The sequence below is a fragment of the Pinus tabuliformis genome, chromosome 4_1 (genome assembly GCF_031772625.1).
Source record: "Pinus tabuliformis cultivar Carrire ecotype Pingquan chromosome 4_1, CPIR1, whole genome shotgun sequence".
NCBI lineage: Eukaryota > Viridiplantae > Streptophyta > Pinopsida > Pinales > Pinaceae > Pinus > Pinus tabuliformis.
Window position 1 is genome coordinate 499,083,034 of NC_142303.1, and position 72,089 is coordinate 499,155,122.

Sequence of the window (72,089 nt, forward strand, 5' to 3'; positions counted from 1 at the left end):
CATGGAAACAACAAAGGATCAAAGGCATATGTAGCATAAATCATTCAATAATTCAAATTAGTGATCAAGGGGACTTGTAACAAACATCATTCTAATGGAAATATATAAATAAAATCATTCCAATGGACAAATATTAATAACATAAAACATCCATGGAGTTGATCAATTAATCCATTAAACAATGAAGTGAGAAGAAATGCTTGTTTGTATTAATTTCAGAAACATAAAGGACCTACAAAACTTGTACCTTGATGTTGTGAAACTCCTCCCATTGATCTCAATCCTCTCCAAGGATGATAAGCTCTCCAACCATGTTACTCCAACATAATCTTACTCTCAGTAGCCTCCCTCAATTCCCCGACCTATGCCTTGATTAATATGCCAAAAGTAAGTAGTATGAGATCCTTAGTTCAAGGATGAGATCTGTTAGCCTCCTGCTGCAGCAGGTATTCATCTTTCATGATTGACATTTTTACATGCCAAATATGTCATACTTTGCAAGCTACAGTGTTCCATATTTCCAGAAGAGACCAAAGAACAAGCCATGAAGTGTGCTAGTCTAAAGGCCACTGCTGTATTCCATTTTTGATGAGTTCTTTTTTAAAGGGAAGGCCAAATAGTTTAATCTAGGCCTCCCTAGATTTCAATTTCCTGTTTTAGAATATAGAGAATGTATCTGTCCAAACAGTTTAATCTTGGCAGATTTTGTAGATAGGTAGAGAATCAGAGGGACCCACTTGTTTAATATGGGCCCTGGCAGAAATAAGTGCAGATTTAGATAGGAAAAATTCAAAGGAAAATTGTAAATCAGGGTCTACAAGTCTAAGTGCACCCACCCAAAAAAGAAGAAAAAATGTTAGAAAAGTAGGCTGGGTAGGTAGCTATGTGGTTGCAGAATGATAATTTGTGATCAATTTTGTGTTACAAAGTGCTTTATCTTTACAGATCACAGTGCAGGCATTTTTCATGCAAAAAAGATCAAAGGTGGACATCACTAACTCCCCATTCTTCTAATTCCCCAAGTCACTTATTAACTTCCCAAAGAGGTCAAGATCTGCTTGATTCCTCTTAGTTTCATCATCATCCATAACAGTTGCCTTGGTGAAGATCTGATTCACTCAAGGACTCCATTTCTGTACAAGTCCTTTTTCCCAAATTTAGCCTAAGGTCCCCGACCTTAGCGCTTGCTGATCACCTTCATATTAACTACTAACAGTATTATATAACTCCCTATCAGTTTCCCCCTTCCCCTACTAAAACTTTGAATATAAAATTCCCCTATGTGAATATTTCCTCCCTGGCAATATAGCCATATTTTTATGAGTCCGGGAAAAAACAGTCCATCCGGGGCTGTTTTTAGCCCATTCGAGTCATCACAGGGGTTAGATGACACCTGGTCATGCTAACAGCCTCTTCCCTAGCCCTAAAACCCTCAAAACCCTCTCTTCCGTCCCTAACCCAAAGTTTGTGCATAAAATATTAACCGCGCGCTGTTTATAACCCATAAACCCCCATTTCCTAAGTCTAAACCCCACCGCCGCGCGTTATTAAATCGAGATATTCTTTGAATATTCCCTGCCCGTATACCCCCGCCGACTCACCATCGCCGCCAGCTGTTTGATCATCCGCCCTGCAGATCTACAGCTGGCGGGCCATCCCATCTCCGAACCGCCCGAAGGTTAGCGTCTAGGAGATGGGCGGCATTCTCGCCGTACGTCCCGCCACACGTCACCTCCTGGGCTGTGGCGGAGGCCCCCTTGACAAAACCGCTCGTGCCCAAAGGCGGTGCGCCCAGAAACCGCTTACCGCCCGCTCCGCTGTGACGTAAGCCCCACGTCATCCGCCGCGTCACCCCCCTTGCCCCGCCATTGTACCACAGAGTCATCTACCACGTGTCCTGCCACTTTGTCCCTGCCACCGTACATTCCATGTCACTGTCCATACAGGATGACGTCATCCCGCTATGTCATCATGCTGACGTCATCATCAGTTTTCTGGCGCAGAGGTGAAAATCGCACTTCGAGGCCCTGGAATCAGTTTCTGAGGCAGTTTTTGATGAGAGATTTGCGCCAAATCGCTCATCGCTAGATTTTTTGGGCCAGAATGGGGAATCTTCAGCGAATATTTTCATTATCTAGCCCCTAGGAAGCTCGAAAGGCGCTGAAAGAGCCATTTTTCTTTGTGAGGCACTCAAGAAAGAGCAGAAAGCAGTTTTGAAGGAAACAAAGAGCCGAAAAACGGCCATTAATTTGTAATTAGACACACAGAACGTCAGAGTAGCATCCTGATTTATTGTCAAAGAGTATCAGAGGAAAAAGAAGAGCCAAAGAGTATCAGAAAAGATTTTTTAGGGGCTCGAAGCACCTGTACAATTAATGAGTCCCTCAGAAAGGTCAAGTCGGGAGGCGTAAGCCCATCAGAGCTCTCAACTCACAGTCAAAAGCATGCAATACCGCTGAATAGCAAGGGTGCACAGACCAATGCACAGTTATGACAGATGAACAGCACAGAGCCACCAGGACAGACATTAACTCATTTTGATACAGCTGCCCCCAGCATAGCTCAAAGATATTTTCTTGCATTTATTTCTGGATAAGATTAGGTTAAAATATACAGTTTTCTATCAGACCCGTTAGGTCATCTGTAATAGATAATTTTGGATAACTCTTCCCTATATATACCACCCTCTGTATTGTTTAAAGGGTCGGTTAGTTGATAGTCTTCAGTTGAGACTCGCACTGTATACCTTATATGTTTTCTGTAATCAAAGACTGTTGAAAGGCTTGGAGGAAAGACTGTCTGCTCTGTGTCTAATGGTTTGAAGAAGTGAATTTGGAATTCTTGTGCTGCAACATGACTCAATAAGTTTTCCTAACTCAGTTTTTTCCATTGATATACCATCTAAAATAGCAGAAAGAAAGAATAGTCTAGAATTGGTTTAACTGCCCTCTATGCTCATTTTCTGTTGTTTCTTTATGTTTTCCTCTAGATCAGTCATAAATATGAATTCCCTCTAGCTCATATTTCCCCTGATCCATTCATCTTTGACAGTTGTCTAGGAATTCTTAATTGCTCCTAGATAGAGCTCATTCACCTTCCCCCTTTTAAGCTGAGTGAGTGATTCTTTGTTGCCTCTCATTCCTTATCCCTCATTCCATCCTTTTAAGATCAAGTGTTGTTTCATGAGCAGCTACCTTGCTCCTTATTTCTCTTGTGACCAAGAAAACGCATCAGCAGTCCGACTCCGTGACTCCACGCCCAATGGTTTGAAACTTACCAGACTATGTTTTGCCTCTCTACCTGAAAACATCATCCTTCCCACCAAAAACAAAACAAAAACCCCTGAACTCAATAACTAGCCTAAAATCAGTTTAAACAAAGCTAAATCTGAAAGAGAAAGCCCTCTCTGATTGCAGGTGGGCTAGAACCTGCAGTCCAAAGTTGGTTTGTGGTTACCTCGGCCGTATCCTTTCTGGAGCTTAAGGACAACCTGAGTGATAACAAGATCCACTAAAAGAGGGATGAGGGCTCCATGAAGAATGGGAATTAGTTCCATTAAAAATGATGTTAGGCTCAAATAAACATGATTTCGAGTCTCTATTAGGAATAATTTTCCCAACAATGCTTCTAGATCTCACTTTTTATTTTTACTTTTTATTGATTTACCTGCGTAGTTTTTGTTTAGAAACAGAGCGTAGATCTGTGCATATTACCTTTATTAATAGTGCACATGCGCACTATACTATACTTTCTAGCTGCATATACTCTGAGAATTTTTGGAAAAAATAGCTTTTCCTCTCATTAAATCTTGAATTTTTTGTTTTTAAGCTTTCATTACATTTGTCTATGACTCCAGTGAGTCTCTGTGTGTTTGATCGAGTGTTGTGAAGGCATTTTCTTGAGATTTGTCTATTTTCAAGGATTGAAAAGTAGGATTTCTCATGAATTTGTGTTTTGATGAGATATGATTCTTGTGTTGCATTTAAAACATGAGTCATTTTTATTCCAGTATTGAATTTTAATGAGAATCACACTGTAAGCATTGATTTCATAACATTCATTCAAGAAATTTCATTTTAAAGATTTCATTGGGTGTTTTGAATTTTTATTCCTTTGGTCATTGCTCAAAGATTTGTCTCAGTTTCTTAACAAATTTGGTATGCTTTTCTTTCATTTTTGAAAAGACATTTGTCTCTGAGTGTTAATTGCCTTTGAGTGTTATTATTTTTTATCTTTGGAATTTTCACCTGATTTCCTTTACTTACACTCGATTGGTTCTTTAATTGTATTGGTGAAGGGAAATAGTCTTGTTGTTCTTTTGCTGCTTTGGAATCATCTTGTGTTTGTTTTGAATAATTATATTGCATATATTACATTTGCATAGTGTTCACGGAAATTGTGCATATATTACATTTGCATAGTTTTTAGGAAAATTGTGCATATATTACATTGTGTGTTTTGCAACTTAGAACTTTGAATTGCATTGAAAAATTAGAAGTGGTACATGATGGAGTTGATATTTTAAAGAAGAACCTCTTTACTTACTCTAGCTAGTATTCATCAAGATGAAAAGATTAAAAATTTCATATTTGATGCATTAGAGTTTTGAGTCAAGTCATAATACCATCAATTCCACGTCCATTTACCCTTTGAGTAAATAAGAGCTTAATAACACAACATTAATAAATTTCATCTAGAATTTTTATTATTTTTAGGGCTCTTTCCACCTATAGTAGATTAGGTTGTAGGGATTTGGAATATGAAAGGAAGTAAACTTTCCAAAGCTACAGACAAACAATAGAATCTTGAGTTAGGGAAAGAAATCCAATTATTTCATTTTTTCTCTAGGAAGCTCTTCTTGTACATGAGTTAAGCACGAGATCATGTTGAATCTGGTGAAGTGGTTGTACCCACTTCATCAGCCTAGATATAGTTATTTTCACATATTAAAGCTATGCTGAAAGGTACTTGGGGTCACTTGAAAGTAAAGCTCCAATTGACCATGGTGAGGATCCCTAAAGGGCATTAAGCTTGTTACTCTTCCTTTCTGTGTATGTCTGATCTACGACTGTCCCCCTAGGTGAAATTGTTGTAATTAGTAAAATTAGTGACTATAATCCTAGGGCTCTACCTAACGTGATGGCAGAGGGAAGGTCTTGCTATACCTGGAACAGACATTGACTAGACTCACTTGGAATTTTTGGAGGGTGATCTTTGCTCGAGATGGTTTATAGCAAAGTTACTTTCACCACATTGTTTCATTAAGTAGGTTGTCAGGGTAGCTGGTTCCAAACACTAATATCTATAAAAAAAACTTCACTATGATATTTGCAACGTTGGATTTCGTCGCCAACTAGTAAATATTGATCTCTGTGAAAGGTGAGTTTGTATGGTTTGAATCCCTAGATTTTTAGCGTGTGTTACTTTGTTTGTTTTTAATTTTTACAAGACCTTAGGTGTGGATTATGAATATTATTTAATTTTAATAATAAAAACTTATTTTTATTGAATCTAATGGCTACCCATACAGAAGTTACAAACCAAGGAAACCCCATTCATGAGAACCCTAGTCCTTTTCCTAATCTTGGAAATATTTTTCCTCCTTATATGGCTACATTGTCACTTACGAGATTCACGATATATTTACTTGTATAGATGTTCTCAACTTATTTAATTGTAAATACTCCAATGGTACCATCTCAACCGAGTTCACCATCTCAACATCACCAACCTATTGTTGACCCTTTACCCTCTTCCTCCAAAATTTCCTCCTCCCTTTCTTCTTCTTCTGTTGGTAAAAGCCCTGATATTAGTAACCAGGTGACCAAGAAGAAGAAGAAAGGGAATAAGAACAAGAAGAAGAAGCAATATAAGAAAGAAGTCCCAACCAACCATAGTTGTAAGTATTGATAATGCTAAGGGAACTTCTACAATGCATCGTAACCCGAAATACCCTTGCAAGCTTTGTAAGGGATCAATTGTCTTGGTATTACTAAGGTTTTGGAAGTATGGCCAAATAATTCTCATCAACTTACTGTTGATCCATCAACAAATAATTCTTATATTCCGGGGAAAAAAATTAAAGTTAGGTTTCCTTGTAGGTTATGCAAAGGGACTCATCATAGTCACATTTTCCCTCACATGGATGAAGCCTTTGAATTGTTGGAAAAACTTAATATTTCACAACAACAATTTCCAACTAATTACCTGAACTTTATCCCCATCTACCGTCAATTTATGAAGTGATTGATCTAAATCCAAGTACAATCAATCCCACTCTTCCATTGGAAGGTGAAACATGCATCACTCAGGTTGTTGGAATATTTTTTGATCAAGTGGTCGCATCGATTCCATCATTGGTTAATCCCACTCTCCTTTTAGAGAGTGAATTTCATACTAATCATGTTCTTCAGGTTATCCTAGATTCTTCTACACATGGGAACATTTTTTTTGTTGCTTTTGAACCCCATCCAACTAACGAGGCTATTTATTTTGATTGGAGTAGATTGAAAGAACCTCGTCTTCCATATACCACCCCTTCCCAAATCATTGTGAAGGCTTATGGTAAGAATGTGCATTGCACCAATGTGGATGAAGGTGCTTATATTAGCATTTTATCCTTAGATGCTTGGCAAGTTTTGGGCTCCCCTCATCTTGTTCCTTTTACAAAGAATCTGTTAGATTTTAACATAACAGTTAGTGAACCTTTAGGGATCCTTCCAAAGTTACCTATTACTCTGGAAGCTAAAATTGTTTGTATTAATATTATGGTAGTAAAAGGACCCTTAGATTTCAATTTTTGCTTTGCGCAAGACTATGTTTATACCATGAAAGTTGTCGTATCAACACTGTTTCACATGATGTGCTTACCTCACAACGGGAACATTGTGATGGTTGATCAGCTTTCATACGTTGATATTGCCTTGACTACCAGTCATACAACACCCTTTAGTGTTCCTTATATGGAAGTGGTACTTACCATGCCATGGGTTAATTATGTGGAAACCTATCCCATGTCTCCAGTTACTGATGCAAGTGAGCCTCTCACTGTCTGCTTAACTTCTTTTGACTCAGATCTGGTAGCTGCCATGGTCAAAACATGAATGAGAGAATTTGAATACGATTTTCTTATCCCTATTGGTCCCCTTGACATGTGCTACTTCCAAAGGACTATTCTTCCATCTGATGAATACATTTTGGAAGCCATGACAAAGGGGTCTCCCTTGGCATGTGTTTCTTCCATTTAGAAGTCATGAACAAGTTACATGAGGATAGTTATTTTACTGTGTCAACCTCATTAAAAATGGAACAACTCTTTATGAGTATGGTTCTTTTACTATGTAAACCTCGTTAAAAAATGAAATAGGTCTCATGAGGATAGTTCTTTTCCTATGTCTACCTTGTTAAAAAATGAAATAGATTCCATGAGGATAGCTCTTTCACTATGTCACCTCATTAAAAAATGAAAAAAGGTTTCATGAGGATAGTTCTTTTACTGTTTCAAGCTCGTTAAAAAATGAAACAAATCCTCCCCTATTATCATTGAGTCTTCACCTAGATCTCATAAATGTTAAAGTCGAGTCTTCCTAATCTCGTAAACAAGCCTTCATTTCATCCTCCTATTAGTAACTTGTAGTCTACTTAGGTGAATGAAATGAAGTTTGGGGAGGATTTTCCCTTGCAGTCATTATGCTGGGGACATGAAAACTTATCTCAAGCACAGCTTTGTCTGTTTCAAGCTTGTGTAAAAATAAAACAACCCTCAAGCACAATTTTCTCTGTTTCAACCATGTGTAAAAATGAAACCACCCTCAAGCACAACTTTTCTTTTGTTTCAAGTTTGTGTAAAAATGAAACATATCTTGAGTCCATTTCGGTTATTATTTTCAAAACTAGTTAAATTCATAAAAGTCTCGAGCTTAATTTGCTATCTTTTCATGCTCGTAAAACACACATGAAAATGATGAGTTCTTTTTGTTTTTTCCTCCTCGTTAATTAAATTGAAAGTTGGTAAGATGAGTATATTTTTATTACTTTTTTCAAACTTGTCAAAACTTATGAAAAAGTGAAAGCACAAAGTCCTATTTTAAGCCCTTTTCAGAAAATTAAAACATGAAAAGATATTCAAGCACTTGATTGTTCAAACTTGTAAAAGTAAATGCACAATTGTCCACTTAGTATAGGTTTACCCCTTTTATAGACTGAACTGTATTATTTATGAAAAAGGTATACATCGATCGAACATGGTCAAGAGAGTTGTCTCGTATTATTTTATCTTTTTTTCTAACCTCAGGGACTAAAACTTACGAAAAGGAACCTGATGGACTCTACTTATGTTTTTCTTCTGACTCTCTAAAATTGAAAAATGTCGAGCTTTACTTCCACTGGGCTCGTTAAAATTTCACAGTAAAAGAACTGAATGAGTTTCCATTTTGTGTCTTCTTCAAACTCTTTAAAATAAAATGACATCAAGTTACTCCTTTACTAGACTCATAAAGACCGCACCATTGCTTCTTAGGGTTCGTTAAAAATACTAGGATGGACTCATCGAAGAATGAGCTTACATGACAAGCATATGTTATCCTCCTCAAGGTTGTAAAAAATAAAGAGGTACTTGGCAGTAATGGTGTGTGGAAATTGAGAATAAAACTTCGTTTCTTGTATTTTAGGAATTATGTCACTCTTGAACATGAAACTTCGTCACATTCATGTTCGGGTTCGGGAAATCCATCTGTCTCACAGTTAATCGAACCTTATTGAAAGTATTCATTTGGTTTTGGGTATTATCGTTGAGTCAAATGTTTCCAAGTCATTTTTTGTGTCGCGAATATCTTCAAGAGAAGTCTAAACCTCAGTTAAAAATACCTTGCAATTTGTAGCCTTCAATCGCATCGTCCATCCTTGAGTCAGTCCTTGCAAACTGTTTTTCAAAACCTGACACTATGTTTCGTGTCGTAGGCTTCCTATGGCAAGTCACTTCCCATCGACTTTAGATCATTATCTAGGAAGTTGATCTAGAATCCTTCAATACCTTGAGACCTGCATGACTTAATGACAGGTTTCTCCCCTTCAATGACAGGTTCTCATCATCGTCCTTCGATCAACCGATTCTATGAGTGTTTGAGTTCAAATAACTTATTCGCACTTCATAGATTGTACTAGGAGTACCTTGAGAGCCATTGTCATTATTGGTGGTTTCTCTCGAACTTGTTAACAATTTACATTATGGATTGGTAATCAACTGGCTTCTGCCATGTTCGACTTCAAGACATTTACTCACCTGATTAAATTTGTAGTATGGATTGAGAGATGGAGGTCAAGACCCTGGATCTAGTTTCATCCATATAGGTTGCAAGGAGTTTTGTATTCATGATTATACAAAGAGTTTTATGTTTGATGGTTGCATCCATCCTATATCTACATTGACATTATGTATTTCCACACTGTGCTTTAAGACATTTATGTTATGAGTATGGGAATGCCTACCTAAGTGATGATTATTATATTGCATTGTAATCCTTGATTAACTGTTGCAGGTTTCCAACCATGATCTTTGATCCAATCCTTGATATGATAAAGTATTTCAGTCCTCAAAATTTTCTGAATTTTCACTTTAGGGGGGAATCTGTTACACATTATTTTCTCGCATTAGGAAACTGATCATCAAAATTGGATCTCTTGCCATCCATCCAAGTGTCATGAAGCACTCCCTTGTAGGTCAACAACTTATATACCTTGAATAAAGTGGAATTTCCTGATCTCTTTGTACAAAATTCTGCTTTTGAGCATATGCATAGTTTTTATGAAGAAAAACTTCACATGTGCGGTTTCTTCCACGAAAAGTATCCAAACAAATCACAAAATCTGAAATATCATTAACTTGTTAAGACTCAGATAAATCTAACAAAATAGGTTCGATAACAAAAAACAAGGAGATGGAAGAGAACAAGTCATTCCCAGTATGGTCATCAATTTGATAGGCAGATAAATTCCTCTTGCTAACAAGAGAAATTTCCCTAGATTCTAAAAGGAAACTAGAAACAAACAAACAATCAAGCTAATTCCTTCACTGAATCTATCTTTCCTTCAATCATAAGCTAAAAAGGTGATCAATGGAAATTCATACCTTATTACGAATTGCTTGATGAAGATCCCTCTTTGTGTTTCAGTGCAACTTCTCCATGCTTGAATCTAGACCTGCACACATGGAAACAATAAAGGATCAAAGTCATATGAAACATAAATTATTCAATAATTCAAATTGGTGATCAAGGAGATTAGTAACAAACATCATTCTAATAAAAAAAATATAAATAACATCATTCCAATGGAGATCGATCAATTAATCCATTAAACAATGAAGTGAGAAGAAATTCTTGTTTGTATTAATTTCATAAACATAAAGGATCTATAAAACATGTGCCTTGATGTTGTGAAACTCCTCCCATTGATCTCCCTCCCCAAGAATGATAAGCTCTCCAACCTGATTACTCCAACATAAACTTACTCTCAACAGCCTCCCTAAATTCACCCACCTATGGTTTGATTAATAGGCCAAAAAGAAGTAGTTTGAGATCCTTAGTCCAAGGACGAGATCCACTAAAAGAGGGATGAGGGCTCTTGAATAATGGTAATTAGTTCCATAAAAAATGAGGTTAGGCTTGAATAAACATGAGTTTGAGGCTTTCTGTTGGGAATGATTCGCCCAACAAGGCTTATAAATCTCACTTTTTGTTTTTACTTTTTATTGATTTACCTGCACATTTTTTTTTAGAAACACAGTGCAGATCTATAGTTTACAGTGGAAGAAATTGCACATGTGCAGTTTTTGTTCAGAAAAACTGCGGAAATGCTCAAAAGAAGGGTTTTTTACCAAGAGATCCAAAAATTCCACTTTATTTAAGGTATATAAGTTTTTGACTTGCAAGGGAGTGATTCATGACACTTGGATGGATGACGAGAGATCCAATTCTGATGATCGGTTTCCTAATGTGACAAAATGATGTGTAACAAAGTGGTGGGGGCAAAACTCTAGTGGCAATGATTTCAAGGTGGTACTGATCTCTGGATGGTCATCTAGGGCCGGAAATATAACATGACTTAAACTACAAAGGAAATACTGAGAATGCAGGGAAATCCAAGAGGATCATCAATTTGGAACTTAGCTTCTGAGAATAAAGAGTTAATTCACAACCATACGTTTTGGGAAATCAAATATGGGAGGAGAGCTCTATTCTGTCCATATCCGTGGCAACAATGGGAAAAATTCTCGAGTTACCAGGATTTGGCAGAGATCTTCATTTTCACTAATAGTCCCTAAAACTTGACAATTAATTAGTTTTGGGACCCAACCCCCAAGAACCAATGGAGAGAGTGGAAAACGAAACAAGACTGGCACAACCCTCGTAACTCAAACCAATGGGATGCGTTTGATTCTAAGTTGCGCACTAGAATAATTTCATTATTAGAAGTACATAACATTCTCAGGTGGGGCTATAAAACTAAAGGTATGTTCACCATAAAAGAATCTTACCAATTGGCAGTATAGGAACATCTAGATCAGAACATTCCACTCTAGAGGAAAGTATGAACGAGACAATTTTGGACGAAACTAATGTATTTCCTATGGCTAGTGTGTAGTGGTAGGTTCTCACCTGGAACCAGTTACAGAAGAGAGGAATCCATGGGCCATATTTTTACAATATTTATGCCACTCAGATTGAAACCATAGAGCATCTCCTAAATCTATGCCCCTTTATAGCCCAGCTCTGGATAGATATTCTTTTTAGTCATCTAGACTGGGATAATACTAGTATGTGATCCACCATTGGAGTTGGAGGAAATGAACCTTGTCTAGTCCAGTGGTAAATCAAGTATGTTTTCTATCTCTCAGCTTTCTTTTATGGGCAGCATGGAAGGAAAGGAACATAAGTATTTTCAAGGACTAGAAATTGTCACACTTGGAAATTTGGAAAGGAATACTCCAAAATGTAAGAGAATCTATACTTCTAGAGAAATGGAATTTTGATGATTGGAAGGTCAACCCCCAGGAAGAACAAATACTATCTACTGTACACTTATCCCCACAAATTCTTAGACCCTCATCTTGGAAATTAAAGTTGCCTCCCATTGAATCTCCTTCTTGCTTCTCCTTCCCCCATTAGGATTTTCACAAGCTAAACTTTGATGGCGCATCCAAAGGTAACCTTGGGGATGTGGCCTTTGGAGGGGTCATCAGGGGTTCGCAGGGTTAGGTTGTCCAAATATATGCTCCAGATTGTGGCATTGGAAGTAACAATGAAGTTGAATTCAATGCTATTAAACGTGGCTTGATAATAGCCAAAAGGGAAGGGCTAAGAAAAATGGTGGTGGAAGGTGACTTTTGTGGTCATTGATAGTATTAAGAATCTTAACCAAGGGTCTCAGTGGGAAAACATTAGTAAAAGCTAGAGGACTTCTCACTCGATCTAGGATATTGGTGAACTCATTCAAGATTTCGAATATATCATCCCCTCGCATGTTCACTGCAATGACAACAAAGTTTCAAGTTTCTTAGCAAACTAGGGTTGTCTTCACCCGAGAGTGAAAATAGATAAGCCTTGGATAAGGGAGATTGGGGAAGCAAGAATGAACCAATTAACTCTTATTCTAAACGAAGAATTGACGCATAATCAGAACAACCGATTAGAGTGTGAGACAGCTGGAGGCCCACTTGGCCTTGATTGACATGACAGAGCTTTTATTGTTTTGGGACGGTGGGTGGTATCCCCCACACCTCACACACATATTCACTGTGATAATATGTAGCATCATGGATCTTGGGAGATCCATGACATGAAAGTTATTAATCCTTGGCACCTACAGGTAGTGGGAGTGAAGATGGAGTTAACACCATATATCTGGCGTATAAACTCACATCCTTAGCTTCTCAAGGAGCCTAAGTTTGTTGGTTATAGGTTCGTGATGCCGAGAATGCAAGAGAAATGCCTATATGATTCCTGTCTCTACTCAAGGATGGTAGAGTCCAGTATGTTATAATGCTATCTTTGTATCCTAGGTGGGAGGTGGGTACTCAGGATAAACTTCGTGCCCAAAGGGGAAAGGAAACATTGGTTAAATTAACAGTTCCTGTGACTGAAAATATAGACCTTCTAAATTCTGTAATGTCAATTTCTATATTTTTTTGCAATATTGTTTCTCGCATGGGCATGTTTACTGGTTTCTAGCTTTTTCTCATGATGTTTTCACTGCATGTTGATAATTGGGTTTCTTGATTTAGGGCTGAATTATCGGGGCAAGCCCTATGGAGAGCAAACTTTTTGGAACATTATCAGGGCCAAGTCTAGGGACGCAGGGCTTATGGGGTATGGAGGACATCGTTTCTATTCTGGTGATACCTTCCACCTCCGAAGGGTTATTAATTATATATGTTTGTTGGATCGGGTGGAGGAATTTTGAAGGGACGCGGTGTTGGTCGACATTGCATTTGTTTCTCTGGCCATTCATTAAGTTAATTCTTGTTTTTTAGGTGATTCTCTATACAAATTATATTCCATGTTTACTTCTAGGTTCTATACAGTGCGTTGGGTGATGAGCGCGGGAAAGTGGGAGAAGGGTGAAGAAAGGGGGTCCGACCTTGGTAGATATGGTGAAGTGTTAGCCTCATGGTGGAGCCTCGGGTCAAGGTAGAAGAGGCAAAAGACACCACAAAGAAAAAGGAAAATATGTAGATTCATATTTCCATCAAACTAAGTGGCAGAGGACCGCGCAACAAAGGAATGAGCGGTGGGAGACTACACGATACGGAACAACGTAGAGGGGAACTACACGGTAGGGGACTACGTGGCAAGGGAATGAGTGATAAATGGTGAAAAAATCATATTCTAAGAATCTTCAGTCCATAGTCAAGGCTTACTATGAAGGGAACCAGATGCAGGTGAAATAATTTATTGGGAACTGGGACGCAGAGTTGAACTCACAAGCTGAGCTTAAACCACCAGTTGCAGACTAGGGGGAACTAATCATGGACCCTAGGTGCATGCGCAACCATCTCACCCTATTCAGATAGTCCATTCATCTTTACTGGGTAAAGAAGTGCATAGTGGCCAAAGAAATGGTTGCGACCATGAACACGCTAGCGCACAATGAGGTCGATCCGAGTCTACAAGACATTCAAAATGAGCTCTTGCTTATCCAACATCAGTTACAGAATCAGAACGCCCATCTGGATGCATTGAGCGTAATATCCCTTGTCTTCCGCAATCTAAATTGCCAAGATCAAGTGCTAAAGATCTTGCTCCAGTGGAATCGTCGGAGGATTAATGAGTCGAATCTATGATTGTTAATTTTGGCTCATTATTTCTTGTTTATTTCAGGTAGTATCTATGTTTTCAATTAGATGTTTATTAGTTGGTTCCATACTATTAGCCTTATAAGGGTTGGCTAAAAACACTAAACTATTTATGTTTTGGATGGCTTATAATGCGATTTAGTGACCAACATAGCTGGTTTTCCACAAGGCGGGTTGAGACCACCGAACGACCCATATATTTATAACCTGCATGTTTATAGATTAATGAATGAAAGGTACTGCTAAGATTACAAAAAGAAAGCTACGATGATAAGTTATATGTGGTGGTTGTTTATTAATTCTCATGGTTAGTCTTATGATACATGTTGTGATTATTAATCTAGTTTAAAGTTTAGAAATTCAACAAATAAAATGATACATAATGACTATTTATATACATTAAAAGGAAAAACGAAAACCTGATTTAATGGATTACAGTGGGTCCCACCTATAGGGTCTAGCTTAAAATAAATATTTTGAACAACCTTTAGAAGTTTCTCCTCTTGTTATCTAATCATGCTTGATTAGAAATCTAATTAATTCAATCTTTAAACTTAAAGGAAAACTACCAAAACTTCTTGGAGCCTTCTTAAAAAGAGTAAAAATATATGAAGGAAAAAAAGAGAGAAATGTTGAGGAAGAGATATGCCATAACTTTTTGGTTGCTATCATTCCACTAATATTTACAAGTTTCTTACAAAATTTTAGGGTAATCCTGATGGTGACAACAACTTTATATCACTAAGGGGCATCAAACTAGATGACTCCACTAAAATTATTGAAAATCATTCAAGTATCTTATGCCTTTTTTATTATTTTTATTGTTTTTTGAAAGTTAGGCTAATAAATTTAGGGGCCAACATCTTGTTTTCATGAAGGATTTCATTTTTTTGTCATTCTTGTTTCTTCCTCGTATTATTGTATATGATAGCTTTACATTGTAGTAGTCCATGATTGGGCTTGTCAAGAGTCTTTGCAAGGGCTTTCCTTTTAGGATTTTGGTTGTACTCTGTCTTGTTTAACAAAAAATTGCCTTTGATTCATCAAACACTTGTTCATATATCTCTCTACATCTTACATGTATCTTATTTGTCAACAATTTATTTATTTGTTTTAAGAAATTTATGCTTTGTGAGATACAAGGCATCTGCCTTAATCTTGATTAGCTCGTTTCATTCGTTTAATTTTCCATTTTAATTTTTCTCTTTACTTGTGGAAATTTATTTATTTTTGCGATAAGTTTTGTACTTAATGTATATACAACCATTTTGCTTGTCATTTAAAATGTTGTTATGTTTTTCATACTTAAAAAATCAAAAAATTCATAAAACACATAAAATAACCCAATAGTATAATGACATTCTAGGAGTTGATTGGTTAAGATTTGTTAATCTAATAATAACATCAATAGTTTGGAAGACATCAAATGATTTAGTGAAGCCAGAGTTTCATTCTAGAGAGGATGGATGAGAAGTTGACTAACATTGAACACCATTTTAAATGTGGACTTGTTTCTCATGATCCTACATGTTCTAGTGCTAGAGATCTAGCTCTAGTGACATCATCCAACACTTGAGATTGAATGTTGACTTTTAATTTTGGGTATTAGAATATTGATATAGATACTCTAGCTCTAATTAAATTTTTGAAACTTCATGAGTGGAAAAACTACTGTATTAGTAGGTGGTCAACAACATATGTTTTGCACTTAGCAGATTAAGACCACAACGACTCTCTCTCTCTATGTTTGATATTTAAAGTAATACAAATGAACTTACTCAAAAAATGGCATACTCTAACTTATAGATGAAATAGACTTTTTCATTTTTGAATACATAAATAGATGAGCACCATGAAAAAACCCTAAGAGAATCAAATTCTACTTAAATTTAACTTTTTAAAAATCTCTATCAACTTTTTATAAAATTAATTAAAAAAATGTGGTGAAAAATACCATTTATTTATAAATTAAAATAAACGAATATATATATATATATATACCAATTTTGCTTCTTTTTGTTTAGTATTAATACAACTTCATTTAAAAGAGGCCACAAATTTCCCTAAACCACAGATTTGGAATCCATTTTTTTTTAATTAGAAAATTAAAGTATTTTCCGCCAAATTTTATCATAATCTTATAAATATTTTTATTATTTTCTAAACTAATTATAAACTTGATTGATCCTAATAAACTTATCTCTACGCATATTCATGTACGTTCAACCTTTTTTCATACTAAATCCGCGCCCCATTGAAATGTGTCACAGGAAAACAAATCATAAATAAAAATTCATAAATGTGTAATTATACTTTATAAATAAAAATTCAAAATGTTTACAAAGTCAGCGCCTTTATTTTGTTGACAAATCCGTACGGTTTCGATTGGTAGACCCTGATAAACGATATAAAAACCGGCGACAGAGCACGGAAACGGGGTTCATGAAAAATGACACCCCGAAGCCACCCGCCGTTGACAATTTGTTGTATTGGAAGAGTAGAATCCGGATTTGTATACCCTGATAACCTACGGGAATGGAGTTTATGGAAAATCCGGACCAAGGTATATATTAAAAAAACTCAAAATTATTTAGAAAGGTTTTAATCAATTAAAAGTATTTTATTTAAAATAGGTTGAAAATATTTTATTTATGGATTATATTTTGCAATAGAGAAATTGATATTAAAATAAATAAATTAATATAAATATTCAAATCATTTATTTAAATTTCTTAATGAACTATTTAAAAGAATAGAAAATAAATAAATTAATATAAATATTTAAATTATTTATTTAAATTTCTTAATTTTATATATATATATATATATATATATATATCCTTTTATATTCAAAATTTTGTACAAAATATTTCTTTTGCAAATTTTATTATTTTATCTTCCCAAAATTACTATAAAATTATATTACTTTATTTGGACACTCAGATATTTTATTTATATTTGAGAATGAATCTGAGATATTTTTACCACATTTCTTTTATACTAGGTTGTAATATCAACATTGAACCAAGATACCACACTGCTAGTGGGATTAGTGTGAGATTATTTATGACATTAAAAACTATGTATACTATACCTAGAAGAGATTATCTATTTGATAAAATGGCAATGGTTTTCCTTAAAATAGATCTGGTAACTACATATGACCAGTTAAGAATTAAGGAAGGCAACATGGCAAAGACCACCTTTATAACTTGCTTCATGAATTATGAATTTGTTGTTGTGTGGTTTGGTTTGACCAATGCACCAAATATGTTCATAAGCCTCATGAATGGCCTGTTCCAGAAGCTTTTGGACCACTTTGTCCAAGTATTTTTGGATGATATTCTTATGTATTCCAAGAATGAAAAGCATCATGAAGAGCACTTAAGGGTTGTGCTACCCCACTACCCTCTTCTTGGGGCCATATTCCTTCATTATCCTAGGTCTTTATTTCTTCACTATCTCCTCTACTCCTGATGATGCAGTAGCATCGTGCTTCACAAAATCACTATATATATTTGTATGTTTTTAATTTATTTGTATATTTTTTTTAAATTGAATGAAAATATGTGTGTGAGGTTTTTAATTGTAAATATTCTCAATTATGAGAGAATATGAGTGATGATAAACTTGTAAAGATCTCATAGAGATCTTAGGGATTAGTGGATCCTAGAATAGAGGATTAGTTGAGTTAAAAGTGGAATTATAGGACTTTTAGGATATGATTGAGTAGATTGTGGGATTTGGACTAGAAATGGTTGCAGAATTCTTTTGTATATATTTGTAAGCATTAAAGGCAGTAGAAGGGGTGTGAGAGTGAGGAATGAGAATAATTCTCATGTAAATATTTTATTAATGAATTATTTTCTGAGTTTTAATGTAAATACGTATTGTGTAAACGTCAATGTTATGTGTTGATTTTTAATTTTGAAACTCTTTATATTTGCTGTATAATAGATGATTTCGTCCATATGTTGGACCAATAAACCACATGTCCGAGGATCCTGAAAAATTGTAGCTTTGCTACATCAAAGTGGTATCAGAGCAGACAATTATGCTCCTTGGGATTGAGAGGAACGATAGTGACCATCCTTTCTATATTGATTTTCTCTCTATTAATTAATAAATATAATGTTTTGATGCAAAATTCTGTACAATCTGGTGCCTTTGCTGAGAATTATGAGGAGATAATGCGTTGAACGTGTTAGGATATCATAAACTTAAACAGTGATTCTGCATGCGGAAAGAACTCAAAAGAATTGTTGAAACTTAATGCCCAGGGATACGAATTACCTCCAACCATTGGTGATGTTTTGATGCAGGCCACAGTCCACTTGCTTCTTCTTCAGCACTCCAGCTTCAATCCAAGCAAAAGAAAAACATACAAAATTCTGAAGGCACTTCCAAGCTCTGCTATCTCAGCTTGATGGTGTAAAACTAAAGGGGATTGAGAGATGAGCTTGGGGACCAAACAGATGAACATGTAGCTAAGCTTCTATCAAGCTTCTAATAGCTATGTGTTAGATGTCCCACAAATCAAGGCAGAGAACTCAAATCAAAGTGATGGACCACTTTAGTAGCTCCCAATTACAAATTTAGTAATTGCAGTTGATTTTCTTAACTTAAGGAAACTACTGTAGTTGGTTTCCATAAGTTAAGGAAAGACTGCAATTCCATAATTGTAGGCAGCAATTGTGCAAAATTAATGGAGCTTAACATTCTCCCACTTGGTCCATACTTCCAAACTTAATGTCTCAACTTAAAAACCATTGATAATCTATATTAAGTAATAGATACATGAATCATGGCGACAAGTCCTCTAATGACGAGTATTATCTTCCATGTATTACAATGCATTTATTCTTATTATAATTTATGTGGCAACAATATCTTGGTCCTTCTTAAATGAATTTTCTCAAATCAACTTAAAGTGCACATAAATATGAGAAAAAACATCACAATAATTAAGAATTTCATTAACATAACATTGTCCATACAATGAGAAACTACATAATGGAACCAAGTCCCATATTCAATACATGATCCTTGAATTTAAACGGTGGCATGCCCTTAGTCAAAGGATCAGCGATCATTAACTCAGTGCTGACGTGCTCAATGACCACTTTCTTTTCTTTAACACGTTCCCTTATAGCTAAATACTTAATGTCGATGTGTTTATTTCAACTCCCACTTTTATTGTTTTTAGCCATAAAAACAGTAGTTGAATTATCGCAATATATTCTCAATGGCTTAGAGATAGAATCCATAATTCTAAGCCCAGAAATGAAACTCCTAAGCCATACACCATGTAAAGTAGCCTCAAAACAGGAAACGAACTCGACTTCCATAGTGGAAGTGGCAATCAAGGTCTGCTTGGCACTCCTCCACGATACAGCTCCACCGACCATCATAAAAATGTATCCTGATGTTCATTTGCGTGAATCAACACATCCAGCAAAGTCAGAATCTGAGTAGCCAATTACTTCCAAGTTGTCCGCCCGTCTATACATAAGCATTTAGTCTTTGGTTCCTTGAACGTACCTCATAACTTTCTTTGCAGCTCTCGAGTGGTCTAAACCTGGATCACTCTGATATCGTCCCAACATTCCCACAACAAATGCAATGTCAGGTCTTGTGCAGGCTTGAGCATACATTAAGCTTCCGACAACAGAAGCATATGGAATGTTCTTCATTTGTTGCCTTTCAAAGTCGTTCTTCGGGCATTGGTTCAAATTGAACCTATCACCCTTCACAATGGGAGCTACACTTGGTGAACAATCCTTCATCCGAAATCTCTCTAAAATTTTATTAATATAGGTTTCCTGTGACAGACCCAAGATGCCTCGAAATCTGTCTCTATGGATCTTAATGCCAATGACATAAGATGCCTCACCCATATCATTCATATCAAAATTTTTAGAGAGGAATTGTTTCACCTCATGTAGCAAACCCTTATCATTGGATGCTAGCAAAAGGTCATCCACATATAAAACAAGAAAACAAATTTTACTCCCACTAACTTTCAGGTATATACATTGATCCATAATGTTTTCTACAAAACCAAAAGAAGAAATTACATTATGGAATTTCAAATACCATTGGCAGGATGCTTGTTTTAAACCATATAATGACTTCTTGAGCTTGCAAACCAATTGCTTACCATCACTAGAGGGGAATCCTTCAGGTTGTTTCATGTAAACCTCCTCCTCTAGATCTCCATTTGATGCAACTCCAAGTCAAAATGGGCTACTAATGCCATAATAACGCGCAAGGAATCTTTCTTAGATATAGGAGAAAAAGTCTCCGTGTAGTCGATTCCTTCTTTCTGAGTGAATCCCTTAGCAACAAGTCTTGCCTTGTATCTCTCAATGTTGCCAAATGAGTCTTTCTTTGTCTTAAAGACCCATTTACATCCAATGGCTTTTGCACCATTAGGCAACTCAACAAGATCCCAGACTTCATTACTCTTTATGGAATTCATCTCTTCCTTCATGGCATTGTACCATAGTTCTAATTCTTTGCAACTCATGGCTTGTGAAAAGGACTCGGGATCATTTTCGGCTCCAATGTTGTAGTCAGATTCTTGTATATACACAACATAATCATTAGGAATTGCTGATCTCTTAGGTCTAGTAGATCTTCTTAATGTTGTACCATCATCTTCCTGAGAAGTATGTGGTTCAACTTGTTGTTCAAAAGTTCCTTGCAACTCTTGAACTCCTTGATCTACTGGAATATCGTCAGCAGCTTGTGGAACTTCAACAATTGGTTGTTCAACACCAATTTGTACTTGAGGCGTGCTATGAACAATAACCAATCTATCACTTGAAATGGAAGGTTGAGATTCTAAATGATCCTTCTCAGAAACTATGTTTCTGGTTTGATCGCTCCCACTGATCAAGTCATTTTCAAGAGACTTTGCATTTCTTGATTCCACAATCCTAGTGCTGTGAGATGGACAATAAAATTTGTAACCTTTAGACCTTTCAGCATATCCAATGAAATACCCACTAATGGTCCTTGGGTCCAGCTTCTTCTCTTGTGGATTATAAATTCTCACTTCAGACGGGCATCCCCAAACGCGCATATGTCGCAAACTCGGTTTCCAACCTTTCCATAATTCAAATGGCATTTTAGGAACTGCCTTGGTTGGAACTCGGTTTAATATATACATTGACGTCTTAAGTGCTTTAGTCCACAAGGATTTAGGAAGATTGGAGCTGCTAAGCATACTCCGCACCATGTCCAATAATGTTCGATTTCTTCTTTCTCCTACACCATTCTGGTCGGGTGAACCAGGCATGGTGTATTGGGCAACAATCCCATGCTCTTGAAGAAACTTAGCAAATGGCCCAGGTGCTTGTCCATCTTCTGTGTATCTACCATAATATTCTCCACCTCTATCTGATCTCACGATCTTAATTTGCTTGCCGCATTGTTTCTCTACTTCAGCCTTAAAGATCTTAAAGGCATCTAATGCTTCGCTCTTTTTATGAAGCATGTAGAGATACATATATCGTGAGTAATCATCTATAAAGGAGTTGAAGTATCTCTGACCATGTGAGTTGATGTCTGGACTACATATATCAGTATGTATCATCTCTAATATGTCCGAACTCCTATTGGCACCTTTCTTTGACTTGTTGGTCTGCTTTCCCTTTATGCAGTTCACACAAGTCTCAAAATCAGTAAAATCTAGGGTATTAAGTATTCCTTCATTTACCAATCTTTTAATTCTATCTATGGAGATATGACCTAGTCTTCGGTGCCATAATGTAGAGGAATCTTCATTAATAACACATCTTTTAGTGCCAGTGTGAACATGCATTGAATCATAAGTTACATTGTTTTGTAAATTAATGTAGTAAAGACCATTAGACAAAATACCATTCCCAACATAATCAGATTTATAGAATAGACTAAAAGATTTTTCTGAAAAGTTTAAGGAATATCCAAAAGGTACAAGCCTTGAAACTGAGATCAATTTTCTAGAAAAACTTGGAACATAAAAGGTCTTTTCTAATTCCAAAACAAAACCACTACTTAAAGTTAAATAACATGTTCCTATAGCTTCCACATGCGAGCCCATATTGTTTCCTGATAAGATGCTTTTCTCACTTCATCCATCCATGTCTGCAAACTGGACAATCCTGGTTCAACTTGATCAATCTCAAGTTCGTTCTCCATCGTTGTCACATCTGCAACATCCTCAATCATCACGGCTTCCTCTTCCTTGTCAGAACAATCTACAACTTCATCTTGGTCCATTGTCCAACCAATTTGAAGAAGTTTGTTTTCAACATTCCTTGCCAAGACTTCAAGTTCCTTTCAAATCTGGGGATTCTCTTCTTCCAACCGCTTCAACCTATATAAGGTCAGCAAGAGCTTCCCTTCGCATTCTTCCAAACCTACCATGCCTTATCATTCAGCTTGGTCCAAGCACGATGCTTCACCTCTGTTAAACTTGTTTCATCATTCGCCTGAATCACTCTGATATTCCACCTGTCACCTACAAAACTTGAACTCCCTGCCAAGTCTTCGGTCTTCATAGAATCAGCTCCTTGATTCAGTTCACCAGCTCTGATACCACCTGTCACAAAGTGCAAGTGTGTATCAACTTCAACGCTTCAACACCAACACCAACACCCCGGCACTAGCTCTGATACCAACTGTCATGCCCCTACACCTGTGATAGTCTTTCAACCGCTTATAGCGAGGTGCGGCACTGCCAACCGTTTTCTTTTCACCAATACTTACGATTCTAGACTACGCCTAACATTGCATACTTAGTTTTTTTTTCGTTACCAAGTATTATTAATGTGTTTTTTTATACAAGTGAAAGCCCATAACATTCACATAAACAACATTATACAAGAGAAATGCACAACAGTATAAAGGGGGGCAACTCCCTGCAATATGAGTATGCCCGAATCAATATATTTAATCTTCTTTTACAAGTACAAGTTAAATCTTGGGAAACCCCAAATTTACACTTAGCCAATTTTCAGGCTTCGGCAAACTCAGTTTCCCAGATCATCGGTGCCTCCGCACGGTCGCTGCATGACTCACCAACCCTTCATTCACCTCGTCGCACAATTGTGTTGTTTGCCCAACTTGGGCCCGTCTCGTCGTAACCAAGTCACCACACACGGGCGCCTCCACACGAGTCACACCTTCATTCACAATCTCAACACTTCACTGTTTCCTTTGTTTTGTCGTGCACGGCGCGCCCTACCCGGGTCACCCGTCTGCGCGATTCTTCGTTTCGGTGTGCACGACGCACCCTCGCCCGGCCGCCCGTCTGCACGTCTACCCGTTCACCCAACTTCGTTCACCCGAATCGCCACACGCCTTCACCCGAGTCGCCACACGACTTCACTCGGTTCGCCCGAATGACCTCACCTGGGTCGCCACACAACTTCTCCCGGGTCACCCTAACGACCTCACCCAGGTCGCCACACGACCTTGCCCAGGTCGTCGGAACAACCTCGCTCGAGTTCTGCTTGAATGACCTGCTTGAACGACTTTTCTGAATGACCTTCCCGAACGACTTCTCGAACGACTGTCCCGAACGACTTTCCCAAATTACTATCCGAACGAATTTTCTGAATGAGTTAACACCTGAGTTCCACTCGTCGTGCGGGCTCATCCACGCACTACAGAACCCCTTATTCGAACTCGTGTGGATCGAATGATGGTCGTTTTCCTCCAAACGACCTCCAATATATACATGCGGGTGGCGGGTTGTGTCACCCGGTCGACCCACACCAAACGCCCAAGCCGAATCGTTCAACATGTGTTGTTTCGCCCAAGAGGATGGTCAGCCCGCCGAACTCATGGGACCGCCCCCTCAACTTGCCCAACACCTTATAAACTCGTTTCTTGGCTCGTTTCGTCTCATATTTTGCATGCACTTCGCACGGTGGAGTTGCCCTGCTCGTCGCACGGACCACAGGTCCTAATGAAATGGGTGGATTGTTAAGACACTCCTTCTCTAAAGATCATCAATTCTAATCATCTTGAGTATTAATCTAAAAAAAATTGATGGAATGAGCGCAATGTTTTGACAATCGTTGCCAAAAGAGTAATGTGTGCAATATTAAGCACTCCTTGCTAAAAAGTCACTAGTTATTTTAAATATTAACATGTAAATTTATATAATTTTAGAATGTTTAAATAATTTTTATAGTATAAAATTTTATATGATTTTACAATTTTCAAACAATTTTTATAATATATGAATTAAATGAAATTCAATTGTGTGTAAAGTAAAATCGATAATATTTGTAATTTTAGCTATTTATTTTTACCAATAAGTGTATATAACAAATATTTAATTTAAAAACAAATTACTTGAAAATATTAAAAAAATCATTAAAATAAAGTAGGTTTTCCATAATTGTTTCCTTCATAGCAATTATAAGGAAAAAAATGCATTTATGCAATATGTAAGACATTGCATTGTAAAAAATTATTTTTTACTTAAAAATAGTTTTTGAGTTAATCTTTTATGTATCTTAATTTTTAATTCTTCGAATTAAGTTTATTTTACAAATATTAACATTTTGATTGAAATCGTAACATGAATTATAGTTTTAATAACTAAACAAGTGCTTCGTAGTAGCTAATACATATCACGGAGTTAAATATAGCTAAATTAAACATTTGACATTAGATGATAAATTTTTGAACATTAATTAGATAAATGTAAAATACAATATTATTTTTTAATCTATGAAATATATTATATAGTTAATATACATTTAACTTATAATTATTTTAAATTTAAATTTAATTTAAAATGATTAAACTTAAAGATAATAATTTAAATTATTAAATTTGACCAAATATATTTATAAATATCAAAAAATTAAAATAAAAACTATAATAGATTTTCATTGTTATTGTTTTTTTGAATGAATTAAATAAAAGTTAAAAATGATAAATTTTTTAAAGTTATATAGATGATTAATTTTGAACATTTATATATATATGGGGTAAATGTTTATATGTTTAATTTATATGTTTTTTTCATAATTAATAGTAATAATAATAAATAAAATAAAGTTACAATTTAATTAGTTTTTATGACTTTTTTTTTAGAAAAATTGAGATGTAGTTTAAGGTAAGTCTTTTGATGCATAATATAGATCAAGTAAAAATTTGGTAAAAAGTATAAGTTTGAGTCATGTAGTCTTTATTTTTTATATATAGATATATAAAACTATAGCTTAAGTTTTGGTTATATTTTGGTGAATTTTGCAAATTTGGTAGGGATTTATTAGATTTTTTTGTAGAGGTTTATTAAATTTTGCTTGAAATTTGAGAGAGACTTGTTGAAATTACAAGTTTAAGTTCTGAAGTCTACACAATATGAATATCCCATAAATTTGTCAAGAGATTGAATCTATTTATATACTCAAAAACACATTTTCAAGGAGAAAAATTCACAATATCACCAAAAATTGTATCATTAAATAAAAGAAAAATAAAATCTTAGATTTATATTAAACAATCAACAACTTGAGTGGGCCTCATGGTTAACATCATGCTTTTCCTCCTAAGATGTCACAGGTTCAAAACCAGAGGGGGGTAGAGTGCATGCCTTTGTATACTTAACAGTAAAATTGTTGTGGGGAGGTGGGTCCCTTGGTCGTGACCTTAAAATTGGATAATAATAATAATATTTATATAATTTATAATAAATTTGATTGATATTTCGTAATATAATAATTGTATGATCGGAGAATCCACAGTTTTAACATCTTTGTACCAACGTTTCAAATCCCAAGTGGGATCCATCATCAGGGTTGGGATTTGAAACGTTGGTACAAAGATGTTAAAACTGTGGATTCTCCGATCACTGATTCAAAAAACACTAGCCACAGATCTCTTAAATCCAAAATAATTGTATGATTAGAATTACATATAAATGTATGCAATAGGTTCAGTGAATGATTTTCATTCACCCATCAAACATCTCCATGTTTAAATGAAAATTTATTTTATTATTATTAATATTATTTTTTAACAAACTCGGTTATGGTATATTCATTCGAAAAAAAGAAAGAGGCTAGTGCCTTGGTACAATGATTTTAACCACATCAAGATGGAAACCAGAGCAAAACTCCTAGATTTGTGTTTTCCTACTTTTACATGAAACTGAAAACCACTTGTTTTACCTACTACATTTAACTTGTAGACTCTAATGTATTGTTGAAGCAAAGGAATACATTTATTGTTTACTGTTCACTATGATGAGAGAAAAAAAAAATAGAGAAAAAAAAAGTCATTTTGATTGAGCATGTTCTCATGGGGTCTAGCGCGAAGTTGGCTCTGTTTGTTGCCTCCCTCTGTGGGTGTGCGCTGCTTCGACCATTCGAGATTGAGTTGTCAACAAATTTACTTTAGAATATGTCTCATACACAATATAGGGCTTGTTCGATAGGGAGGCAACATTCAAAAATCTTGTAGAGAGTATATTTGAGGTTAGTGCATTGATGGTATAAGAACCCTAGCTTTGAAGAGCAATGCTCCTTCCACTAATTCTGTAGAGCTTTGACATGTTATGGTTCTTCTTTAAGGGAGATACAATGAGGACAACACTGAGTCGAATTTAATGGGTGAAGCGATTTTCTGAGATATCAAGAGATTGTGATGGCATAAGAGTAGAGGGGCAGCAGAATGAGAAGGAAGAGCATAACGCAAATGTTGAAGGCAGGACCAAAATAGAGACAAGAGGCATCATAGGGAAAAGAGAACGAAGCAATAGATAAGAAAACAGGCTTAGAGGGAATTGCACATTAAAGAAGAGAATGGTGCTTAGAGGGGAGTTATGAGGGGAATTTATGAAAGGGAGAGAGTAGGGCACAATCATGAGAAATCTATGAAGAGTCATGTTAAAAATGGTGGTCTAAAAATATTGCAGAGGAGAAAATTTCAAGAAGATACTCCTATCCACTTGGAAATTGGAGCTTTCACTGATAAAGATATGTTGGGGGATTTTGAAGGGTCTATCGCTTGAGTGGAAAGGACGATTTTAGAAATGAATATTACTTGAGTCCTTTCTTGCATGTGATCAAGTAAGAAATTAGGGAATATACTTGATAAAAATCTCCTCGTTGATCCTGGCCTCTCCTTGGGGTCTGCAACATGCATTTTTTGCCAATTCGTCTACCTTGCCATTATTTTCTCTGAAGACGTGATAATAGGAGACCTCTCCCAAATTCCTCATTTGATGTTGAATTTGAGAGAATATTTTGGGAATCAAATTTTTTACTATCTTATGAATGAGGATGGTTGAATCTCCAATCGCTATCCGGTTTTTGAAATTACGCTCACAGAGAATTTTAGCACCTAAAAGAAATCCATAGGCCTCAGCCTTATTGTTAGATATAGTACCTAAGCTCCACACAAATGACACTGATTCAAATCCCAGTTGAGCGATAATGAAACAAATAGTGCTAGCTCGACTAGGATTTTTAGAGGCACCATCAAATAATAGGTAGGGTTGCCTAAGTTCTTTTAGCCAATCCCTGAATCCCTGATCTTTAAGACCCACTTTCCAATTAACTGAATTAAGAATATTTCTCATGGGTAGATAGACAGTGCCAGGTGATCTACCCAAGATGAAGTTGAATCAATGTCTCTCTTCAATTTGTAAAATCTTGATATCTATTTTATTGTTACCTTTTGAGAAAGTGGTTTACATGGAAAGACTCCACGTTTTGGACAAGACTTTCCTGGTTTTAGGATTTTTGTTTTGAAATATATATTTTTTCCTTGCTAATGAGAGATGCCAACATCGAAAGGTTGTAATGCAAGTCCTAAAGAGTTTGAGCATGATTTTTATTTCGAAGGAATAAGGATAACTAAGATTCTAGTTGAGGAAGAATTTACTTAGACATGGAGGGGACTTACGAAGTCTTTCCAATAGCTACTTGAGAATTTGCATGACATGAAGTGATGATGAATCATTTCCCGAGCTTTTAAATAAAAAGGGCATATTGAAGGGCCATGGATGCCTTGGTTTCTCAGATTGTCACCTGTGAGAATCTTCCCCTTGAGTGTTCATATAAATACTTCTGTTTTTTGGAGACATTTAGATTTCCAAACAATTTTTCATAAGGGTCATGTGGGTTGTTGTTCAAGACCATCTTGAAGTTTTCCTTATCTAGATTTGATTGAAGAGTCTCTTATAGTTCGGTTCCATTTGAAGCTATCTTGTTGCCTAAGCTGAATAGGGGTCGCTCCCTTAAGATGTTGGACGAGGAGATTTCTTTGATGGAGAAGCTCGGGGGGGGGAGTGTAGGAAGAAAAGTAATGTCCTACTTGATCCTATTATGGCATTTTTTATTAGTTTTTAATTGACCTCAAAATATTGAGTTATAATTATTAAGAAATATTGGTATATACCTACATTTGTGAAACTGCAATTTTATTTCACTGATATGAATTTTATTATTGTTTTTATTCAGTTCCCAGGTCGTCTTCTCAAATTTAATTTTGGATAGGATATGGCCTCCCCCAATTTATTTCCAAATTAAATATCCATATCCCAAGGTGTCTTCTCAAATTTGCTTTCTAGAAGATGTGGTCTTCTCCAATTTATTTCCAAATTAAATATCCATATCCCAAGGTGTCTTCTCAGATCTACTTTTGCGAATATGTGGTCTTATCCAATTTATTTCCAAATTAAATATCCATATTTGAATGTGTATTCTCAAATCTACTTTTGAGAAGATATGGTCTTCTCCAATTTAGTTCTAAATTAAATATTCTTATTTATTCCAAAAATTTCTTCTCAAATCTACTTGAATAAGATATGGTAAAAAAAGTCAATGATACTAAAATGAAAGGATGAGGAGGTAGTCATGACATTAATGAAAGGTGGTTGAGGTGGATGGGACGAAGAGACATAAAAAGGGAAGGAGGATGAGAGGAGAGGTGGGAGATCATTTGTCCTAGTTTTGGTTTTGGAGGATTTTGTTTTGGGGGAGGAATGTGGAGAGAGGAGAAGGGAGAGAATGGAGAGATGTATGAGAGAATTAAAATTGGGATCTATTGGAGAGTGTCGGTTTAACTTGGACACACTACAACTAGTTGGACTTGAGCTTGGAGGGCTAGGGAGCCAGTGGAGGTTCTCTAGGCAAGGAATTTATTCCTAGTTGGCTGGGAGGAAAATTTATTTGGGTAGCCAAGTTTCTTGATTCCTTATGTAAATTGTTGCAATAAAATTTCATACTTGTTTAATATGTTGTAAATAAATTTTACTTGTGTATTATCATCACATAAATGTTGAGTTATAAATAGGTTATTTCCTTCTTATTGTGTTTAAATTAAATAAATTTAGTTTTAGTTATAGGACCCTAGGTTGGATCCTCACATATGGTATCAAAGCCAAATTTGAAATCTGGCCTTGAAAGCACCTACCGACACCACCTTATATATATATATATATATATCTTAACAAATAAATAAATTTTGAATCACTAAGTTTCGAGTTAAATAAAAAATAAAAAATTAGAGAGGCATGAGAAACCTAAGACATATCATTATAAGCATATATAGAATACTGATGGAAACAACAACCCATATTTTAAGTAATCTAAGGTTCTAAGAACAAATTCATATGATCAGAAACCATAGAAAGCAATGAAAAAGAGAATTACTATTTTCACCCTTTCCATTTATGTTGGCTTCCATTGCTCCCTTTGCACAATGTGCAACAAATGTCCTAACTCTAATTTTTGGAATGAAAAGATACACAAATCAACATAGGTTTGCAGATAAAAAAAAATTCACACCTAAATTTTAAGGCCAAACATCATCGATGCCAATCCCACACCCTATTCCTAATTTTCTCATTAGTTTCCCCACTTCCAAAGTAAATGGATTCTCCATTCCCTATTCCAATGTTGATGACTAAAGCAACACTTTTTTTTTCCTTTTTATCTACTCCTTTCTAGCTTTAGGGACATTTTTGGGCCTCTCTGTTTGAAAAACTCCACTTTAGACTCCAAAGTAATTTCGATCCCAGAAATGTTCAAATGAGATGAATACATAAATAAAGATTCTATTTTGTTTACGAAAAGAAACTCCCATTTATCTACAATTTATATGAGAAGCTTTTTAAGATGCAATATATATTTAGTCAGAAATGGTCGCTCATTGACTGCGTCTGGAACCTTTACCACAACAGTTCTTGAATCAAGAAATTTTATGTGAGAGCTTTAAGTAGAAGTTTCTTTTGCGGCGTTCATTCAAATGCTTCATAAAAAACCCTTGGAAATAAAACACAAGGCTTCTGCGTTTGTATTCCAGTGTTGTAAGGGATCTTTAGGACGAAGAATTTTCAAGAATGAATATGGTAGTGGGATAAATCTAGCTAGGAGACCCAACATCATAAAACATTACTTGAGGCTTCCTTGTACATATGGTCCTTTTATTTTAAGATTTAATGAGTAATATTCGGAGCCTCAATCAAATATATTTTTCTTGAATTTCATACTTTTATTTTACAACCATCATGTAGTTATCTGAAGCCAACAATGCAATGTGAAACCTCTGAAATGATGCGAGGTAGCAAGAGTCCTAAAGTTTGTTATCCTTCAGGAGAGCATGCGGTTTATGATGTGACTAACTGGATTCCAATAGAAGTCCATTCTAAATTGGAAGTCTTTCCAAGCACATACTTTGGAAATCAAGATACATATTTAAAGGTTTGAATTCAAATGTGATGGCTATTTCTCATTTGGAGCATCATAGAAATATCTAAAATAGAGGATGCCCACATAATTAGAGGGGAAATCACTTTTTGATCCAAGTACTCGGCAAATTGGGGTTGGTGCATTCATTTTTTTGCTTAATCAAGACTTAATTGTTGGCATTGACAAATATGTGTTAACCTTAACTTCATATATATATATATATATCTATATATATATATATATATATATATATATATATATATATATATATATATATATATATATATAGATATCTTCCGGTTTCACTGTTGACAGTCCTATCGGATGCCATGTGAAAAATATTATGAGGGACATCAAGTTCGTTGGTTTGCATGATCTTGAATTGGCATCTTTAACAGTGATCTGAAGGTGCCCCACCTTGACTGCCTCTGCTTCTAGGGCTGGTATGGTATGTATCCATGAAATGTGTTTGTCTACTAAAATTCATTACCATTGTAAACTTTAGCATCTGAGCACATAATAAACTAAATGAAATTGGTAAGTTACTGCCTCATTGGCAACCTATTTCTTTGTCATAGTAAAAAAAAAATAGTAATTTACTGTAGCCTTTTAACTCCTATGTAGTTGATGCAGGGTCACCCCCACACATACCCACAATATGCATATAAATGCATAAACACATTTGTCTCAGGTAAGGAGTCAAATTTTCAATATTTATCGGTTAAGACCCTTTTCCCACTAGTTCTTTTCTATTGGAACTCAATCACCCCGCCTAAACCTCCTATCAAGACTATTCACCTCCTTATAACATTCATTATCCCTTTTGTTAAAGCCTTCCTCAAATATTTCTTATCACGACTCTAAAAACCTTTCATAACATTTATATAACACATATGCGACCTTTCCATTGCAAAGGAATGCAGGTCCATCTGATCACTGATGAATCGCAGGTCCTCAGGCAGCCTTCGAAAGCCTCTTTTCAGATCCAGATCAAAACCATATCTGGCAAAACCCTGTTGCAATGGGTAAGAGCGACGGATCTAGTGCAAGACCTCAAGCAGGCTCTGGAAATCAAGTTGGGGATTCCCTCTGCAGCATATCGACTTCTCCACGCAGGTAAACAGCTTGAGGATCTCAACCCCCTCTCTTTTTACAGCATCCAGAGAAATTCTTCCATAGAACTCATCCTGCGTCTAAGAGGAGGCGCAGCAGGACAGTCATCCTCAGCTAAGGCTTTTTCTTACAAGGATGTTGTCCATGCTCAGACTCCAAAGAAAACAGATCCACCTGCTCAGGCTCCCAAGCCTTTCCTGGTGGATAAACTGAAGGAAACCCCCTCCATAGAAATAATGCATCCATCGCTGGATGAGCAAACCCAGCATTTTCTGGATCATGGCATTATATGCAGGTTTAATGGGCTATGGCCCCGCACAGCAGACCTCTACCAATGGATCCATTCTGAATGGACCAACAACTGCAAGGTTCTGCTATGCTCAAAAGGATTTTTTATTGTAGTGTTTGCCTTTGAGACGGATTATCAAAAAGCCTTAACTGGTGGCCCATGGTTCTGGGGTGCTGCTGGCTTATTCCTCACTCCTTGGTTCCCAGAGTTCGATCCATCCACAGCAGTCATCACCAAACTTCCCATCTGGGTCAGACTTCCAAACCTCCCAGCGAATCTTTGGCATTTTGCGGTTCTTCAAGGGATTGGCAACACTCTAGGCAGCCTTTTAGACACTGACGTATATAGAGGGGAAAAGGGATTATACACTTATGCCAGGATCTGTGTAGAAATAGACATCAGCAAAGGTCTCCCGGACCAGATCAATCTCAAAATAGGAGATTTCCACTGGACTCAGACTTTGGACTACGAGAACACAGCCTTCCGATGTCGCTACTGCCATCTTACAGGCCACCTTCAGAGTTCTTGTCCCTCGATGCCAGCCCAAAAGAAGAAAGCCAGCACTAAGCAGAAATCCAAAAGCTGGAAGCCTCATGATGCTCCTCCCATGGATGACTTTGATTTCAGCTCTGACGAAGAGGAAGAGAACAAGGAAGGTGAGGCAGCAGCGTCGGAACCAGATCCGTCCTTGGCAGGTCCAACGGATGCGTCTGTCACACCAGCCTCTCAGAAAAGGAACCATGAAAACTCATCCTCGGACTCGGACAAGGAGACCTCTCCGTCGGCGCATCTCAGCTTGCAAATCACGCCAGCACAGCAAAACCCCCCTGAGTGGGTCAAAGTTGGCAAAAAGAAAGGGAAAAAAAGCAGAATAGTGGATTCCGCACATGATGGGTAGATTCCTCTGTTCTGTTCCTGCTCCTCTGTTCCTTCTGTTTCTTCTTGTTTAGCATTGTTCTCTACTCTTTCTCTCTTAGGAGCCGAGGTGGACAACCAATCCTTTCCGGCTGCCTTTGCTCTTGTTTCTCCTGGTTGTAATCCCGCATTGTACCATAATTTTTCTTAATAGATTTAGTTTTTTACCGAGAAAAAAAAAATAATTATTAAGAAATATTGGTATATACCTACATTTGTGAAACTGTAATTTTATTTCACTGATATGAATTTTATTATTATTTTTATTCAATTCCCAAGTTTTCTTCTCAAATTTAATTATGAATAGGATATGGTCTCTCCCAATTTATTTCCAAATTAAATATCCATATCTTGAGGTGTCTTCTTAAATCTACTTTTAAGAAGATATGGTCTTCTCCAATTTATTTCCAAATTAAATATCTATATCTCAAGGTGTCTTCTCAAATCTACTTTTGCGAAGATATGGTATTATCCAATTTATTTCCAAATTAAATATCCATATCCCAAGGTGTTTTCTCAAATCTACTTTTGAGAAGATTTGGTCTTCTCCAATTTTATTCTAAATTAAATATCCATATTTTATTCCCAAAATGTCTTCTCAAATCTACTTGAATAAGATATTATAAGAAAATTCAAGGATGCTAAAATTAAAGGATGAGGGGTTAGTCAAGACAATAATGATAGGTGGTTGAGGTGGATGGGAGGAAGAGACATAAAAGGGAAGGAGGATGAGAGGAGAGGGGGAGATCCTTGGTCCTGGTTTTGGTTTTGGAGGATTTTGTTTTGGCGGAGGAATGTGGGGAGAGGAGAAGGGAGAGAATGGAGAGATAAATGAGAGAATTCAAACTGGGATCTAGTAGAGAGTGTTGGTTTAACTTGGACACACCATAGCTGGTTAGACTTGGGCTGGAAGGTTCCCTAGGCTTGGAAACTTATGGAGGTTCCCTGGGCTAGGAATTTGTTCCTAGTTGGCTGGGAGGAAAATTCAGTCATGTAGCTAAGAGGAGCATCCCAACCAAGCTACTAGAACATGTATTCTTGCATTTCTTTATTCCTTATGTAAATTGTTGCAATGAAATTTCATACTTCTTTAATATTTTGTAAATAAATTTTACTTGTGTAGTATAATCACATAAATTTTGAGATATAAATAGGCTATTTCCTTCTGATTGTGTTTAAACTAAATAAATTTAGTTTTAGTTAGAGAACACTAGGTTGGATCCTCACAGAATCCATTCATCCCATGTATTATCATGTTGATTCCAGGAAGATATTTGATCTAATTTTAAGATTCCTTTATTTTGAATCCTAAATTTGAGAAAGAAGGCTTACCCATAATGATATAAGTCCAAATGTTTATTTCTTGTTCTCCCCCAGGGATTCTAGAAGTGTTGGCTTGAATAAGGGGCAGATCATTTTTGCATAGCTTTCAAATTTTTAAACATTTTCTACTAGGAATCTGGGAGGTGAGAAGCCAATGTTGTGAGGTGTTGATGTATTTATGTTCTAAAACTTGCTTCCACCATGAATCTTCTCCATTTATTAGCCTCCATATGAGTTTTTCTCTCAAAGTTGTGTTAATCAAACCTGGATGCCAGTTGGATATTCCTCCTTTGTCATAAGGGGATGTTACTTGATTCCAGCTTATTAAACTAAATTTTTTGTCTCTATTTTACCTCTCTCCCAGAGGAACTTCCTTATGGTTAGCTCAATTTTCTTTTGGATCCCAACTGGAGCTTTCAAAATTGTGTATTGGTATAAGGGGAGGGAAAAGAGAATTAATTTGATGAAAGTTATCCTCCCCGCCAAATTAATCCATTGCATTCCTTAGAGTTGCTTTTTCCTCTTCATTTTGTCTATAGCTTCTGTCCATACCTCAATCTTCATAGGAAAATTTGAAATTGGCATTCCTAAATGCTTGAAATGTGACCAATTTGATTTCAAAGGGATGGAAAAAATTTGAGAAATGCGCTAAAGAGTTATGGAAGGGGTGTTCCATCCAAATATGTTGCTCTTAGAATTGTTGAGAAGTCCTTCTAAGGCCTCCAAAAATTAATCCAGGGTGGATTTAAATCTTCTGGCAATAGTGCAAGAGGCGCCACGAATGAACAAAGTGTCATTCATGCCTTTTATTCCTCTGCTATATTGGATCTAAGTGATGAGCCCACTTTTCCTATTGTGTTCTAGATTTCTATTGAGATATTTAGACATTATTATGTAGAGGAAGGGAGAAATAGGGAAGCCTTGCCTAAGGCCCCTTGAAATTTGAAAAAAAAATCCAAGTCTTCCATTGATTAAAGGGGCAATCTAAGGCCCTTGAATACAGGATTTTATGAGGTATATGAAATATTTTGTAAAGCCTAATTTTTGAAGAACAACAAGAAGGAAAGATTTTCTAACTCTATCAAGACAATTAGCCACGTACAACTTCAAGGTAAATCCTTTCTCATTTATGGAAAAGCTAGAGTGGATAGAATATTATCAACAATTTTTCAATTAGGAACAAAGCCACCTTGATTTTCAGAAATTAGGTGGGGGGGATAATTTTGAGATGATTAGATAGAATCTTAGTTTTGATTTTGTATGAGGAGTTACACAAGGATACGGGTCTAAAGTAGTTAAAGGAGGTTGGACTGGATTCTTTCGGGATTAGATCCAGGAAGGTTGAATTTTTATTGCCTCCTATTTTGTTCTTTCGATGAGCCCAATGAATCATTTTAAGAAGATATTTTTTTTTGATATGCAAGAATGAGCGATAAAAAGAAATGGAGAAACCATCCAACCATGGCACTTTGTTTGGATGGAGATTCCAAATTGCTCTTTTTAGTTCCTCTTCCTCTACTAGTTTTGTTAGAGCTGCATTTGCCTCATCATAAACCATATTTGGAGTATGTCTTAAGAAATATTCATAAATATTAGGTTCTTCCTCTACTAATAGTAATGTTTTAAAGTGCTTATATGCCTCCTCTTTGATTTCTTCCCGCCCTTTTATTTCTACATTCCCTTCTCCCTTTATCACCTCTATGTGATTATTGATTATTGACATTTTAGCTAGATTGTAAAATAAGGTTGAGTTCTTATCGTGTGCTTGAATCCATAAACTCCTAGATTTAATTCTCCAACTTTCCTCTTCTTTCATATTAGTTTGATAGATCTCCCAATATAGTTCATTTTCTTTGCATTGCAGTTCTTTGGTGTCTTCTCCAGTTTCCTTCTTTACCTAGACTTGGTCCAACTCCCTCTAGAGTTCAATTCTATTTTTCTTTGGCTCTTTTTAATGAGTTATAGCCCATTATTTGAGAGAATTCCTAGTCATATTGAGATCGGTTGCCCATATATACCCCAGAAATCCATTGATACTGGATTTCAATGTAGAAAGGACTAGTTTCTTAACCTAATTGATGGTCAACCACAAGGGGTTGAAATGAAAGGTGAGAGGTCCTAGATTTACGGAATCTCAAAATGTTAGAGAAATAGGTTTGTGATTAGATGTTGTTGATGAGAGGATTCTTGATGGCATTGGTTCAGATTCTGAAATAAGACTGAAATGGGTTAGGAAATAGTCATGTCTTTTCTTTATGTTGTTTGGGCCAATTCTTTTGTTGCTCTAGGTGAATTTGTTTTTCTTTGGCATGAAATCAATTACATTTTGTTCCTCTACAATACTTTCGAGCTTGTTTATGTTTGAATCTAACAGGAAAACACCTTCTTGTTTTCCCGTTTATTCATAACCAAGTTGAAGTCCCCTCCAACTATTATACTTCGATTTGCTTTTGCTTCTAACTGGTCTACTAAGGATTTCCACAAACATAAATTCCTCTTGCTCACAAGATAAATATTCCTAGATGCTAAAAGGAAACAAGAAACAAATAGATAATTAATCTAATTCCTTCCCTGAATCTATCTTTCCTTGAATCATAAGTTAACAAGGTGAGAAATGGAAATTCATACCTTATTACAACATGCTTAATGAAGATCCCTCTTTGTGCTTCAGTGTAGCTTCTCCATGCTTGAATCTAGACCTACACACATGGAAACAACAAAGGATCAAAGGCATATGTAGCATAAATCATTCAATAATTCAAATTAGTGATCAAGGGGACTTGTAACAAACATCATTCTAATGGAAATATATAAATAAAATCATTCCAATGGACAAATATTAATAACATAAAACATCCATGGAGTTGATCAATTAATCCATTAAACAATGAAGTGAGAAGAAATGCTTGTTTGTATTAATTTCAGAAACATAAAGGACCTACAAAACTTGTACCTTGATGTTGTGAAACTCCTCCCATTGATCTCAATCCTCTCCAAGGATGATAAGCTCTCCAACCATGTTACTCCAACATAATCTTACTCTCAGTAGCCTCCCTCAATTCCCCGACCTATGCCTTGATTAATATGCCAAAAGTAAGTAGTATGAGATCCTTAGTTCAAGGATGAGATCTGTTAGCCTCCTGCTGCAGCAGGTATTCATCTTTCATGATTGACATTTTTACATGCCAAATATGTCATACTTTGCAAGCTACAGTGTTCCATATTTCCAGAAGAGACCAAAGAACAAGCCATGAAGTGTGCTAGTCTAAAGGCCACTGCTGTATTCCATTTTTGATGAGTTCTTTTTTAAAGGGAAGGCCAAATAGTTTAATCTAGGCCTCCCTAGATTTCAATTTCCTGTTTTAGAATATAGAGAATGTATCTGTCCAAACAGTTTAATCTTGGCAGATTTTGTAGATAGGTAGAGAATCAGAGGGACCCACTTGTTTAATATGGGCCCTGGCAGAAATAAGTGCAGATTTAGATAGGAAAAATTCAAAGGAAAATTGTAAATCAGGGTCTACAAGTCTAAGTGCACCCACCCAAAAAAGAAGAAAAAATGTTAGAAAAGTAGGCTGGGTAGGTAGCTATGTGGTTGCAGAATGATAATTTGTGATCAATTTTGTGTTACAAAGTGCTTTATCTTTACAGATCACAGTGCAGGCATTTTTCATGCAAAAAAGATCAAAGGTGGACATCACTAACTCCCCATTCTTCTAATTCCCCAAGTCACTTATTAACTTCCCAAAGAGGTCAAGATCTGCTTGATTCCTCTTAGTTTCATCATCATCCATAACAGTTGCCTTGGTGAAGATCTGATTCACTCAAGGACTCCATTTCTGTACAAGTCCTTTTTCCCAAATTTAGCCTAAGGTCCCCGACCTTAGCGCTTGCTGATCACCTTCATATTAACTACTAACAGTATTATATAACTCCCTATCAGTTTCCCCCTTCCCCTACTAAAACTTTGAATATAAAATTCCCCTATGTGAATATTTCCTCCCTGGCAATATAGCCATATTTTTATGAGTCCGGGAAAAAACAGTCCATCCGGGGCTGTTTTTAGCCCATTCGAGTCATCACAGGGGTTAGATGACACCTGGTCATGCTAACAGCCTCTTCCCTAGCCCTAAAACCCTCAAAACCCTCTCTTCCGTCCCTAACCCAAAGTTTGTGCATAAAATATTAACCGCGCGCTGTTTATAACCCATAAACCCCCATTTCCTAAGTCTAAACCCCACCGCCGCGCGTTATTAAATCGAGATATTCTTTGAATATTCCCTGCCCGTATACCCCCGCCGACTCACCATCGCCGCCAGCTGTTTGATCATCTGCCCTGCAGATCTACAGCTGGCGGGCCATCCCATCTCCGAACCGCCCGAAGGTTAGCGTCTGGGAGATGGGCGGCATTCTCGCCGTACGTCCCGCCACACGTCACCTCCTGGGCTGTGGCGGAGGCCCCCTTGACAAAACCGCTCGTGCCCAAAGGCGGTGCGCCCAGAAACCGCTTACCGCCCGCTCCGCTGTGACGTAAGCCCCACGTCATCCGCCGCGTCACCCCCCTTGCCCCGCCATTGTACCACAGAGTCATCTACCACGTGTCCTGCCACTGTGTCCCTGCCACCGTACATTCCATGTCACTGTCCATACAGGATGACGTCATCCCGCTATGTCATCATGCTGACGTCATCATCAGTTTTCTGGCGCAGAGGTGAAAATCGCACTTCGGGGCCCTGGAATCAGTTTCTGAGGCAGTTTTTGATGAGAGATTTGCGCCAAATCGCTCATCGCTAGATTTTTTGGGCCAAAATGGGGAATCTTCAGCGAATATTTTCATTATCTAGCCCCTAGGAAGCTCGAAAGGCGCTGAAAGAGCCATTTTTCTTTGTGAGGCACTCAAGAAAGAGCAGAAAGCAGTTTTGAAGGAAACAAAGAGCCGAACAACGGCCATTAATTTGTGATTAGACACACAGCACGTCAGAGCAGCATCCCGATTTATTGCCAAAGAGTATCAGAGGAAAAAGAAGAGCCAAAGAGTATCAGCAAAGATTTTTTAGGGGCTCGAAGCACCTGTACAATTAATGAGTCCCTCAGAAAGGTCAAGTCGGGAGGCGTAAGCCCATCAGAGCTCTCAAATCACAGTCAAAAGCATTCAATACCGCTGAATAGCAAGGGTGCACAGACCAATGCACAGTTATGACAGATGAACAACACAGAGCCACCAGGACAGACATTAACTCATTTTGATACAGCTGCCCCCAGCATAGCTCAAAGATATTTTCTTGCATTTATTTCTGGATAAGATTAGGTTAAAATATACAGTTTTCTATCAGACCCGTTAGGTCATCTGTAATAGATAATTTTGGATAACTCTTCCCTATATATACCACCCTCTGTATTGTTTAAAGGGTCGGTTAGTTGATAGTCTTCAGTTGAGACTCGCACTGTATACCTTATATGTTTTCTGTAATCAAAGACTGCTGAAAGGCTTGGAGGAAAGACTGTCTGCTCTGTGTCTAATGGTTTGAAGAAGTGAATTTGGAATTCTTGTGCTGCAACATGACTCAATAAGTTTTCCTAACTCTGTTTTTTCCATTGATATACCATCTAAAATAGCAGAAAGAAAGAATAGTCTAGAATTGGTTTAACTGCCCTCTATGCTCATTTTCTGTTGTTTCTTTATGTTTTCCTCTAGATCAGTCATAAATATGAATTCCCTCTAGCTCATATTTCCCCTGATCCATTCATCTTTGACAGTTGTCTAGGAATTCTTAATTGCTCCTAGATAGAGCTCATTCACCTTCCCCCTTTTAAGCTGAGTGAGAGATTCTTTGTTGCCTCTCATTCCTTATCCCTCATTCCATCCTTTTAAGCTCAAGTGTTGTTTCATGAGCAGCTACCTTGCTCCTTATTTCTCTTGTGACCAAGAAAACGCATCAGCAGTCCGACTCCGTGACTCCACGCCCAATGGTTTGAAACTTACCAGACTATGTTTTGCCTCTCTACCTGAAAACATCATCCTTCCCACCAAAAACAAAACAAAAACCCCTGAACTCAATAACTAGCCTAAAATCAGTTTAAACAAAGCTAAATCTGAAAGAGAAAGCCCTCTCTGATTGCAGGTGGGCTAGAACCTGCAGTCCAAAGTTGGTTTGTGGTTACCTCGGCCGTATCCTTTCTGGAGCTTAAGGACAACCTGAGTGATAACAAGATCCACTAAAAGAGGGATGAGGGCTCCATGAAGAATGGGAATTAGTTCCATTAAAAATGATGTTAGGCTCAAATAAACATGATTTCGAGTCTCTATTAGGAATAATTTTCCCAACAATGCTTCTAGATCTCACTTTTTATTTTTACTTTTTATTGATTTACCTGCGTAGTTTTTGTTTAGAAACAGAGCGTAGATCTGTGCATATTACCTTTATTAATAGTGCACATGCGCACTATACTATACTTTCTAGCTGCATATACTCTGAGAATTTTTGGAAAAAATAGCTTTTCCTCTCATTAAATCTTGAATTTTTTGTTTTTAAGCTTTCATTACATTTGTCTATGACTCCAGTGAGTCTCTGTGTGTTTGATCGAGTGTTGTGAAGGCATTTTCTTGAGATTTGTCTATTTTCAAGGATTGAAAAGTAGGATTTCTCATGAATTTGTGTTTTGATGAGATATGATTCTTGTGTTGCATTTAAAACATGAGTCATTTTATTCCAGTATTGAATTTTAATGAGAATCACACTGTAAGCATTGATTTCATAACATTCATTCAAGAAATTTCATTTTAAAGATTTCATTGGGTGTTTTGAATTTTTATTCCTTTGGTCATTGCTCAAAGATTTGTCTCAGTTTCTTAACAAATTTGGTATGCTTTTCTTTCATTTTTGAAAAGACATTTGTCTCTGAGTGTTAATTGCCTTTGAGTGTTATTATTTTTTATCTTTGGAATTTTCACCTGATTTCCTTTACTTACACTCGATTGGTTCTTTAATTGTATTGGTGAAGGGAAATAGTCTTGTTGTTCTTTTGCTGCTTTGGAATCATCTTGTGTTTGTTTTGAATAATTATATTGCATATATTACATTTGCATAGTGTTCACGGAAATTGTGCATATATTACATTTGCATAGTTTTTAGGAAAATTGTGCATATATTACATTGTGTGTTTTGCAACTTAGAACTTTGAATTGCATTGAAAAATTAGAAGTGGTACATGATGGAGTTGATATTTTAAAGAAGAACCTCTTTACTTACTCTAGCTAGTATTCATCAAGATGAAAAGATTAAAAATTTCATATTTGATGCATTAGAGTTTTGAGTCAAGTCATAATACCATCAATTCCACGTCCATTTACCCTTTGAGTAAATAAGAGCTTAATAACACAACATTAATAAATTTCATCTAGAATTTTTATTATTTTTAGGGCTCTTTCCACCTATAGTAGATTAGGTTGTAGGGATTTGGAATATGAAAGGAAGTAAACTTTCCAAAGCTACAGACAAACAATAGAATCTTGAGTTAGGGAAAGAAATCCAATTATTTCATTTTTTCTCTAGGAAGCTCTTCTTGTACATGAGTTAAGCACGAGATCATGTTGAATCTGGTGAAGTGGTTGTACCCACTTCATCAGCCTAGATATAGTTATTTTCACATATTAAAGCTATGCTGAAAGGTACTTGGGGTCACTTGAAAGTAAAGCTCCAATTGACCATGGTGAGGATCCCTAAAGGGCATTAAGCTTGTTACTCTTCCTTTCTGTGTATGTCTGATCTACGACTGTCCCCCTAGGTGAAATTGTTGTAATTAGTAAAATTAGTGACTATAATCCTAGGGCTCTACCTAACGTGATGGCAGAGGGAAGGTCTTGCTATACCTGGAACAGACATTGACTAGACTCACTTGGAATTTTTGGAGGGTGATCTTTGCTCGAGATGGTTTATAGCAAAGTTACTTTCACCACATTGTTTCATTAAGTAGGTTGTCAGGGTAGCTGGTTCCAAACACTAATATCTATAAAAAAAACTTCACTATGATATTTGCAACGTTGGATTTCGTCGCCAACTAGTAAATATTGATCTCTGTGAAAGGTGAGTTTGTATGGTTTGAATCCCTAGATTTTTAGCGTGTGTTACTTTGTTTGTTTTTAATTTTTACAAGACCTTAGGTGTGGATTATGAATATTATTTAATTTTAATAATAAAAACTTATTTTTATTGAATCTAATGGCTACCCATACAGAAGTTACAAACCAAGGAAACCCCATTCATGAGAACCCTAGTCCTTTTCCTAATCTTGGAAATATTTTTCCTCCTTATATGGCTACATTGTCACTTACGAGATTCACGATATATTTACTTGTATAGATGTTCTCAACTTATTTAATTGTAAATACTCCAATGGTACCATCTCAACCGAGTTCACCATCTCAACATCACCAACCTATTGTTGACCCTTTACCCTCTTCCTCCAAAATTTCCTCCTCCCTTTCTTCTTCTTCTGTTGGTAAAAGCCCTGATATTAGTAACCAGGTGACCAAGAAGAAGAAGAAAGGGAATAAGAACAAGAAGAAGAAGCAATATAAGAAAGAAGTCCCAACCAACCATAGTTGTAAGTATTGATAATGCTAAGGGAACTTCTACAATGCATCGTAACCCGAAATACCCTTGCAAGCTTTGTAAGGGATCAATTGTCTTGGTATTACTAAGGTTTTGGAAGTATGGCCAAATAATTCTCATCAACTTACTGTTGATCCATCAACAAATAATTCTTATATTCCGGGGAAAAAAATTAAAGTTAGGTTTCCTTGTAGGTTATGCAAAGGGACTCATCATAGTCACATTTTCCCTCACATGGATGAAGCCTTTGAATTGTTGGAAAAACTTAATATTTCACAACAACAATTTCCAACTAATTACCTGAACTTTATCCCCATCTACCGTCAATTTATGAAGTGATTGATCTAAATCCAAGTACAATCAATCCCACTCTTCCATTGGAAGGTGAAACATGCATCACTCAGGTTGTTGGAATATTTTTTGATCAAGTGGTCGCATCGATTCCATCATTGGTTAATCCCACTCTCCTTTTAGAGAGTGAATTTCATACTAATCATGTTCTTCAGGTTATCCTAGATTCTTCTACACATGGGAACATTTTTTTTGTTGCTTTTGAACCCCATCCAACTAACGAGGCTATTTATTTTGATTGGAGTAGATTGAAAGAACCTCGTCTTCCATATACCACCCCTTCCCAAATCATTGTGAAGGCTTATGGTAAGAATGTGCATTGCACCAATGTGGATGAAGGTGCTTATATTAGCATTTTATCCTTAGATGCTTGGCAAGTTTTGGGCTCCCCTCATCTTGTTCCTTTTACAAAGAATCTGTTAGATTTTAACATAACAGTTAGTGAACCTTTAGGGATCCTTCCAAAGTTACCTATTACTCTGGAAGCTAAAATTGTTTGTATTAATATTATGGTAGTAAAAGGACCCTTAGATTTCAATTTTTGCTTTGCGCAAGACTATGTTTATACCATGAAAGTTGTCGTATCAACACTGTTTCACATGATGTGCTTACCTCACAACGGGAACATTGTGATGGTTGATCAGCTTTCATACGTTGATATTGCCTTGACTACCAGTCATACAACACCCTTTAGTGTTCCTTATATGGAAGTGGTACTTACCATGCCATGGGTTAATTATGTGGAAACCTATCCCATGTCTCCAGTTACTGATGCAAGTGAGCCTCTCACTGTCTGCTTAACTTCTTTTGACTCAGATCTGGTAGCTGCCATGGTCAAAACATGAATGAGAGAATTTGAATACGATTTTCTTATCCCTATTGGTCCCCTTGACATGTGCTACTTCCAAAGGACTATTCTTCCATCTGATGAATACATTTTGGAAGCCATGACAAAGGGGTCTCCCTTGGCATGTGTTTCTTCCATTTAGAAGTCATGAACAAGTTACATGAGGATAGTTATTTTACTGTGTCAACCTCATTAAAAATGGAACAACTCTTTATGAGTATGGTTCTTTTACTATGTAAACCTCGTTAAAAAATGAAATAGGTCTCATGAGGATAGTTCTTTTCCTATGTCTACCTTGTTAAAAAATGAAATAGATTCCATGAGGATAGCTCTTTCACTATGTCACCTCATTAAAAAATGAAAAAAGGTTTCATGAGGATAGTTCTTTTACTGTTTCAAGCTCGTTAAAAAATGAAACAAATCCTCCCCTATTATCATTGAGTCTTCACCTAGATCTCATAAATGTTAAAGTCGAGTCTTCCTAATCTCGTAAACAAGCCTTCATTTCATCCTCCTATTAGTAACTTGTAGTCTACTTAGGTGAATGAAATGAAGTTTGGGGAGGATTTTCCCTTGCAGTCATTATGCTGGGGACATGAAAACTTATCTCAAGCACAGCTTTGTCTGTTTCAAGCTTGTGTAAAAATAAAACAACCCTCAAGCACAATTTTCTCTGTTTCAACCATGTGTAAAAATGAAACCACCCTCAAGCACAACTTTTCTTTTGTTTCAAGTTTGTGTAAAAATGAAACATATCTTGAGTCCATTTCGGTTATTATTTTCAAAACTAGTTAAATTCATAAAAGTCTCGAGCTTAATTTGCTATCTTTTCATGCTCGTAAAACACACATGAAAATGATGAGTTCTTTTTGTTTTTTCCTCCTCGTTAATTAAATTGAAAGTTGGTAAGATGAGTATATTTTTATTACTTTTTTCAAACTTGTCAAAACTTATGAAAAAGTGAAAGCACAAAGTCCTATTTTAAGCCCTTTTCAGAAAATTAAAACATGAAAAGATATTCAAGCACTTCATTGTTCAAACTTGTAAAAGTAAATGCACAATTGTCCACTTAGTATAGGTTTACCCCTTTTATAGACTGAACTGTATTATTTATGAAAAAGGTATACATCGATCGAACATGGTCAAGAGAGTTGTCTCGTATTATTTTATCTTTTTTTCTAACCTCAGGGACTAAAACTTACGAAAAGGAACCTGATGGACTCTACTTATGTTTTTCTTCTGACTCTCTAAAATTGAAAAATGTCGAGCTTTACTTCCACTTGGCTCGTTAAAATTTCACAGTAAAAGAACTGAATGAGTTTCCATTTTGTGTCTTCTTCAAACTCTTTAAAATAAAATGACATCAAGTTACTCCTTTACTAGACTCATAAAGACCGCACCATTGCTTCTTAGGGTTCGTTAAAAATACTAGGATGGACTCATCGAAGAATGAGCTTACATGACAAGCATATGTTATCCTCCTCAAGGTTGTAAAAAATAAAGAGGTACTTGGCAGTAATGGTGTGTGGAAATTGAGAATAAAACTTCGTTTCTTGTATTTTAGGAATTATGTCACTCTTGAACATGAAACTTCGTCACATTCATGTTCGGGTTCGGGAAATCCATCTGTCTCACAGTTAATCGAACCTTATTGAAAGTATTCATTTGGTTTTGGGTATTATCGTTGAGTCAAATGTTTCCAAGTCATTTTTTGTGTCGCGAATATCTTCAAGAGAAGTCTAAACCTCAGTTAAAAATACCTTGCAATTTGTAGCCTTCAATCGCATCGTCCATCCTTGAGTCAGTCCTTGCAAACTGTTTTTCAAAACCTGACACTATGTTTCGTGTCGTAGGCTTCCTATGGCAAGTCACTTCCCATCGACTTTAGATCATTATCTAGGAAGTTGATCTAGAATCCTTCAATACCTTGAGACCTGCATGACTTAATGACAGGTTTCTCCCCTTCAATGACAGGTTCTCATCATCGTCCTTCGATCAACCGATTCTATGAGTGTTTGAGTTCAAATAACTTATTCGCACTTCATAGATTGTACTAGGAGTACCTTGAGAGCCATTGTCATTATTGGTGGTTTCTCTCGAACTTGTTAACAATTTACATTATGGATTGGTAATCAACTGGCTTCTGCCATGTTCGACTTCAAGACATTTACTCACCTGATTAAATTTGTAGTATGGATTGAGAGATGGAGGTCAAGACCCTGGATCTAGTTTCATCCATATAGGTTGCAAGGAGTTTTGTATTCATGATTATACAAAGAGTTTTATGTTTGATGGTTGCATCCATCCTATATCTACATTGACATTATGTATTTCCACACTGTGCTTTAAGACATTTATGTTATGAGTATGGGAATGCCTACCTAAGTGATGATTATTATATTGCATTGTAATCCTTGATTAACTGTTGCAGGTTTCCAACCATGATCTTTGATCCAATCCTTGATATGATAAAGTATTTCAGTCCTCAAAATTTTCTGAATTTTCACTTTAGGGGGGAATCTGTTACACATTATTTTCTCGCATTAGGAAACTGATCATCAAAATTGGATCTCTTGCCATCCATCCAAGTGTCATGAAGCACTCCCTTGTAGGTCAACAACTTATATACCTTGAATAAAGTGGAATTTCCTGATCTCTTTGTACAAAATTCTGCTTTTGAGCATATGCATAGTTTTTATGAAGAAAAACTTCACATGTGCGGTTTCTTCCACGAAAAGTATCCAAACAAATCACAAAATCTGAAATATCATTAACTTGTTAAGACTCAGATAAATCTAACAAAATAGGTTCGATAACAAAAAACAAGGAGATGGAAGAGAACAAGTCATTCCCAGTATGGTCATCAATTTGATAGGCAGATAAATTCCTCTTGCTAACAAGAGAAATTTCCCTAGATTCTAAAAGGAAACTAGAAACAAACAAACAATCAAGCTAATTCCTTCACTGAATCTATCTTTCCTTCAATCATAAGCTAAAAAGGTGATCAATGGAAATTCATACCTTATTACGAATTGCTTGATGAAGATCCCTCTTTGTGTTTCAGTGCAACTTCTCCATGCTTGAATCTAGACCTGCACACATGGAAACAATAAAGGATCAAAGTCATATGAAACATAAATTATTCAATAATTCAAATTGGTGATCAAGGAGATTAGTAACAAACATCATTCTAATAAAAAAAATATAAATAACATCATTCCAATGGAGATCGATCAATTAATCCATTAAACAATGAAGTGAGAAGAAATTCTTGTTTGTATTAATTTCATAAACATAAAGGATCTATAAAACATGTGCCTTGATGTTGTGAAACTCCTCCCATTGATCTCCCTCCCCAAGAATGATAAGCTCTCCAACCTGATTACTCCAACATAAACTTACTCTCAACAGCCTCCCTAAATTCACCCACCTATGGTTTGATTAATAGGCCAAAAAGAAGTAGTTTGAGATCCTTAGTCCAAGGACGAGATCCACTAAAAGAGGGATGAGGGCTCTTGAATAATGGTAATTAGTTCCATAAAAAATGAGGTTAGGCTTGAATAAACATGAGTTTGAGGCTTTCTGTTGGGAATGATTCGCCCAACAAGGCTTATAAATCTCACTTTTTGTTTTTACTTTTTATTGATTTACCTGCACATTTTTTTTTAGAAACACAGTGCAGATCTATAGTTTACAGTGGAAGAAATTGCACATGTGCAGTTTTTGTTCAGAAAAACTGCGGAAATGCTCAAAAGAAGGGTTTTTTACCAAGAGATCCAAAAATTCCACTTTATTTAAGGTATATAAGTTTTTGACTTGCAAGGGAGTGATTCATGACACTTGGATGGATGACGAGAGATCCAATTCTGATGATCGGTTTCCTAATGTGACAAAATGATGTGTAACAAAGTGGTGGGGGCAAAACTCTAGTGGCAATGATTTCAAGGTGGTACTGATCTCTGGATGGTCATCTAGGGCCGGAAATATAACATGACTTAAACTACAAAGGAAATACTGAGAATGCAGGGAAATCCAAGAGGATCATCAATTTGGAACTTAGCTTCTGAGAATAAAGAGTTAATTCACAACCATACGTTTTGGGAAATCAAATATGGGAGGAGAGCTCTATTCTGTCCATATCCGTGGCAACAATGGGAAAAATTCTCGAGTTACCAGGATTTGGCAGAGATCTTCATTTTCACTAATAGTCCCTAAAACTTGACAATTAATTAGTTTTGGGACCCAACCCCCAAGAACCAATGGAGAGAGTGGAAAACGAAACAAGACTGGCACAACCCTCGTAACTCAAACCAATGGGATGCGTTTGATTCTAAGTTGCGCACTAGAATAATTTCATTATTAGAAGTACATAACATTCTCAGGTGGGGCTATAAAACTAAAGGTATGTTCACCATAAAAGAATCTTACCAATTGGCAGTATAGGAACATCTAGATCAGAACATTCCACTCTAGAGGAAAGTATGAACGAGACAATTTTGGACGAAACTAATGTATTTCCTATGGCTAGTGTGTAGTGGTAGGTTCTCACCTGGAACCAGTTACAGAAGAGAGGAATCCATGGGCCATATTTTTACAATATTTATGCCACTCAGATTGAAACCATAGAGCATCTCCTAAATCTATGCCCCTTTATAGCCCAGCTCTGGATAGATATTCTTTTTAGTCATCTAGACTGGGATAATACTAGTATGTGATCCACCATTGGAGTTGGAGGAAATGAACCTTGTCTAGTCCAGTGGTAAATCAAGTATGTTTTCTATCTCTCAGCTTTCTTTTATGGGCAGCATGGAAGGAAAGGAACATAAGTATTTTCAAGGACTAGAAATTGTCACACTTGGAAATTTGGAAAGGAATACTCCAAAATGTAAGAGAATCTATACTTCTAGAGAAATGGAATTTTGATGATTGGAAGGTCAACCCCCAGGAAGAACAAATACTATCTACTGTACACTTATCCCCACAAATTCTTAGACCCTCATCTTGGAAATTAAAGTTGCCTCCCATTGAATCTCCTTCTTGCTTCTCCTTCCCCCATTAGGATTTTCACAAGCTAAACTTTGATGGCGCATCCAAAGGTAACCTTGGGGATGTGGCCTTTGGAGGGGTCATCAGGGGTTCGCAGGGTTAGGTTGTCCAAATATATGCTCCAGATTGTGGCATTGGAAGTAACAATGAAGTTGAATTCAATGCTATTAAACGTGGCTTGATAATAGCCAAAAGGGAAGGGCTAAGAAAAATGGTGGTGGAAGGTGACTTTTGTGGTCATTGATAGTATTAAGAATCTTAACCAAGGGTCTCAGTGGGAAAACATTAGTAAAAGCTAGAGGACTTCTCACTCGATCTAGGATATTGGTGAACTCATTCAAGATTTCGAATATATCATCCCCTCGCATGTTCACTGCAATGACAACAAAGTTTCAAGTTTCTTAGCAAACTAGGGTTGTCTTCACCCGAGAGTGAAAATAGATAAGCCTTGGATAAGGGAGATTGGGGAAGCAAGAATGAACCAATTAACTCTTATTCTAAACGAAGAATTGACGCATAATCAGAACAACCGATTAGAGTGTGAGACAGCTGGAGGCCCACTTGGCCTTGATTGACATGACAGAGCTTTTATTGTTTTGGGACGGTGGGTGGTATCCCCCACACCTCACACACATATTCACTGTGATAATATGTAGCATCATGGATCTTGGGAGATCCATGACATGAAAGTTATTAATCCTTGGCACCTACAGGTAGTGGGAGTGAAGATGGAGTTAACACCATATATCTGGCGTATAAACTCACATCCTTAGCTTCTCAAGGAGCCTAAGTTTGTTGGTTATAGGTTCGTGATGCCGAGAATGCAAGAGAAATGCCTATATGATTCCTGTCTCTACTCAAGGATGGTAGAGTCCAGTATGTTATAATGCTATCTTTGTATCCTAGGTGGGAGGTGGGTACTCAGGATAAACTTCGTGCCCAAAGGGGAAAGGAAACATTGGTTAAATTAACAGTTCCTGTGACTGAAAATATAGACCTTCTAAATTCTGTAATGTCAATTTCTATATTTTTTTGCAATATTGTTTCTCGCATGGGCATGTTTACTGGTTTCTAGCTTTTTCTCATGATGTTTTCACTGCATGTTGATAATTGGGTTTCTTGATTTAGGGCTGAATTATCGGGGCAAGCCCTATGGAGAGCAAACTTTTTGGAACATTATCAGGGCCAAGTCTAGGGACGCAGGGCTTATGGGGTATGGAGGACATCGTTTCTATTCTGGTGATACCTTCCACCTCCGAAGGGTTATTAATTATATATGTTTGTTGGATCGGGTGGAGGAATTTTGAAGGGACGCGGTGTTGGTCGACATTGCATTTGTTTCTCTGGCCATTCATTAAGTTAATTCTTGTTTTTTAGGTGATTCTCTATACAAATTATATTCCATGTTTACTTCTAGGTTCTATACAGTGCGTTGGGTGATGAGCGCGGGAAAGTGGGAGAAGGGTGAAGAAAGGGGGTCCGACCTTGGTAGATATGGTGAAGTGTTAGCCTCATGGTGGAGCCTCGGGTCAAGGTAGAAGAGGCAAAAGACACCACAAAGAAAAAGGAAAATATGTAGATTCATATTTCCATCAAACTAAGTGGCAGAGGACCGCGCAACAAAGGAATGAGCGGTGGGAGACTACACGATACGGAACAACGTAGAGGGGAACTACACGGTAGGGGACTACGTGGCAAGGGAATGAGTGATAAATGGTGAAAAAATCATATTCTAAGAATCTTCAGTCCATAGTCAAGGCTTACTATGAAGGGAACCAGATGCAGGTGAAATAATTTATTGGGAACTGGGACGCAGAGTTGAACTCACAAGCTGAGCTTAAACCACCAGTTGCAGACTAGGGGGAACTAATCATGGACCCTAGGTGCATGCGCAACCATCTCACCCTATTCAGATAGTCCATTCATCTTTACTGGGTAAAGAAGTGCATAGTGGCCAAAGAAATGGTTGCGACCATGAACACGCTAGCGCACAATGAGGTCGATCCGAGTCTACAAGACATTCAAAATGAGCTCTTGCTTATCCAACATCAGTTACAGAATCAGAACGCCCATCTGGATGCATTGAGCGTAATATCCCTTGTCTTCCGCAATCTAAATTGCCAAGATCAAGTGCTAAAGATCTTGCTCCAGTGGAATCGTCGGAGGATTAATGAGTCGAATCTATGATTGTTAATTTTGGCTCATTATTTCTTGTTTATTTCAGGTAGTATCTATGTTTTCAATTAGATGTTTATTAGTTGGTTCCATACTATTAGCCTTATAAGGGTTGGCTAAAAACACTAAACTATTTATGTTTTGGATGGCTTATAATGCGATTTAGTGACCAACATAGCTGGTTTTCCACAAGGCGGGTTGAGACCACCGAACGACCCATATATTTATAACCTGCATGTTTATAGATTAATGAATGAAAGGTACTGCTAAGATTACAAAAAGAAAGCTACGATGATAAGTTATATGTGGTGGTTGTTTATTAATTCTCATGGTTAGTCTTATGATACATGTTGTGATTATTAATCTAGTTTAAAGTTTAGAAATTCAACAAATAAAATGATACATAATGACTATTTATATACATTAAAAGGAAAAACGAAAACCTGATTTAATGGATTACAGTGGGTCCCACCTATAGGGTCTAGCTTAAAATAAATATTTTGAACAACCTTTAGAAGTTTCTCCTCTTGTTATCTAATCATGCTTGATTAGAAATCTAATTAATTCAATCTTTAAACTTAAAGGAAAACTACCAAAACTTCTTGGAGCCTTCTTAAAAAGAGTAAAAATATATGAAGGAAAAAAAGAGAGAAATGTTGAGGAAGAGATATGCCATAACTTTTTGGTTGCTATCATTCCACTAATATTTACAAGTTTCTTACAAAATTTTAGGGTAATCCTGATGGTGACAACAACTTTATATCACTAAGGGGCATCAAACTAGATGACTCCACTAAAATTATTGAAAATCATTCAAGTATCTTATGCCTTTTTTATTATTTTTATTGTTTTTTGAAAGTTAGGCTAATAAATTTAGGGGCCAACATCTTGTTTTCATGAAGGATTTCATTTTTTTGTCATTCTTGTTTCTTCCTCGTATTATTGTATATGATAGCTTTACATTGTAGTAGTCCATGATTGGGCTTGTCAAGAGTCTTTGCAAGGGCTTTCCTTTTAGGATTTTGGTTGTACTCTGTCTTGTTTAACAAAAAATTGCCTTTGATTCATCAAACACTTGTTCATATATCTCTCTACATCTTACATGTATCTTATTTGTCAACAATTTATTTATTTGTTTTAAGAAATTTATGCTTTGTGAGATACAAGGCATCTGCCTTAATCTTGATTAGCTCGTTTCATTCGTTTAATTTTCCATTTTAATTTTTCTCTTTACTTGTGGAAATTTATTTATTTTTGCGATAAGTTTTGTACTTAATGTATATACAACCATTTTGCTTGTCATTTAAAATGTTGTTATGTTTTTCATACTTAAAAAATCAAAAAATTCATAAAACACATAAAATAACCCAATAGTATAATGACATTCTAGGAGTTGATTGGTTAAGATTTGTTAATCTAATAATAACATCAATAGTTTGGAAGACATCAAATGATTTAGTGAAGCCAGAGTTTCATTCTAGAGAGGATGGATGAGAAGTTGACTAACATTGAACACCATTTTAAATGTGGACTTGTTTCTCATGATCCTACATGTTCTAGTGCTAGAGATCTAGCTCTAGTGACATCATCCAACACTTGAGATTGAATGTTGACTTTTAATTTTGGGTATTAGAATATTGATATAGATACTCTAGCTCTAATTAAATTTTTGAAACTTCATGAGTGGAAAAACTACTGTATTAGTAGGTGGTCAACAACATATGTTTTGCACTTAGCAGATTAAGACCACAACGACTCTCTCTCTCTATGTTTGATATTTAAAGTAATACAAATGAACTTACTCAAAAAATGGCATACTCTAACTTATAGATGAAATAGACTTTTTCATTTTTGAATACATAAATAGATGAGCACCATGAAAAAACCCTAAGAGAATCAAATTCTACTTAAATTTAACTTTTTAAAAATCTCTATCAACTTTTTATAAAATTAATTAAAAAAATGTGGTGAAAAATACCATTTATTTATAAATTAAAATAAACGAATATATATATATATATATACCAATTTTGCTTCTTTTTGTTTAGTATTAATACAACTTCATTTAAAAGAGGCCACAAATTTCCCTAAACCACAGATTTGGAATCCATTTTTTTTTAATTAGAAAATTAAAGTATTTTCCGCCAAATTTTATCATAATCTTATAAATATTTTTATTATTTTCTAAACTAATTACAAACTTGATTGATCCTAATAAACTTATCTCTACGCATATTCATGTACGTTCAACCATTGAAATGTGTCACAGGAAAACAAATCATAAATAAAAATTCATAAATGTGTAATTATACTTTATAAATAAAAATTCAAAATGTTTACAAAGTCAGCGCCTTTATTTTGTTGACAAATCCGTACGGTTTCGATTGGTAGACCCTGATAAACGATATAAAAACCGGCGACAGAGCACGGAAACGGGGTTCATGAAAAATGACACCCCGAAGCCACCCGCCGTTGACAATTTGTTGTATTGGAAGAGTAGAATCCGGATTTGTATACCCTGATAACCTACGGGAATGGAGTTTATGGAAAATCCGGACCAAGGTATATATTAAAAAAACTCAAAATTATTTAGAAAGGTTTTAATCAATTAAAAGTATTTTATTTAAAATAGGTTGAAAATATTTTATTTATGGATTATATTTTGCAATAGAGAAATTGATATTAAAATAAATAAATTAATATAAATATTCAAATCATTTATTTAAATTTCTTAATGAACTATTTAAAAGAATAGAAAATAAATAAATTAATATAAATATTTAAATTATTTATTTAAATTTCTTAATTTTATATATATATATATATATATATATATATCCTTTTATATTCAAAATTTTGTACAAAATATTTCTTTTGCAAATTTTATTATTTTATCTTCCCAAAATTACTATAAAATTATATTACTTTATTTGGACACTCAGATATTTTATTTATATTTGAGAATGAATCTGAGATATTTTTACCACATTTCTTTTATACTAGGTTGTAATATCAACATTGAACCAAGATACCACACTGCTAGTGGGATTAGTGTGAGATTATTTATGACATTAAAAACTATGTATACTATACCTAGAAGAGATTATCTATTTGATAAAATGGCAATGGTTTTCCTTAAAATAGATCTGGTAACTACATATGACCAGTTAAGAATTAAGGAAGGCAACATGGCAAAGACCACCTTTATAACTTGCTTCATGAATTATGAATTTGTTGTTGTGTGGTTTGGTTTGACCAATGCACCAAATATGTTCATAAGCCTCATGAATGGCCTGTTCCAGAAGCTTTTGGACCACTTTGTCCAAGTATTTTTGGATGATATTCTTATGTATTCCAAGAATGAAAAGCATCATGAAGAGCACTTAAGGGTTGTGCTACCCCACTACCCTCTTCTTGGGGCCATATTCCTTCATTATCCTAGGTCTTTATTTCTTCACTATCTCCTCTACTCCTGATGATGCAGTAGCATCGTGCTTCACAAAATCACTATATATATTTGTATGTTTTTAATTTATTTGTATATTTTTTTTAAATTGAATGAAAATATGTGTGTGAGGTTTTTAATTGTAAATATTCTCAATTATGAGAGAATATGAGTGATGATAAACTTGTAAAGATCTCATAGAGATCTTAGGGATTAGTGGATCCTAGAATAGAGGATTAGTTGAGTTAAAAGTGGAATTATAGGACTTTTAGGATATGATTGAGTAGATTGTGGGATTTGGACTAGAAATGGTTGCAGAATTCTTTTGTATATATTTGTAAGCATTAAAGGCAGTAGAAGGGGTGTGAGAGTGAGGAATGAGAATAATTCTCATGTAAATATTTTATTAATGAATTATTTTCTGAGTTTTAATGTAAATACGTATTGTGTAAACGTCAATGTTATGTGTTGATTTTTAATTTTGAAACTCTTTATATTTGCTGTATAATAGATGATTTCGTCCATATGTTGGACCAATAAACCACATGTCCGAGGATCCTGAAAAATTGTAGCTTTGCTACATCAAAGTGGTATCAGAGCAGACAATTATGCTCCTTGGGATTGAGAGGAACGATAGTGACCATCCTTTCTATATTGATTTTCTCTCTATTAATTAATAAATATAATGTTTTGATGCAAAATTCTGTACAATCTGGTGCCTTTGCTGAGAATTATGAGGAGATAATGCGTTGAACGTGTTAGGATATCATAAACTTAAACAGTGATTCTGCATGCGGAAAGAACTCAAAAGAATTGTTGAAACTTAATGCCCAGGGATACGAATTACCTCCAACCATTGGTGATGTTTTGATGCAGGCCACAGTCCACTTGCTTCTTCTTCAGCACTCCAGCTTCAATCCAAGCAAAAGAAAAACATACAAAATTCTGAAGGCACTTCCAAGCTCTGCTATCTCAGCTTGATGGTGTAAAACTAAAGGGGATTGAGAGATGAGCTTGGGGACCAAACAGATGAACATGTAGCTAAGCTTCTATCAAGCTTCTAATAGCTATGTGTTAGATGTCCCACAAATCAAGGCAGAGAACTCAAATCAAAGTGATGGACCACTTTAGTAGCTCCCAATTACAAATTTAGTAATTGCAGTTGATTTTCTTAACTTAAGGAAACTACTGTAGTTGGTTTCCATAAGTTAAGGAAAGACTGCAATTCCATAATTGTAGGCAGCAATTGTGCAAAATTAATGGAGCTTAACATTCTCCCACTTGGTCCATACTTCCAAACTTAATGTCTCAACTTAAAAACCATTGATAATCTATATTAAGTAATAGATACATGAATCATGGCGACAAGTCCTCTAATGACGAGTATTATCTTCCATGTATTACAATGCATTTATTCTTATTATAATTTATGTGGCAACAATATCTTGGTCCTTCTTAAATGAATTTTCTCAAATCAACTTAAAGTGCACATAAATATGAGAAAAAACATCACAATAATTAAGAATTTCATTAACATAACATTGTCCATACAATGAGAAACTACATAATGGAACCAAGTCCCATATTCAATACATGATCCTTGAATTTAAACGGTGGCATGCCCTTAGTCAAAGGATCAGCGATCATTAACTCAGTGCTGACGTGCTCAATGACCACTTTCTTTTCTTTAACACGTTCCCTTATAGCTAAATACTTAATGTCGATGTGTTTATTTCAACTCCCACTTTTATTGTTTTTAGCCATAAAAACAGTAGTTGAATTATCGCAATATATTCTCAATGGCTTAGAGATAGAATCCATAATTCTAAGCCCAGAAATGAAACTCCTAAGCCATACACCATGTAAAGTAGCCTCAAAACAGGAAACGAACTCGACTTCCATAGTGGAAGTGGCAATCAAGGTCTGCTTGGCACTCCTCCACGATACAGCTCCACCGACCATCATAAAAATGTATCCTGATGTTCATTTGCGTGAATCAACACATCCAGCAAAGTCAGAATCTGAGTAGCCAATTACTTCCAAGTTGTCCGCCCGTCTATACATAAGCATTTAGTCTTTGGTTCCTTGAACGTACCTCATAACTTTCTTTGCAGCTCTCGAGTGGTCTAAACCTGGATCACTCTGATATCGTCCCAACATTCCCACAACAAATGCAATGTCAGGTCTTGTGCAGGCTTGAGCATACATTAAGCTTCCGACAACAGAAGCATATGGAATGTTCTTCATTTGTTGCCTTTCAAAGTCGTTCTTCGGGCATTGGTTCAAATTGAACCTATCACCCTTCACAATGGGAGCTACACTTGGTGAACAATCCTTCATCCGAAATCTCTCTAAAATTTTATTAATATAGGTTTCCTGTGACAGACCCAAGATGCCTCGAAATCTGTCTCTATGGATCTTAATGCCAATGACATAAGATGCCTCACCCATATCATTCATATCAAAATTTTTAGAGAGGAATTGTTTCACCTCATGTAGCAAACCCTTATCATTGGATGCTAGCAAAAGGTCATCCACATATAAAACAAGAAAACAAATTTTACTCCCACTAACTTTCAGGTATATACATTGATCCATAATGTTTTCTACAAAACCAAAAGAAGAAATTACATTATGGAATTTCAAATACCATTGGCAGGATGCTTGTTTTAAACCATATAATGACTTCTTGAGCTTGCAAACCAATTGCTTACCATCACTAGAGGGGAATCCTTCAGGTTGTTTCATGTAAACCTCCTCCTCTAGATCTCCATTTGATGCAACTCCAAGTCAAAATGGGCTACTAATGCCATAATAACGCGCAAGGAATCTTTCTTAGATATAGGAGAAAAAGTCTCCGTGTAGTCGATTCCTTCTTTCTGAGTGAATCCCTTAGCAACAAGTCTTGCCTTGTATCTCTCAATGTTGCCAAATGAGTCTTTCTTTGTCTTAAAGACCCATTTACATCCAATGGCTTTTGCACCATTAGGCAACTCAACAAGATCCCAGACTTCATTACTCTTTATGGAATTCATCTCTTCCTTCATGGCATTGTACCATAGTTCTAATTCTTTGCAACTCATGGCTTGTGAAAAGGACTCGGGATCATTTTCGGCTCCAATGTTGTAGTCAGATTCTTGTATATACACAACATAATCATTAGGAATTGCTGATCTCTTAGGTCTAGTAGATCTTCTTAATGTTGTACCATCATCTTCCTGAGAAGTATGTGGTTCAACTTGTTGTTCAAAAGTTCCTTGCAACTCTTGAACTCCTTGATCTACTGGAATATCGTCAGCAGCTTGTGGAACTTCAACAATTGGTTGTTCAACACCAATTTGTACTTGAGGCGTGCTATGAACAATAACCAATCTATCACTTGAAATGGAAGGTTGAGATTCTAAATGATCCTTCTCAGAAACTATGTTTCTGGTTTGATCGCTCCCACTGATCAAGTCATTTTCAAGAGACTTTGCATTTCTTGATTCCACAATCCTAGTGCTGTGAGATGGACAATAAAATTTGTAACCTTTAGACCTTTCAGCATATCCAATGAAATACCCACTAATGGTCCTTGGGTCCAGCTTCTTCTCTTGTGGATTATAAATTCTCACTTCAGACGGGCATCCCCAAACGCGCATATGTCGCAAACTCGGTTTCCAACCTTTCCATAATTCAAATGGCATTTTAGGAACTGCCTTGGTTGGAACTCGGTTTAATATATACATTGACGTCTTAAGTGCTTTAGTCCACAAGGATTTAGGAAGATTGGAGCTGCTAAGCATACTCCGCACCATGTCCAATAATGTTCGATTTCTTCTTTCTCCTACACCATTCTGGTCGGGTGAACCAGGCATGGTGTATTGGGCAACAATCCCATGCTCTTGAAGAAACTTAGCAAATGGCCCAGGTGCTTGTCCATCTTCTGTGTATCTACCATAATATTCTCCACCTCTATCTGATCTCACGATCTTAATTTGCTTGCCGCATTGTTTCTCTACTTCAGCCTTAAAGATCTTAAAGGCATCTAATGCTTCGCTCTTTTTATGAAGCATGTAGAGATACATATATCGTGAGTAATCATCTATAAAGGAGTTGAAGTATCTCTGACCATGTGAGTTGATGTCTGGACTACATATATCAGTATGTATCATCTCTAATATGTCCGAACTCATATTGGCACCTTTCTTTGACTTGTTGGTCTGCTTTCCCTTTATGCAGTTCACACAAGTCTCAAAATCAGTAAAATCTAGGGTATTAAGTATTCCTTCATTTACCAATCTTTTAATTCTATCTATGGAGATATGACCTAGTCTTCGGTGCCATAATGTAGAGGAATCTTCATTAATAACACATCTTTTAGTGCCAGTGTGAACATGCATTGAATCATAAGTTACATTGTTTTGTAAATTAATGTAGTAAAGACCATTAGACAAAATACCATTCCCAACATAATCAGATTTATAGAATAGACTAAAAGATTTTTCTGAAAAGTTTAAGGAATATCCAAAAGGTACAAGTCTTGAAACTGAGATCAATTTTCTAGAAAAACTTGGAACATAAAAGGTCTTTTCTAATTCCAAAACAAAACCACTACTTAAAGTTAAATAACATGTTCCTATAGCTTCCACATGCGAGCCCATATTGTTTCCTGATAAGATGCTTTTCTCACTTCATCCATCCATGTCTGCAAACTGGACAATCCTGGTTCAACTTGATCAATCTCAAGTTCGTTCTCCATCGTTGTCACATCTGCAACATCCTCAATCATCACGGCTTCCTCTTCCTTGTCAGAACAATCTACAACTTCATCTTGGTCCATTGTCCAACCAATTTGAAGAAGTTTGTTTTCAACATTCCTTGCCAAGACTTCAAGTTCCTTTCAAATCTGGGGATTCTCTTCTTCCAACCGCTTCAACCTATATAAGGTCAGCAAGAGCTTCCCTTCGCATTCTTCCAAACCTACCATGCCTTATCATTCAGCTTGGTCCAAGCACGATGCTTCACCTCTGTTAAACTTGTTTCATCATTCGCCTGAATCACTCTGATATTCCACCTGTCACCTACAAAACTTGAACTCCCTGCCAAGTCTTCGGTCTTCATAGAATCAGCTCCTTGATTCAGTTCACCAGCTCTGATACCACCTGTCACAAAGTGCAAGTGTGTATCAACTTCAACGCTTCAACACCAACACCAACACCCCGGCACTAGCTCTGATACCAACTGTCATGCCCCTACACCTGTGATAGTCTTTCAACCGCTTATAGCGAGGTGCGGCACTGCCAACCGTTTTCTTTTCACCAATACTTACGATTCTAGACTACGCCTAACATTGCATACTTAGTTTTTTTTTCGTTACCAAGTATTATTAATGTGTTTTTTTATACAAGTGAAAGCCCATAACATTCACATAAACAACATTATACAAGAGAAATGCACAACAGTATAAAGGGGGGCAACTCCCTGCAATATGAGTATGCCCGAATCAATATATTTAATCTTCTTTTACAAGTACAAGTTAAATCTTGGGAAACCCCAAATTTACACTTAGCCAATTTTCAGGCTTCGGCAAACTCAGTTTCCCAGATCATCGGTGCCTCCGCACGGTCGCTGCATGACTCACCAACCCTTCATTCACCTCGTCGCACAATTGTGTTGTTTGCCCAACTTGGGCCCGTCTCGTCGTAACCAAGTCACCACACACGGGCGCCTCCACACGAGTCACACCTTCATTCACAATCTCAACACTTCACTGTTTCCTTTGTTTTGTCGTGCACGGCGCGCCCTACCCGGGTCGCCCGTCTGCGCGATTCTTCGTTTCGGTGTGCACGACGCACCCTCGCCCGGCCGCCCGTCTGCACGTCTACCCGTTCACCCAACTTCGTTCACCCGAATCGCCACACGCCTTCACCCGAGTCGCCACACGACTTCACTCGGTTCGCCCGAATGACCTCACCTGGGTCGCCACACAACTTCTCCCGGGTCACCCTAACGACCTCACCCAGGTCGCCACACGACCTTGCCCAGGTCGTCGGAACAACCTCGCTCGAGTTCTGCTTGAATGACCTGCTTGAACGACTTTTCTGAATGACCTTCCCGAACGACTTCTCGAACGACTGTCCCGAACGACTTTCCCAAATGACTATCCGAACGAATTTTCTGAATGAGTTAACACCTGAGTTCCACCCGTCGTGCGGGCTCATCCACGCACTACAGAACCCCTTATTCGAACTCGTGTGGATCGAATGATGGTCGTTTTCCTCCAAACGACCTCCAATATATACATGCGGGTGGCGGGTTGTGTCACCCGGTCGACCCACACCAAACGCCCAAGCCGAATCGTTCAACATGTGTTGTTTCGCCCAAGAGGATGGTCAGCCCGCCGAACTCATGGGACCGCCCCCTCAACTTGCCCAACACCTTATAAACTCGTTTCTTGGCTCGTTTCGTCTCATATTTTGCATGCACTTCGCACGGTGGAGTTGCCCTGCCCGTCGCACGGACCACAGGTCCTAATGAAATGGGTGGATTGTTAAGACACTCCTTCTCTAAAGATCATCAATTCTAATCATCTTGAGTATTAATCTAAAAAAAATTGATGGAATGAGCGCAATGTTTTGACAATCGTTGCCAAAAGAGTAATGTGTGCAATATTAAGCACTCCTTGCTAAAAAGTCACTAGTTATTTTAAATCTTAACATGTAAATTTATATAATTTTAGAATGTTTAAATAATTTTTATAGTATAAAATTTTATATGATTTTACAATTTTCAAACAATTTTTATAATATATGAATTAAATGAAATTCAATTGTGTGTAAAGTAAAATCGATAATATTTGTAATTTTAGCTATTTATTTTTACCAATAAGTGTATATAACAAATATTTAATTTAAAAACAAATTACTTGAAAATATTAAAAAAATCATTAAAATAAAGTAGGTTTTCCATAATTGTTTCCTTCATAGCAATTATAAGGAAAAAAATGCATTTATGCAATATGTAAGACATTGCATTGTAAAAAATTATTTTTTACTTAAAAATAGTTTTTGAGTTAATCTTTTATGTATCTTAATTTTTAATTCTTCGAATTAAGTTTATTTTACAAATATTAACATTTTGATTGAAATCGTAACATGAATTATAGTTTTAATAACTAAACAAGTGCTTCGTAGTAGCTAATACATATCACGGAGTTAAATATAGCTAAATTAAACATTTGACATTAGATGATAAATTTTTGAACATTAATTAGATAAATGTAAAATACAATATTATTTTTTAATCTATGAAATATATTATATAGTTAATATACATTTAACTTATAATTATTTTAAATTTAAATTTAATTTAAAATGATTAAACTTAAAGATAATAATTTAAATTATTAAATTTGACCAAATATATTTATAAATATCAAAAAATTAAAATAAAAACTATAATAGATTTTCATTGTTATTGTTTTTTTGAATGAATTAAATAAAAGTTAAAAATGATAAATTTTTTAAAGTTATATAGATGATTAATTTTGAACATTTATATATATATGGGGTAAATGTTTATATGTTTAATTTATATGTTTTTTTCATAATTAATAGTAATAATAATAAATAAAATAAAGTTACAATTTAATTAGTTTTTATGACTTTTTTTTTAGAAAAATTGAGATGTAGTTTAAGGTAAGTCTTTTGATGCATAATATAGATCAAGTAAAAATTTGGTAAAAAGTATAAGTTTGAGTCATGTAGTCTTTATTTTTTATATATAGATATATAAAACTATAGCTTAAGTTTTGGTTATATTTTGGTGAATTTTGCAAATTTGGTAGGGATTTATTAGATTTTTTTGTAGAGGTTTATTAAATTTTGCTTGAAATTTGAGAGAGACTTGTTGAAATTACAAGTTTAAGTTCTGAAGTCTACACAATATGAATATCCCATAAATTTGTCAAGAGATTGAATCTATTTATATACTCAAAAACACATTTTCAAGGAGAAAAATTCACAATATCACCAAAAATTGTATCATTAAATAAAAGAAAAATAAAATCTTAGATTTATATTAAACAATCAACAACTTGAGTGGGCCTCATGGTTAACATCATGCTTTTCCTCCTAAGATGTCACAGGTTCAAAACCAGAGGGGGGTAGAGTGCATGCCTTTGTATACTTAACAGTAAAATTGTTGTGGGGAGGTGGGTCCCTTGGTCGTGACCTTAAAATTGGATAATAATAATAATATTTATATAATTTATAATAAATTTGATTGATATTTCGTAATATAATAATTGTATGATCGGAGAATCCACAGTTTTAACATCTTTGTACCAACGTTTCAAATCCCAAGTGGGATCCATCATCAGGGTTGGGATTTGAAACGTTGGTACAAAGATGTTAAAACTGTGGATTCTCCGATCACTGATTCAAAAAACACTAGCCACAGATCTCTTAAATCCAAAATAATTGTATGATTAGAATTACATATAAATGTATGCAATAGGTTCAGTGAATGATTTTCATTCACCCATCAAACATCTCCATGTTTAAATGAAAATTTATTTTATTATTATTAATATTATTTTTTAACAAACTCGGTTATGGTATATTCATTCGAAAAAAAGAAAGAGGCTAGTGCCTTGGTACAATGATTTTAACCAAATCAAGATGGTAACCAGAGCAAAACTCCTAGATTTGTGTTTTCCTACTTTTACATGAAACTGAAAACCACTTGTTTTACCTACTACATTTAACTTGTAGACTCTAATGTATTGTTGAAGCAAAAGAATACATTTATTGTTTACTGTTCACTATGATGAGAGAAAAAAAAAATAGAGAAAAAAAAAGTCATTTTGATTGAGCATGTTCTCATGGGGTCTAGCGCGAAGTTGGCTCTGTTTGCTGCCTCCCTCTGTGGGTGTGCGCTGCTTCGACCATTCGAGATTGAGTTGTCAACAAATTTACTTTAGAATATGTCTCATACACAATATAGGGCTTGTTCGATAGGGAGGCAACATTCAAAAATCTTGTAGAGAGTATATTTGAGGTTAGTGCATTGATGGTATAAGAACCCTAGCTTTGAAGAGCAATGCTCCTTCCACTAATTCTGTAGAGCTTTGACATGTTATGGTTCTTCTTTAAGGGAGATACAATGAGGACAACAGTGAGTCGAATTTAATGGGTGAAGCGATTTTCTGAGATATCAAGAGATTGTGATGGCGTAAGAGTAGAGGGGCAGCAGAATGAGAAGGAAGAGCATAACGCAAATGTTGAAGGCAGGACCAAAATAGAGACAAGAGGCATCATAGGGAAAAGAGAACGAAGCAATAGATAAGAAAACAGGCTTAGAGGGAATTGCACATTAAAGAAGAGAATGGTGCTTAGAGGGGAGCTATGAGGGGAATTTATGAAAGGGAGAGAGTAGGGCACAATCATGAGAAATCTATGAAGAGTCATGTTAAAAATGGTGGTCTAAAAATATTGCAGAGGAGAAAATTTCAAGAAGATACTCCTATCCACTTGGAAATTGGAGCTTTCACTGATAAAGATATGTTGGGGGATTTTGAAGGGTCTATCGCTTGAGTGGAAAGGACGATTTTAGAAATGAATATTACTTGAGTCCTTTCTTGCATGTGATCAAGTAAGAAATTAGGGAATATACTTGATGAAAATCTCCTCATTGATCCTGGCCTCTCCTTGGGGTCTGCAACATGTATTTTTTGCTAATTCGTCTGCCTTGCCACTATTTTCTCTGAAGACGTGATAATAGGAATCCTCTCCCAAATTCCTCATTTGATGTTGGATTTGAGAGAATATTTTGGGAATCAAATTTTTTACTATCTTATGAATGAGGATGGTTGAATCTCCAATCGCTATCCGGTTTTTGAAATTACGCTCACAGAGAATTTTAGCACCTAAAAGAAATCCATAGGCCTCAGCCTTATTGTTAGATATAGTACCTAAGCTCCACACAAATGACACTGATTCAAATCCCAGTTGAGCGATAATGAAACAAATAGTGCTAGCTCGACTAGGATTTTTAGAGGCACCATCAAATAATAGGTAGGGTTGCCTAAGTTCTTTTAGCCAATCCTTGAATCCCTGATCTTTAAGACCCACTTTCCAATTAACTGAATTAAGAATATTTCTCATGGGTAGATAGACAGTGCCAGGTGATCTACCCAAGATGAAGTTGAATCAATGTCTCTCTTCAATTTGTAAAATCTTGATATCTATTTTATTGTTACCTTTTGAGAAAGTGGTTTACATGGAAAGACTCCACGTTTTGGACAAGACTTTCCTGGTTTTAGGATTTTTGTTTTGAAATATATATTTTTTCCTTGCTAATGAGAGATGCCAACATCGAAAGGTTGTAATGCAAGTCCTAAAGAGTTTGAGCATGATTTTTATTTCGAAGGAATAAGGATAACTAAGATTCTAGTTGAGGAAGAATTTACTTAGACATGGAGGGGACTTACGAAGTCTTTCCAATAGCTACTTGAGAATTTGCATGACATGAAGTGATGATGAATCATTTCCCGAGCTTTTAAATAAAAAGGGCATATTGAAGGGCCATGGATGCCTTGGTTTCTCAGATTGTCACCTGTGAGAATCTTCCCCTTGAGTGTTCATATAAATACTTCTGTTTTTTGGAGACATTTAGATTTCCAAACAATTTTTCATAAGGGTCATGTGGGTTGTTGTTCAAGACCATCTTGAAGTTTTCCTTATCTAGATTTGATTGAAGAGTCTCTTATAGTTGGGTTCCATTTGAAGCTATCTTGTTGCCTAAGCTGAATAGGGGTCGCTCCCTTAAGATGTTGGACGAGGAGATTTCTTTGATGGAGAAGCTCGGGGGGGGGAGTGTAGGAAGAAAAGTAATGTCCTACTTGATCCTATTATGGCATTTTTTATTAGTTTTTAATTGACCTCAAAATATTGAGTTATAATTATTAAGAAATATTGGTATATACCTACATTTGTGAAACTGCAATTTTATTTCACTGATATGAATTTTATTATTGTTTTTATTCAGTTCCCAGGTCGTCTTCTCAAATTTAATTTTGGATAGGATATGGCCTCCCCCAATTTATTTCCAAATTAAATATCCATATCCCAAGGTGTCTTCTCAAATTTGCTTTCTAGAAGATGTGGTCTTCTCCAATTTATTTCCAAATTAAATATCCATATCCCAAGGTGTCTTCTCAGATCTACTTTTGCGAATATGTGGTCTTATCCAATTTATTTCCAAATTAAATATCCATATTTGAATGTGTCTTCTCAAATCTACTTTTGAGAAGATATGGTCTTCTCCAATTTAGTTCTAAATTAAATATTCTTATTTATTCCAAAAATTTCTTCTCAAATCTACTTGAATAAGATATGGTAAAAAAAGTCAATGATACTAAAATGAAAGGATGAGGAGGTAGTCATGACATTAATGAAAGGTGGTTGAGGTGGATGGGACGAAGAGACATAAAAAGGGAAGGAGGATGAGAGGAGAGGTGGGAGATCATTTGTCCTAGTTTTGGTTTTGGAGGATTTTGTTTTGGGGGAGGAATGTGGAGAGAGGAGAAGGGAGAGAATGGAGAGATAAATGAGAGAATTAAAACTGGGATCTATTGGAGAGTGTTGGTTTAACTTGGACACACTACAACTAGTTGGACTTGGGCTTGGAGGGCTAGGGAACCAGTGGAGGTTCCCTAGGCAAGGAATTTATTCCTAGTTGGCTGGGAGGAAAATTCAGTTGGGTAGCCAAGTTTCTTGATTCCTTATGTAAATTGTTGCAATGAAATTTCATACTTGTTTAATATGTTGTAAATAAATTTTACTTGTGTATTATCATCACATAAATGTTGAGCTATAAATAGGTTATTTCCTTCTTATTGTGTTTAAATTAAATAAATTTAGTTTTAGTTAGAGGACCCTAGGTTGGATCCTCACATATGGTATCAAAGCCAAATTTGAAATCTGGCCTTGAAAGCACCTACCGACACCACATATATATATATATATATATATATATATATATATATATATATATATATATATACAAATAAATAAATTTTGAATCACTAAGTTTTAGGTTTTTTTTAAATAAAAAATAAAAAAAAATGTTAGAGGCACGAGAAGCCTAAGACATAACATTATAAGCATATATAGAATACACACGGAAACAACAACCCATATTTTAAGTAATCTAAGGTTCTAAGAACAAGCTCAGATGATCGGAAACCGTAGAAAGCAACGACAAAGAGAATTACTATTTTCACCCTTGCCATTTACGTTGGCTTCCATTGCTCCCTTTGCATAATGTGCAACAGGTGTCCTAACTCGAATTTTTGGAATGAAAAGATACACAAATCAACATAGGTTTGCAGATAAAAAAAAATTCACACCTAAATTTTAAGGCCAAACATCATCGATGCCAATCCCACACCCTATTCCTAATTTTCTCATTAGTTTCCCCACTTCCAAAGTAAATGGATTCTCCATTCCCTATTCCAATGTTGATGACTAAAGCAACACTTTTTTTTTCCTTTTTATCTACTCCTTTCTAGCTTTAGGGACATTTTTGGGCCTCTCTGTTTGAAAAACTCCACTTTAGACTCCAAAGTAATTTCGATCCCAGAAATGTTCAAATGAGATGAATACATAAATAAAGATTCTATTTTGTTTACGAAAAGAAACTCCCATTTATCTACAATTTATATGAGAAGCTTTTTAAGATGCAATATATATTTAGTCAGAAATGGTCGCTCATTGACTGCGTCTGGAACCTTTACCACAACAGTTCTTGAATCAAGAAATTTTATGTGAGAGCTTTAAGTAGAAGTTTCTTTTGCGGCGTTCATTCAAATGCTTCATAAAAAACCCTTGGAAATAAAACACAAGGCTTCTGCGTTTGTATTCCAGTGTTGTAAGGGATCTTTAGGACGAAGAATTTTCAAGAATGAATATGGTAGTGGGATAAATCTAGCTAGGAGACCCAACATCATAAAACATTACTTGAGGCTTCCTTGTACATATGGTCCTTTTATTTTAAGATTTAATGAGTAATATTCGGAGCCTCAATCAAATATATTTTTCTTGAATTTCATACTTTTATTTTACAACCATCATGTAGTTATCTGAAGCCAACAATGCAATGTGAAACCTCTGAAATGATGTGAGGTAGCAAGAGTCCTAAAGTTTGTTATCTTTCAGGAGAGCATGCGGTTTATGATGTGACTAACTGGATTCCAATAGAAGTCCATTCTAAATTGGAAGTCTTTCCAAGCACATACTTTGGAAATCAAGATACATATTTAAAGGTTTGAATTCAAATGTGATGGCTATTTCTCATTTGGAGCATCATAGAAATATCTAAAATAGAGGATGCCCACATAATTAGAGGGGAAATCTCTTTTTGATCCAAGTACTCGGCAAATTGGGGTTGGTGCATTCATTGTTTTGCTTAATCAAGACTTAATTGTTGGCATTGACAAATATGTGTTAACCTTAACTTCATATATATATATATATATATATATATATATATATATATATATTTTCGGTTTCACTGCTGGCATTCCTATCATATGCCATGTGAAAAATATTATGAGGGAGATCAAGTTTCTTTGTTTGCATGATCTTGAAGTGGCAGCATTAACAATTATCTCAGGATGCCCCACCTTGACTGCCTCTGCTTCTAGGGCTGGTATGGTATGTATCCATGAAATGTGTTTGTCTACTAAAATTCATTACCATTGTAAACTTTAGCATCTGAGCACATAATAAACTAAATGAAATTGTTAAGTTATTACCTCATTGGCAACCTATTTCTTTGTCATAGTAAAAAAAAAATAGTAATTTACTGTAGCCTTTTAACTCCTATGTAGTTGATGCAGGGTCACCCCCACACATACCCACAATATGCATATAAATGCATAAACACATTTGTCTCAGGTAAGGAGTCAAATTTTCAATATTTATCGGTTAAGACCCTTTTCCCACTAGTTCTTTTCTATTGGAACTCAATCACCCCGCCTAAACCTCCTATCAAGACTATTCACCTCCTTATAACATTCATTATCCCTTTTGTTAAAGCCTTCCTCAAATATTTCTTATCACGACTCTAAAAACCTTTCATAACATTTATATAACACATATGCGACCTTTCCCTCTCTAAACCTTGGCTAACATATGTTTATCGCATAAAATGGTCTATCGGCACCATTTTCCTTATAAACCATTTACAAAGGAAAACGTATGCAAATCACACCTTTTGTTATCACTCAGGTTGTCCTTAAAGCTCGTTAAAGGATACGCCCGAGGTAACCACAAACCAATCTTTGGACTGCAGGTCCTAGCCTACCTGCAATCAGAGAGGGCTCTCTCTTTATAATTTAGCTTTGTTTTAGGTTGATTTTAGGCTAGTTATTGAGTTCAGGGGTTTTGTTTAAGTTTTGGTGGGATGGAGGATTCTTTCAAACAGAGTTGGGATGCATAGTGTGAGAAGTTCAAACCATTGGGCATGGAGTCGTGGATTAGGCTTGTTGTTGCGTTTTCTTGGTCACAAGAGGAATACAGAGCAGGATAGCTACACATAAAACAAGATCAAGCTGGAATAAGGATGGAATGAAGGTCAGTGAATGAAAGGCAACTAAGTAGCTCTCATTATGCTAACAGAGGGAAGGTGAATGAACATTTATATAGGAGCAGTCAAGGATTCCTAAACAACATTCATATATGAAGGAAATAGCGTAAATATGAGCAAATCAGTATTCATATTCAGAACTAATTCAGAGGAAAACATAGATAAATCACAGAAATTGAGAACAGAATACAACTAAGTGAGGTCTAAACAATTCTTTCTTTCTGCTATTTGGATAGTGAAACAATGATGGCATAAACACATATAAACTGTAAACAGAGATAAGAAACACTTATTGGGCTATGTATAAGCATTAGGATTCCATAGTCACTCTTCAGTCATTAAAACACAACAGTCAGCTCATCTCCCAGACATTCCAGTGATCTTTGATTATAGAGACTCTCAGAAAATACAATGCAAGTCTAGAGGAAGTTATCGACCAACCAACCCTTAAAACAATGCTCAGGGTGGTTTATATAGGCAAAATATCTACAATAAATAGATCTCAGACAGATCTGATGAAATAACTGCTTCTAACCTAATCTGTACTGAAATAAATGCACAAAATATCTATCTAAGCTGCGCTGGAGGCAGCAACATTCAACATGAGTAAATATGGTGTCCTTTGAGCTCTGCGCTGGCCAATTTATCATAACTGTGCTTTAACACTTGTTCTGCTTCTTTATATTTGGCTTTGCTGCTCTTGGGTGGCCTTAACGCGCATTAACTGTGATCTGGTGAGCTTTGAATAGCCTTTGCCACTTTCTTTGACTTTGATGGAGGCTTTTCAATGTTCATCTGCCTTGGAAATAAAGATTTCCACTAAAAAAATTAACTGATACACTTTGCTGCAACACTGATACTCTTTTACTGAATGTGGGCTCTTTCTCCCCACTGATACACATTGCCGCATCAAAATCGCCCTTTTATGGCCACTTATGGCAAGATTTGACTTTTGTTGTGCTGTCTGCGGGCTTCTGGAGGCTTTGGAGGAGTTTCGGCGCTGGCCGATCAAACTATCAACCAAAATGAAGAAATATTGCAAAACTGGCAGAGATATGCAAAAAGATAATTGTGCTTAGGCCGTGATCATTGTCCGGAGCAAAATCTGGGCTTGGAGCGATCAAAAATGGATTAAGGATGCATGCTTTTCCTTTGACTGGGCGCGCGTGGGCGCTGGAAGAAATCCTGTGAAAACTGGCCATTTTCCTTTTACACAGCCAAAAAAACCCATTTACACGCAAAAATTCGGAGCGGGAGCGGCACTGTAGCGAAGATTAAATCTAGGCCGTTGGATCGCGCGAAGGCAGATCCAACGACTAGCGCTAAATCGGCGATCGGCAGATCGGCGGATCCCAAACTGTAATACCTCCGATGAGCGGTGAACCTGGCGGACCCGATATACTATAGGCCCTTTCTTTTATGGATTTCGGGTCCGCCCATCGGAGCTTTCATATCGACGGATTTGGTAAAAATGGGTAAGCGGACCCGATATACTATATGCTGCGCTTTAATTTATTTCGGCTCCGTCAGTAGGACATGGGGAGAGCCGCGAACAAATCATGGCCGTTGATTCGGTGGGGCGATGGACGGCAGAGATTACGTTGGAAATTCACTATCGGTGGGGTCATGGGGTTGCCACATAGAAACGCCGAAACCCTTGGGACCCGATATGCCTTTATGCCGCGCCTTTATAATATTTCGGCTCCGCTGGTCGGAGCCATATGTGGAGCGATGCGATTAAATATGGGCCGTTGATTCGGGGGCCCAGAATGGGCGGCTGTGATTAACTCGGAGATATCGCGTCGGGGCGGACATGGGGCGCAGCTTTATTATTGTGCGATCACCGAAATGGGGCGATCGCCAACAAGATCTGGGTCGTCGGATGGGCGAGGCGATCGGATGGCAGTGATTTAATCGTTATATCGTAATCAGGGAAACCCAGGGGCAGGGCCTTATATGTATAATGCGATGCGATATGCGATAAAGCATGGTTTACGTTATAACTAAGTTTTATGAAAAACTTTAGTTTAATACGATAAAGCGGGTTTGTTACAAAAATGCGGAGATATATATATAAAAGGGAAATATGATGGGGGCACCTCCCGACAGCGATATCGCTTCGGAGGGGGATCCAAAGGGATCGGAAGAACGTATATGTAATCAGACAAGGGACATTGCGATCGGGGGAAAGCCTCTTCGATCGGAGGAGGGTTTTTGCCTTGAAAAAGGTAACAACAAGGTTAATGAAGGGATTTTTACATCGGAGGAAGGGTTTTTATG